At 43.3% G+C, this 72,089-nt stretch overlaps 2 protein-coding genes across 2 annotated transcripts in view; both read left to right on the forward strand.

Moving 5' to 3' along the window:
- Window positions 1-8,035: 8,035 nt before the first annotated feature.
- LOC109406399 (la-related protein 1) lies at window positions 8,036-60,053 on the forward strand. Its single transcript, XM_062847312.1, has 9 exons — window positions 8,036-9,341; window positions 25,261-26,419; window positions 36,826-37,060; window positions 37,129-37,223; window positions 37,293-38,179; window positions 38,286-39,498; window positions 52,756-53,620; window positions 53,689-54,067; window positions 54,137-60,053. Exons 2-9 carry the CDS (start codon window positions 25,610-25,612, stop codon window positions 54,531-54,533), a joined length of 4,881 nt encoding a protein of 1,626 aa, XP_062703296.1. The 5' UTR covers window positions 8,036-9,341; window positions 25,261-25,609; the 3' UTR covers window positions 54,534-60,053.
- A 10,985-nt stretch (window positions 60,054-71,038) lies between these two features.
- Window positions 71,039-72,089, forward strand: part of LOC134292262 (uncharacterized) — a 6,549-nt gene continuing 5,498 nt past the window's right edge. The window contains exon 1 of the mRNA XM_062861301.1: window positions 71,039-71,866. Coding sequence (XP_062717285.1) covers window positions 71,039-71,866 — 828 coding nt within the window. The remainder of the gene's footprint in view (window positions 71,867-72,089) is intronic.

Consider the following 72,089-nt stretch of genomic DNA (forward strand, 5'->3'; position numbering starts at 1 on the left):
GACGGGGGTTCAGACCTTCAGGTATCAGGTATCAGAAGGCCGGCTCCAGAGGCACGTTATCCTCCATTTGGGACATTTGTGCCATCGCCATACATATGAGCCTATTTCATCATTTACCTGAGGGAGAATGGGACAAGGGATGGGAATTGGGAAAGGGAAAGGTGATGAAATAGGAAGGGGTGCCCTAGAAGAGGGAATGAACGCATAAGCGCAACGAGAGCTCATAGCTCATACCACAACGGGGTTAATCAGTGCCCTAAAAAGGACACTGTAAAACGCATAAGCGTAAAAAGAGCCTATAGCTCATTGGAGGTAGCTTGCGACGTCATGCGATTTTCAATATGACATAGAAAGGCACGTCATCAAAAGCATCCTCAATATTCAAGAAATCACCCAAGCAAAAACTACGTTTGAGCGAGTGCTTTCTTGAAAACGTATACAACTTTGTGTAAAAGAGTCACTGTGGACATCCCAAAATTTTTGGGAGACATGTGAGTTCACATGAACAGGCATGTTAGCCAGACGAACATCACAGATGTGATAATCGACAATGCGTTTCCAGCATTTCAGAAAGAACGACGTAACCAGATAAATCTGGAATTTATTCCTTCTTTTTACAACGCACGCACCCTTTCGGGAAAAAACTACAGAGCAATTTCACGCCATGAAAATACCCAATAGAAAACTACAAGAGTTCAAAACATGTTTGAAAAACTCAAATCCCTCTGGAGAAAAATAGGACAGAGCCCCATTTGTTCCAGGAGATTTGAAGTAAGCAGAGCTTTTAAGTGCCCACTAAATCGATTCTATAGCTACAATCCTCGGGGTAGAAACTAAAGATTCGTAGCTATACAAAAGACTGGTTTATCCGAAGATATTTAGAACTTGAACAAGTCCGAGTTCCATTCAGGAGTACCTCTTTCGGTCCGCACAGACCGCAGAGGACAAGCTTCTTTCAAAGCAGTAGCTATGGTATACCACAATGAAGGGCGTTGTAATAACAAAACCATAATGAAACTCTCTTGGAGTAGCAATGGAAGCGAGTTATCCATAAAATGTGTTCGCATCCTATTATTACAGGTTCCCTAGCTTGTTGAGCAGGGACACCTGAATACGCAAAGTTTGCGAAGGAACACTCCAAAGTCCAAAAAGGTCAAATGGAGAGTCCTCATCTGACACATGCCCATCAGTCAACTCATGACAAATTCTGCTCATGCAGATTTGGGTTAGGTGCAATTCTATGTTAAGTTAACCATGAACTGTACTACCTAAGTATTCCATCATAGTGAAGCATCTCAAACCAATGTTTGAGCTACTTCAGATGCCAATATCAGCGAAAAAATGCTGAAAACAAGAGCTTGCTTGAAGGCATCCATAAGGAAAGGTTGAAACATACTGTTAACGTTATTCTAAAATATAGCATGCTCAAGGCACGACAGTTCATCTATAATGAAAAAAGCAAAGCTGGGTTCACAAGGTAACCTATACAGAAGTTACCCTACGAAATTGAACTTTTTGAAGTAGATCCACTTGGGCTACATACGCTTTTTACGCTGAAAATTGATCTGAGGTTGCCTTGTCGTAGCCACTACCCAAACTAGACAGGATTACACTCTTCACAATCACAGCACAAAAAGGAAACATCAACGACGAACCAAATCGGTGTCAATTGAAAAACGCCAATGGCGAAAACGCATTAAGCGAAACCATATAGGCAGTAATGTAAGCTAATTAACAACATTTGAATAACCCCGCCCTTATTTAGCCTCAAATTCGAGACTTAAGAAGGGCAACTGATTATCTCGGAGAAACGCAAGGTCCACTGCACCATTGCTCCGGTTAGCGCAGTAAGGGCGTAATACTGTGGAGGACGCCCTAATTCTCCACAGGCTCCGTTTGTGGTTAGGTTTTTATTGGACCCCCCCGAACCATTCATTCTTTGGCACGGTAAGCATAAAGCCGCATAACACCATGAATTAGGGGTCACCTGTTTAGTGGACTCTTACCACTGGATCAGGCGGTCCGTAGTGTTATTCTTAGCCAATTGAGACAACCGCTACCGACACTACACAGCTATCTAGGCTGATCGGGAAAAGAAGTTAACATTGATGGTCAACTTCCAAACGAACCCGAACAGCCGGAAAATCACTGAATTTCAAGCATGACGGGGGTTCAGACCTTGGTTTAGACCGTTTCGAAGGCATTCCCAAGACATCGAATGTTTTCTAGGATAGATTTGGCCATCGTGCCATCGACTGCAAATTTCTCTGTTCTGCAATGTTTTGCTCAAAATCAACTTCACAGACCGCTGCCGAATCAGCAAATTTTTTGGTTATGATTACGAAGAATCAGGAACACATCAATGAGCCATTTTACGAGACGTTTCGGATCAGCTGATCGCTCATTTCATGAATGAAAATTTGACAGGAGGTTGCGCCCAAGCCCGTGAGTGTTAATATCAATATCAACACTGTTGTCGTTTCGTAAAATAGACTATAAGCAAAACCAAAACAAGAGAAAGGTTGCCAGATACATAAAATGTACTGAATCAACTGACAGCATAACTGCCAGCACGCCGGCACACTTCGGCACATCACCGGCACGTTTGGCACAAAATGAAGTGTGCCGAGTTTCCCACCCCCTGCAGAAGATAAACAAATTTTTTTTTCTTTTTTCTTTGTCTCACTTTTGACAACTTTCGCTCCAGAGACTTGGTACGATATTTTAAAGTTGGCCGTATATCAGCCGAATAATTCGCCAAAAGTGGCTTTTGAGCAGCTCTATAAGAGGATATAGAACCAATTAGCTCTGTTAGCCAGGTTCTACATTCGACTATAGAGCCGACTTAATGCCATTTTTACGGCTTAATGGTTACTTGGGAATCTATAAAGTTTGGCGTTCTAGTCAAGGCTCTAGTGCAGTGAATCAAAATTCAACCATCTCGCAACAATAATGACAATGTCGCGACCTGTATTTGTTGCGACAATCCACCCAATGCGACATAAGTTTGTCCCAGCTTGGAAATAATAGGATAAACATCGCACACCACGAGTTTAGAGATTTTTAAGCCTTGCAAAGCGATTTTCGAACGCCGAACTTCGAGTCGGTAAACACTGCAACTCTGCTGAAGATCTATCATCAAACAGTTTCGACTTTGGGTTAGTAATAATTGATTATTCACAAGTTGAAAAGTACACAACAAATTCAGCTTCCGTTTTGTCTGCAACAAAAATTTTCGAGATCATGTCATTATCTGTTACCAGTGGGGATAAAGAGTAATCGTCGCGCCTTCTTTGTTGCTTGTTTTGTGCCTCTTTTGTCTGACAATTCTCTTCACTGCTCTAGTGCGTTCTAGGATAGATTTGGCCATCGTGCCATCGACTCCTGCATCGACTGCAAATTTCTCTGTTCTGCAATGTTTTGCTCAAAATAAACTTCACAGACCGCTGCCGAATCAGCAAATTTTTTGGTTATGATTACGAAGAATCAGGAACACATCAAAGCAAAATCAAAACAAGAGAAAGGTTGCCAGATACAGGCAGATATTTCTAGACAAACATTTGAAAAGGGCCTATCTGATTTTTGTAAACAAACATGTTTCTGTCTCTGTAGGGCCCATCTGCATCCACCCACGCACATCAACACCCTTAACAGATAGCTTGAAGAACACTCTTTCTGATAAGGGTGTTGATGTGCGTGGGTGGATGCAGATAGGCCCTACAGAGACAAAAACATGTTTGTTTACGCAAAGCAGATAGGCCCTTTTCAAATGTTCGTCTAGATTTAGATAAAATGTACTGAATCAACTGACAGCATAACTGCCAGCACGCCGGCGCACTTCGGCACATCACCGGCACATTTGGCACAAAATCAAGTGTGCCGAGTTTCTCACCCCCTGGCTACCCGAATAAAAAATACAGTAGAAAAACCGAACGTTGTATTGTAACAGTACTATTTAAAACCATATTTTTACAATAGACACCACTGTAAAAATAAAAATACAAAAACAATAAAATGTAATGTAGAACCCAATACAGTATATTGTAAATAAGATTTTTACAATATACTATACGGGTGGTTAGGGAACGTTCAAAAATTACGTCCAACATTTGGGGGAGGGGGGGGGGGTCTAGAAAAGTGTGACAGTACGTGTATTAGGTATAGGAAAATAGCGTGACAGAGGGGGGAGGGGGGGTCTAGAAATCCCAAAAAATGATGGACGTAATTTTTGAATCTTCCCTTAAGTATCGTAACAATATAAAAAAATATTTTTCTCCATATATATTTTTTTGCAAAACCATACATTATATTGTAAATGAATTGTTATAAATACTGATACGTGGGTTTTAATAAACCGTACATTGTATGGTACACATATGGTTTCAAACAATAAAATGTACCGTAAATATATTGTTTTCAATTGTAGTTTCACTACTGGTTATACATTTAATTAAATGGTTTTGGAATGGTTCTCTTTTGTTATGTTGTATTGGTTTACATTACATAATCCATATAATGTTATATTATCTTGTCATTTTCCTCCTGTTAATGGCATCTTAGGCTTCCTAGCATTATGAGAATGCGCTTTGGGAATTCTCCAGAGCGTTTTGGAGAACCCTTCAAATTGGATCGCCCACGTCTAAGTCTGAGTCGAGGTCTGAGTAGTCTCTGATTGCATTAACAGTTGAAGCTTAGGCTCCCATGCCCCACCAGCTAGATAACTGGGTTTCGCAAACTAAGCATTATTTGTGGCAACACTTTGAGCGGCATGATGGAACTATGCCGAGCGCGCTAAGTATTATTAGACCACTAATGTAGTTGCATGAAGTGGGTGACGAGGTACATAAGTATCATTACAGCGTGCTTAACCGTTATTGCAATATTGAGGCTCCAGTTTGACTAAAGTTTGAAATACACGGAAATACATAACAACTCATGAGAAAACTGTCAAGTTCGATTCAAGTATAAGTTAGGTTAAAAAGCGAACCCGCAGACGAACCTATATTAAAAGTCTTTTCAGTGTTCAGTCCAGTATAATGTGTTAAAGATGGCTCTAGGTCAAAGATAAAGTTTGTCAATCGCATTTGATTCGATTGTGGTCGAAGGCAAGTTCACATGAGAGAAGAGGAGAAAATTCCCCTAAATGCAAATACAGAAATAATAGTGTTGAACTCATCCACTGATTTACGGTAATCTGACCTGCATCATTCCGGGTTGGCCTACATTCGTATTTCTCTCATCGCACTCTACACACCTAGCCCGTCATATCTCTTGGACCCCTGCTTGGACCTGCAGTTCTTAGAATAGGACATTTGGTTTACCACTGATTTAAACATGTTATTGATTTTCAATTGATGTTTCAACTTATTCACTTTTTTCTCTTTCCTATGAAAGCTTTCCTTTGCATCAAAAAAGTCACAAACATCAACAAAACAAAGCACGGAAAAAATGTTAAACTAAATAAATCTGGTGTTCGATTTGAATAGGTCGAATCTGCATATGAATCACAGCAAACATACGACCTATTCAAATCGAACACCAGAAATAATTAAAAATTCACGGAAAAATATTATCGTCGCACCACCAAATCGAAGTCGTCGCTAGAAGCACATGCGAAGTTGCAGCTGCGAAGTAAATTTGAATCTATTTTTTCTGTTGCGCATCATTAAGCTAATTAAGAGCAACAATATGCGCTAATCCAAATTGAGTTGCGACATTTCTAAGTAGGTTAAAAATCAATTTTCGCACGTTTGGTCACTTCGTATTTCGACCAAAAGCATAATAATGTTTCGGAAAAGTGAATGGTTCAAACGTAAGAAAAACAGTATAATATATTGTTACATAAAAATCCAATGTAAATGTATAGTATAGCGAACCATTTCATCACAATACACTTTATTGTAGCTGGTACACTGTATGGTGCAGAAATGGTTTTCACCATACACCCTATGGTTAGTTTTTATCCGGGTACACCATTGATTATACGTCGTTTTTAAAATTTGTTACTGAATGCATCTTTCCTCGTAAATCTGGTTCGTGGACCATCCCGAATAAAACGGTATTATACATCAGTTGTACATTGTATGATTTTCCTATCATTCATGTTATCATGAACAGGATTATAAATCGACGATACAACATATCATATTGGTGATAGCAGTTATCATTTTGAGAATTTCAATGATAGACCGAATGGGTTGTTAAGTATCGTTACCATTCAAAAACGCCAAATTTCTCGAACAAAAATTTCACGCTATCGTTCATGTTATAATCACTTTATCATCAACTTTATGATTCGGTGAATAATAAAAACAAAACGGAAATATTTCACCAAATCTGTTTTACCACAGAGAACAGACATCCAAGCTAGAACAAATTTCATTCGGAAAGTTGTGTAAGGATTTGAATCTTTACTTGAGTAAGGTTGCAAACCAATACATGATGACATCACTAATGCCACCAAACACCATATTGCCACAGTCAGTGGTGAATTGAAACATTTCAAGTGGTGAATTAAATTAGTATGGGAAATTAACCGATTGCAGCGCCCCGCTATTGCCACTTGAGTTGCCGATTTCAAATGGCCGTTAAATTCCTTACACAGTTTCGGAACTGGACTTGGATGTCTGTTCTCTGTGGTTTTACCGATAGATAAAAAGCACACCCCTGTGGGCACTTCTCGGACACTATCGAGTATTTCTACGATTATGTGAATCGTTGTTTACATCCCCGGCGTTTTTTATTGTTTTGTCCGGGAATCGAACCGTGTAAGACGACCTTTGCTAACTCTTTGCGCGGTATTTACGCAGTACGCCAAAATGAATCGGTGATCGCGGTAGGTTGAAACTCGGTGATGTTGTGAAAGTGAAATAGCCGAGGAAATAGCAATTAGTGAAAACCATCAGCTTCGGGGGAGCTGTGATACAAGAATTCTGCGTGAAAAGGAACATTTAAAATAATCCACTTCAGCAAGCTATGATCACAGACAAACAGACGTAACACTACGAACATTTTTCGATTCAAATCATAGTCCCGGAAACCTGTTCGCCCAATACTAAAAGGACTGAGTTTGGCCGACCATGAACTAGGTGGCGGTAGTGGGCAAACGTCAAACACGAACAAAAACAATGCGAGCGCCACGGGTGGGCAGTTGGCCAACTATCAAATCTTTAAATATACCGTTAATTCGGTGTACGATGGGAAATGTCAGAGTGTTACGTCTGTTTGTCTGTGCTATGATGCTATTGCAGTCGGTAAAGGTCGAGGTAAAGGTAAGCTATCACCTGCTTTCACAAAACTTTCAAGTGATTGCAAAGCTAGGAAACGGCAGCTGCTGGCATGAAAACAGTTTTTTAGTGTGGCAGATTTTGGTGGCAAAGTGTTCCTCGCATGAACAAAATAGTGCATTCACTGCAGTGTTGTTTTTAATGCTCAGAAGTACTTAAACACGAGCTTATAAGTGTGTGTTTTGATCACTGATGACGAAACAGTAACGCATACTATAGTAATTCTATGCCATTGCATTGCTTTTACTTAAAAAGGTCCACAAAACTCGAAAACTTATCAGAACGATTTTATTAGAAATGATTAATGTATTATTGACTGTATCGTTATCATATGTGTTATGATACCCAAATAATATTGAATAATGTCAATTTTTCAATTCCTATCATCGAATCATAAAACGATTATTAGTTTTGTAGTAATCATTCCACGAATGGACGTCTAATGATAAGAGCGATAGCACGAATAGTCTATTTTACGAAACGACAACAGTGTTGATATTGATATTAACACTCACGGGCTTGGGCGTAACCTCCTGTCAAATTTTCATTCATGAAATGAGCGATCAGCTGATCCGAAACGTCTCGTAAAATGGCTCATTGTAAATTTCTATGCGGGATTGTGGTGCATTGGCATCCCTATCAAAACCTGATCCAGGGCCGCATCAAGATCTCATCAAGCGATCCGCAAAAAAAACAAATGCTGTCAGTTTCGCGCTGTCACGCAATCGCCACTCACTCGGCACCGTGCGCATTTCACTTGTGCTCCACCTTTAACATTTCGGCTCTCGGGCAACAAAACGTGGTTTTGGAACAACAAAATATTTATTTTGCAATATTGGCTAAAATTGGCCACCGTTCGACGGTAAAGTGCAGTTCGCTAGAATCGGCATCGTGTCGGGATTTCCGGTGTGCTAAAGTGCGTCGAAATCGAACCCGTTTGGCTGCGCCAGGATCGATTGAAATATCTGCAGCGCAGCACCTCGTTTTCGAAGTCGAACTCGTTTCGTCTGCAGAAGTGTGCATCGCGAGGAGAGCAGGAGCTCGCGGTCCGATCGGTCAGAGTGAGCAGAAGCAGAAGAGAAGTGTGTGTCTTTTTCTTCTTACCTTCTCGCACTTTTTTCCTCTGGTGGCAGCCGCAGAAAAACAGCACCGCGAAGAAGAACAAAACCAACGGGCAGCAGCCAGCAAGAGTTCCCTTTGGAAGAGCCCATCCATCGTCGCAGGGGGAAGAGAAAATCGAAAGGCTCTTCCTGTTTGGAAAGTGTGGTTCGGTGCTTTTTTGTTTCGATTTGTGGTGATAGTTTTGGGAGTTTGTGGCACGGAATAACCTATCGGAAGACGTGTGGAACGTGCGAAGCAAGATTCTGAAAAGAATCGTTCGCGAGAGTGAGTGCGTTTTAACCAATTTAAGCAAGAATTGCGTGTGGTCAGCTTCGATCCTTACTGCGGTGTGTTTTGCCTGTCGTCCGTGGAAGAAGGAAAATCAGGCAGCTTCTGGCCCACTGAGCAGCCAAAGTTATGTCATCGTGATTCTATTCATAGTGTGGTAGTAAACTATTGTGTGTTGTGCAAACAAGCGAAGAATATTGCGTGGTTATCATCCGGCGTGCCGTGTCCTTCAGACTGTGACAAGACTTCTGTCCCCGTGTAAACAATTACCCCAGGAAAAACCGGCCCCAGTTCCATCACACAAAGAGCAGCAACGCAATGGCCAATTCCGGAACGGCAGCAAGGTGCCTCCTCCTCATCTGAGCTACACGAGGAGTGAGCGAGATAGCGAGCCGAGAAAAGGCCAACATGGAGCGAAAAGATCGATAAAGTAGTCCCGACAACATCAGCGCGAGAGTGAGAGAGCACGTCTGCCTGTATTACCGACCTCCCCGAGACTCGGATCTCTTTTTTCCTCTGCCTGCATCGTCCAACTTTTGACAGTTGCGAAGCTGTCCGGGTGGTGAAAGAGAGAAAGAGCAAGGAACAGCGCATTTCTTTTTCTTTTCGGTTTTGTTTTCATTCCTTCCTTCGAGTCCGTACCCGCAGCAGAAGCTAGCTAGCCAGGTGAGTGTTCCGCAAAATAAACAGTTATAATTTTCGGTGGTCATTGCGTGCGGGAGAGAGCACTACTAGGGCACACATGCGGGAATGAATTTTGGGGGAGTGCAAAGCGTGGTTTTGGTTTCGCTGTCATAAAATTAAAGAGCTACACACTCTGCACAAAGAATCATCCTAGAAATTAATCGGGTAAAATTCAAAAATAACGTATTGAAGAGTAATAATTATTCAATAATTTATGTTTTTCACTAAGCTGTGATTTATGAAGGCTGTGCTGTGCTCTAATATACAAATTCCAGATTCTCATCAAAGATTTGGTTTCACATAACTCACAGATGGCATTTTAACGACGATGGAGTTGAAAAAATGTGTGAATAAAAGACTAGGTTTCTAGAAATGTTGGAATATTCAGTATTTATTCAGTTTAACGTTAGCCTATAGTTATAAACTTTTCATTAGGTCAAGGAAACATACATAAACAAAGTTTCAGAAATTGTTCCAGGATTTTTCTTCAGGAACTCTTTCTGGGATTTATCTAGGAACTCTTTTATGGATTCCTTCAAGCTTCGTTTGGAATACCTGCAGATCCTTCTGGAATTCCTCTGGAAGTTCATTCTACATTCTTTCAGATGTTTCTAAAGGAAATCCTCCAGAAGTTTGTTAAGGAGTACCTATTGTGTGAAATTTTCCTGCCGTTTTTTTCATGAAGTTTCTTGTTCATGTGTTTCCTTATGAAGTTACTACAGGTTTTCCAGGAGGTAATACTCCAGACAAGTTCCTCCTGGATTTCATCAGAAGCTATTAGAAGAAGAAATTTCAGAATAAATCCTGGAAGGGATTCCTGAGGAATCTCAGAAGAAACTCCTGGAAGTTACCTTATTGGTAACTTCACAAGTAATCCCAAAAAGAATCTCAGATATAGCTCCCTGTGAATCACTGAAAAAAGTACTAGAAGTGTACTAGAAAAAAATGTGGAGAAACCACGGAAGGACTGCCTGGAAGAATCTCAGGAGAAAAAAATGCTTGGGTAATCTTGGAAGGAGTAATCCTAGAGCGATCTCGGAATTAATTTCTAGAGAAATTTTGGAAGGAGTTTGTAAAAACAAATCCAGGAACTCCTGAATTACTTTCGTCAAGCAAACCAGAAAAGAATATCTGGAAGAATCCCGAAAGTACCTGAGTTTCTCTCAGGTTTTCTCTTGAAAACTTTTTGCGATTCCTTCCGTTGTTCCTATTGGAATCTCCCCAGGAGATTTTCCCGGGATTTCTCCCAAAGTTTCTACAGCAGTTATTCATGGGATTTGTACTAGAGCTCCTCCAAGAATTTCCTAATGAGTTATTCACCATTTTTCTGCAGGAGTTCCTCCAGGGATTTCTGCTGAAGTTCCCTGTAATTCTTTCTATGAGCTCTCTGATAGAGTTTCTCGGCGGATTGCTTGTTTGTTTATTTTATTAACGACCTTTTCAACTCAAATATATATTTCTCACAGATTTTATTTTGAAGTTTCTCCTAAGATTTCTCTTGGAGTATTTCTCGGTTTTCTCAGAATATTGCTTCCGGTGTTGGTCCTGAGATCTTTCTCAGAGTTTTTCTGGACTTCTCAGATTGTCTCAAGATTTCCCTTCGGGAATTCTGCAGGAGCATCACTGATATTTCTCATGGTGATCTTTCCGTAGTTTCTTTCAGAGCTTTTTCCAAGCTTTTCCTCGTAGATGTTTATAGGATTTCTGGCTGAGATATCTTCCTGAGATTATTTTTCTGCAGTTTTTCTCGGGACTATTCCCGGAACTTTTCCCGGAATCTCCAACGGAAATTGTCCCGAGATTTGGGTGCTCCTTATGGTGCCCCTTCTAGGATTTCTTTAGATTTCTAGGAGTTGCTGCAGGGAGCTCTTGCAGGGATTCTTCAAGAATTTTATTTTCAAGTGTCTTCCTTGAGAAATATCGGAAAGAATCTAGGTGAAATCTTGCGAGGACTGTGTTTTAAGGCCTTTCAAGTCGCCTAAGGGAATTTTGAAGGTTGTTTTAAGGGGTTCAGTGGTTCAGTTTCAAAGGGTTTTCAGAGGGATTTCAAAGCGTGTCAAGAAGTTTCAAAGGGTTTCTAAGAGGTTTTCGTGGATTTCAGGAGATTTTAGGATGCTCTTCAAGGATGCTTTTGGGGCATTTAACCTTCCTAATGCATCACGTTGGGAACAGCTCGCTGACGTAGTGTACGGTTTTGGTCAAGTTTTGCACCAGGAGGGTTAAGTTATAGGGTGGCCACCGAACCGGGAAAAACGGGAAAACCGGGAAAAAGACGGGAATTCGGAACGACCGGGAAAAAAGCGGGAAAAAGCCGGGAATTTGAAATGATAACCGGGAGAATTGTTGTTAAGAGTAACTTGATGTGCATATTTGAATGTTTACACCTCATCGAAAATCTGCAAAATCAAAGCCAAACCAAAATACTCCTGGGATACTTCTACGAAATCCCAAGAAATTCGCCTGTGCAATCACTTGGAATTTCCCTTAAACAGAACTTGGGATTCTTCAAGAAGTTTCTTCTAGAATTCCTCTAGGTTTTTGTACCGCTTGATTATCTCTTGGAATTCGATGAGATTTTTTCGAGGAAAGAGTTTCCTACATCTGAGATTTTTTCAAAAGTTTCTTTTTGGATTAACCCGTGTCCTTTCTCAAATTTATTCTAGTTTTTTTTTTCAGGGACTCTTTCAGAAATTTCATCAGGAATCTTAACAGATAAGAAAATCATAACCACTAAACTGGGTTTTAATCAAGACAACCTATTGCAATTTATTCAAGAGTTCCTTTTAAGATTCATCAAAATTTTCCTTCCGCAATTGTAACAGGAGTTGCTCCAATCTTCAAAATTTCCTACGGGAATTTTTCCCAGATTATTTTTATGAAATCCCTCCAGAAAATTTTTCCTTTTCTTCCTGGAGCTTCCTCTGGGGTTTCCCTAGAATTTTCTTCTGGAATTCCTCCGAAAGCTTTTTTTAGAAATCAATCGGAGTTCTTTCTGGGATTCTTTACAGAGTTTCTTCTGGTGTTTCTCCAGGATATCATTCTGTTACTCATCCATCTCCACGAGTTCTTTGCACGATTTCTGCAGGAGTGCCTTCTGAAACTTTGATTTTGAAAACTTCCAAGAGATTTTGCTGAATTTTATCTTTATTTAATATTTGCTTTTGTAATTTCTCCAGTGTTTTTTTACTGCGTTTCCTTCAAGAGTTCTTCTTGGGCACCCTCCAGGAGTTTGTTCAAAGAAACGTCCAGGAGTTGCTTATGAAAGTTGCTTTTGGAGTTGCTCCAGGAGTTGCTTTTGGGCATCCTTCAGAAGCTCCCTCTGCAAATCACCCAGGAGTTCCTTCTGGATGATGTCCCAAAATTTCTTACAAAAACTTTACGATAGCTATTTCTGGAAATACTCCAGAATCCTGAAAATCAAACTACTGCGGGAGTTTTGTAATCAAGAACTCTTCCAAGAGTTCCTTGGGAAACCTTCTAGACATGTGGGAGATTCTTTTGGGAATCCTTCAGGAGTTCCAGGAGAAATCCCTAGATCGAATTCATGATCCCAGACCAAAAGTTCTATTCCCTAATTGCCAGCAGACTGACTAAAATCCTAAATTCCCTAAAAAAACCTCTTCCAGAATAAATCCATTAACCCTCGAGCGATCGCGCTGTTGTGTTTTGTACAACACGTTGAAAAAATCTCGCTTTTTGTGTTCAGTATTAGCGTGGTGCTGGCGGTGGTGGCCAACCGCGCTAGTTATGGACGATTAAGAAATCTAGAGGAATCCACAAAAGATATACAAGGTGGAATCGCTAACAGAAGTTACTGAAGAAATCCAAGATAGTATTTTTGGAGTAATCGAAAGATGAAATCTCGGACAAAACTTTGTAAGAATCTCCAGATGTAAGTTTTTGGGGGAATACTCAGTTAGACATCCTGGAGGAATCCCCGGAAACAACACCAATGAAGTTGCGTTAGGGCACCTACGCTAATGAATAAAATTAAAAAAAGAATGGTTCGATTTCGATTATCCTCCATGTCCCAGATAATCGAGTGCGACCTTTGCTGATTTTATATGCACATCTTAAATATTATAGATCTGTCATAGTTAGCTACCACTTCTACACTTGTTTTTTTAAGTACAAGAAAATAAGTAAAATAATGAGTGAGGGAAAGCTTGAATTATGCACTATTTGGAGCTGAATGAAAATATGTTGTAAGTAATTGTGTAGCATACGCCTTTTATGTCATCATTGGTAGTTATGTACTTCTATTTTTTCCATATATGCATTACGTCAAGAATAATATTAAACTATCTAGTACATAGTATTCACAGGATTGCAAGTGCATTTTTACATGGTACTTATCATCCATATGATACGAAAATTGGGCGTTACCTACTAAAAAAAATGCATTTTAAAAACCGGGAAAATTTCAGAAATCGTACCGGGAAAACCGGGAAAAAGACGGGAATTTCAAAACTGATATTTAGTGGCCACCCTGGTTAAGGGTGTTTCAGGGAGTTTTAGGAGGTTTTACGATGCTTTCAAGAGAGTTTCAAGTGATTTCTGGAGGAGTTAGAATTGATAATCAAATACATATTAGCATAAGCATTATAGCATTAAGCGAGTCGCACAAATTCGTAGGTGGTACAGTCCTAGACCACTGTTATGAGGGTTGCCTCCTTCCCGTCCGAACCAAAACACAAAGATTTGGGACTAATCTCTGACTCTTAGACAAGACTGACGCAATCCTCCAATGGTCGAGCACTGTCCTGGCCACGTCCTTGCGACTGCTGAGGGATGGGAAAGGATGGTTAGTTTTGGACACCTATAAACAATGTAGACAGCTCTACGATCTCACAGGCCTAGGTGTCACGGGAATTTGGGTGTTGTTAGTGGAAGGGTAGACTCCAAAGGATACGCTTGGTCAACGTTCATGCACACCATTGTTAGACTGCTTCGAATCATTTGTCTGCCCAATCCATCCTGGTTTCCTCGTCGTCTTGATGGCATTTGGTTGAATCACTAGATTCTTCGGTTGTTAATCTGAAATATAAAATTCAGCTTCCGCTCGATAACTGGGCTTTGACGAAAGTTCAGTTAGCGAGCGCCGCTTGATAACTGGACTGAGCTCCCGGAGCCGGAGGCTATTGTTATATTTTGTTTTGTTCACTGATTTGCAAAATGTGAGGTTAAATTTCGTTTATTTTTGACAGACAACTGCTTTTTAACTGGACGTTGGCCTAGTTATCGAGCGCCCAGTTAAAAAGCAGTCCAGTTAAATAGCAGTCAGTTATCGAGCGGATGCTGTAATATTAACATCGTACGTCAAATAAGCTACATTATTAGTGATACGCTCGCCACAGTTACATATTTTTACAATATTATTTATACCGTACAATAAATTTACCTGCATCCTGCCGAAATAAAATGTTAATTATCAGTACATTGAAACAAAAATACTACAAAACACAAAACAATACATCAAACTTTGATCTTGGAATAGGGTAAGTGTGCCCATCGTTGCGGTATTTAGGTAAATTCATTTAAAAAACAATGACCGTACCATCTAATAAAGGGTTGCAAAACGTTAGTTGGTAGTTTTCTATCCAAATTTGCTTGGAAAAATATAAAAACTATCGTTTCTCTCTGTTTTCGATCAGAAATCGCTTACCACAACATTAGGCACACTGTTCCTATTATGGAGGTAAAATTTAATTTTGGTTCCTATTGTTACGGTATCCCATTGAAATCATATGGGATACCGCAACAATAGGAACACAGCAGCAAACATTTTAAGGAAAATATTTTTTTAAATAGGTTTTTGGGCAAATCTTAAGCACACAAATGGTGCAATCTCATAATTTAAGCATAATACATCTATTAAAAATGCCTTTTGGTAACATTTCAGTCGAAAAAGTGCTCAATTGCCCCTACCGCAACATTAGGTACTACCACAACGAAGGGAACAATTACCCTATACGGTACGCTTGCTATTTGGTGAAAACATTCGCGAAATGATGCGATTCGCTTTCATCAACGAATACGTTTTCACCCTACCTCGTTTTATCAAACCAACCTCCCATACGAATAGCACACGAACAGACTCAACGCTGATCATCATTGTTGGCTGCTCGTTTTCGCCGTTGAACTGTTGTGTTCAACCAAGCCTGTCTTTTCATCGCTTTCGATGCTTTTCGATTAGCTTATCGCGAAGTATCGTTGGCTGGAAACTTTATTGGTGTGGTGTCGGTACATGCAAATGTTGCTTCTGTGTGCGTGTCGAGCGTTCGTGCCGTAGTTTCTAAACCCAACCCATTCGGTGTTGTTCGGCTGCTCGGGTGAGCATCTGGCGGCACTGACAGATGTGTGCAAAATCGTTTGTGAGTTACATCATGTTCGTTTTACCACCTCTTTGCCTCTGGTCATCGCTGAGCAGTGTACAGTTCAATCGCAAGCGATAAAGATACAATATTGATAAGTTGATTGAGCATTCGTCCCTGGCCAAGTTCGCAGGGGTTGACGGTATTAAAGTGAAGGAGTTTCATTTTGATTATTGTAATGTAGTGTTCTTTAGTGAAACATATCACCTTTTTAACACTTTAATGCGCCTCCAACGGTTCATCACGAACCGGCTGCTGCAGATGGAGTATGGCTGATCATATGCATCAGACATGCTCGATAAACACGGAGGAACCGCCAGGGCTCAGTAGAGTCTATTCCCAAGCAATAGTTTCAAGTCGGTTGGATTTGAGAAGGTTTTGATGATCGTTACAAATCCTAATAAAAGTATTATAGGATTTGTGACTGGTTTTGGAACCTTTTACAGCCAGCTGACTTCAAAATGTTATTTGGGCTCTATTTCCCACGTTTCTCGGTTGATTTTGATTAGTAATTTATTAATGTCATAGTCGCTTTTTAGAAGTTTTACAATGTTAGGTACTTGGTTATATTTTCTTTAAATAGAGCAATTAAAATCAACCGAAAAATTTAGAGTGGGAAGGAGATTTGCAGCACTTTATTGTGCTGATAGATTCGAAGCTAACGTGCGAACACTTAAACGCATTGCTGACGTCAATGCGTTTGACGTGACATTTTGGACAAAAACTGACTGCTTTTTATTAACTGAACAACGTTACTTGTGTATGACTAGGTTGACATTTCTAGGCTACGCTTGAGAAAATGGCATGGTTTATCTAGGTAGGACCGACAGGACAATTGAACGAATTTGAATATATTTCATAGTATTTGTAGGGGATGAATACATAATAGCTGACAAGCAATTTTTGTTTTATTACAATCAACTGACCAACTTGGCGTATTTTTGTTTATCTCTTAGATGGTGTTATGACAACAACAGAAAAATATCAGAAGTTCAGTTACATGTTTCTGTGGATCTCAGACCGATGACAATTTAAAAACACAAGAGCTGAACACAGAGAAGTAGAAAACGATTAGCGAAATCAAGAAAACAATTTGACACAGAACCGACTATATTTTAACATAGGGGTTCGACTGATTCGATGAATCTATCTAAAAGTATCTAGACGCTAAGATTGAAAAAAAGCTTAAAGTTGGGACTAGACTAAAATAGTGGCCGATAGGAAACAATGCGCTAGACAGCATTATTATTCATTTTTTAATATTCACTCGTAGGCTTTTCGCCAGTTGACAGTATAGTATTTAGCTGTGTACTAAGTTACGGATTAGTTGGTGTATAGATGACAGGGTTCTCACGGGAAGTGCTTCAAGCGAGGCTTACATAACAACTGACAATAAAGGAACCTTTTTTCCTTGACTTTCTACGCAATGAACATCTGACCGAACACACGTGTTTTTGTTAATCTCCTAGGCATTATTAAGACATGACGTATGTGCATGACGGAACAACTAGCAGGACACAGTTCCAAACGTCTCTTTTTAATAACGACATTCAGCATATTTCCAATAAAACTACACTTCAATAAAGCAAAGACTAAAGCTGCTATGATAGAACAGATCAGAATGACTTAATTGACTATTACCTTGGAGATCTACTTCGAATAACTGACAAATTGACAAGAACCTAACTAAATACATGGACCATACTACAAAAAAACCAATTGAAAAAAAGAAAAAAAAGGGGAAACTTTTATTAAAACTATTTTTGTTCAACGCAGGCCAAAACAGTGTCGACTTGGGCCACGATATGCCTACGTACTTCTGTGTGTTGAAACAAAAATAGAGGCTCCTAGAAGCAAATGTAGGGAAAGGGTGCGGTGTAGAACATAAGCACAGTGTTGCTACCGCCGTAATCACTTTGAAAAAAAAAAAAAAAAATAATAATTTTAATTTTAATTTTAATTTTAATTTTAATTTTCCCTGGCCAAGTTCGCAGGGGTTGACGGTATTAAAGTGAAGGAGTTTCATTTTGATTATTGTAATGTAGTGTTCTTTAGTGAAACATATCACCTTTTCAACACTTTAATGCGCCTCCAACGGTTCATCAAGAACCGGCTGCTGCAGATGGAGTATGGCTGATCATATGCATCAGACATGCTCGATAAACATGGAGGATCCGCCAGGGCTCATTAGAGTCTATTTCCAAGCAATAGTTCCAAGTCGGTTGGATTTAAGAAGATTTTGATGATCGTTACAAATCCTAATAAAAGTATTGTAGGATTTGTGACAGGTTTTGGAACCTTTTACAGCCAGCTGACTTCCTAATGTTGTTTGGGCTCTATTTCCCACGTTTCTCGGTTGATTTTGATTAGTAATTCATTAATGTCATAGTCGCTTTTTCGAATTTTTAGAATGTTAGTTGGTCATATTTTCTTTAAATAAAGCAATTAAAATCGACCGAAGAATTAATAGTGGGAAGGAGATTTGCAGCACTTAATTGTGCTGATAGATTCGAAGCTAACGTGCGAACACTTAAACGCATTGTTGACGTCAATGCGTTCGACGTGACATTTTGGACAAAAACTGACTGCTTTTTCTAACTGAACAACGTTACTTGTGTATGACTAGGTTGACATTTCTAGGCTACGCTTGAGAAAATGACATGGTTTATCTAGGTAGGACCGATAGGACAATTGAACGAATTTGAACATTTTTCATAGTATTTGTAGGTGGAACAAATACATAATAGTTGACAAGCAATCTTTATTATTTTAAAATTTTATTGCAATCAACTGCCCTCCCCCTGGATATTCAATCTTGACGCGATGGGAGGGCTTAACCCATTAGCACTTTAGTGCCAGTTTATTCACCACCGCTTGGACTTTGAGCTAGATATATCTGGTTTACGAGTTGAGCGCAAGTGAAGGAATCGGCCGTAAGTGCTAATGGGAACCAAAGGAGTATCCGTTGTGCATTTATCACAAGTTCAAGACAAGTTATAATTCAGCTTGTATAGACCTAATCTTTGTATTCATTGAATTTTCTCCAATTTAACAATAATTGTTAAATTTAACGTAACGCAAGAGTGGGTAGGGGAGGCCTCTGCGTTACACTCATCATTCATTACTTGAAATCGAAAGTACACAGGACGCTAGGATAAGTTGACTTACAGCCTTACAGATTAGATTCATTACAATTAGAAAATTATGGACTGATTAGGGAAAGATAAAACTGTTGATTATAGGAGTTTATATTTGTATTTCTTATTTTTATGGGTTTTGTGAATTTATAAAAGTTAACAAAAATCATTATCATTTTTATTTTTGACAAAAATCAGTTGACTGAACTTTTTTGTTTTTATATCTTAGACGGTATTATTTCACTGATCAAAATAAGCAGGAATTTAGTTAGGACTTAGGACGGTTGACAATGTAAAGGGTTACGCTGGATATAATATTACTTTGGACTGAGATGATCACAGATATGCAGAATACGACTAGCGAAATTAGGAACACAATTTGATACATTATTGACAATATTTTGACAAATAGGGTTTGACAAATTTCTTTACAATATCGAATGGAAGCTCAAAAAGTGTTATCTAACACTAATATGAGAGTTATTTGGAGATGATGCTGGTGCTGTCAATGACTAACATCGGTTATTGACACTATTGGTAATCAGCTTGAAATAATTTTCAGAATGTATTATAAAATAATTGAGGATATCATCTGAATATTGTTTGGGGAAGCTGTCAGAAAAACTAGTTGCCCATATCGGCTAAAAACGCTAGCTCTGGTAACTGTCTTCGAATAATTTTCAGAAATATCAAATGTTTAAAAATTAGCTACGACACATTTTTTTTTCTTTTTGCTCTTTGTATATTTCTTAAGAATAGTACTCTGAAGGCGTTAACATAGCCATAGACACCCTTTTTTATCTCTGAATGTTGTCCAGTGACCTCGGAGATTTTCGATTATTGAAATATTGTTCAATTATCAAATCATCTTTGGAGCTTCCATTCGATCAAAACACTATTGCGATGGGAAAAGACAGTATTTTTAAAAACTACTACGACCCAATGCTAATTACTACACACTTTGCTCAAGTTGACGACATCGTCTAGTCCATCGTGAGTATTGGTCCTAGTAGGGGGAAAGTTGGAAAAGGGTCCAGGCTTTGCTATCAGATGTCCTGCAGCTCCACCTGGTCACCCTTCAAAAAAAAAAAAAAAAAAAAAAAATATTGATAAGTTGATTGAGCATTCGTGAGGTGATATTTTGCATCATTGGTTTGATTTGGTAGATCTTACATCGCAACGCACCATTCTAAGGTTATCTATCCACGTTTTAGAATTGATAATCAAATATAATCGAAAAATAATTGAAACCCCGTTTTCGTCATTCCGTAACTATTTCAATTACAAATTTTGCAATTCGTAAGAACAGGTAATTTTAGGTTAGGGCGCTACATTTATTCTTAGAACACAAGCGATCCGATAAGTGTTTTGCCTGTACTGCGGTTTTTTTATGTTCCAAGTCTTCGAGTAATGTAGAAATTTTGTTTCATTTGTATGTGAGGCTCCCTTCTAATGAAGACAGGGGTCTCGAACCACCAGAAGAATTTTCCACGGTCCAAAAAACCTCCCATCAGACAGACAGAAATTCATTTATATATATATATATATATGCTTACATTTGTGTGTATATTGTACGGTTGCATGGATCGCATCGTCTACCAAAATGAGTCCTTGATCTATGCAACTATCAATCCCTCCCTTCTAACAAAATTCTTTCCCGTGATAACTGTGGAGGGTCCAGTAGTACATACAACCTCTAGTAACAACGGTTGTCGAACTAACATTCTTTCCCTTCCCCGGTTGACCGTAAGGACGTGGCCAGCGCCGTTATTGACCCAATATAATTTGAGATCTCGAAACGTATACATTGAGGATGGTGGCAACTCCCATGCCCCAAGCGTATTGATTCCTTCTGTGCAATTTCGCTAGCTCAAGTCAATCACGGAGTAGCAACTACGAAGTGTACGGTCACCAATGCTCATGCTCATGGTAGGTAATGCTATTTATGGTCTGTTCCAATTGGCGAAATCAAATTAATTTTTACTTAAATTTGACAGTTCGACACCTCAACTTGACACTTCTCCTAAGGAAATAATTATCGAACTGTCAAATTTAATTGAAAATTAATTTCAATTCTCCAATTGTAACAGACCCTTAATATAGAGGTCATCTATTAAGTACGTCACGATCCTAGGGGGAAGGAGGGTTTGTGAAAGTGTGACAAGCAATGTATCAGGTATAGGAAAAACCCGTACGAAGGGGGGGGGGGGGTGGGTCAAAAATTCCCATTTTTTGCGTGACGTACCTAATGGATGCCCCATACCTATAGACAAATATAGGTATGGATGCCCTATACCTCGGGAATGCCAGATGTGAAGCCATGTCTTCAAATTGAAGATATTTAAAGTTCTGTGAAGACATTTATTTTTGTGAAAACATTTCAAATTTTGTGCAGACTTTTGAAGACTTTTGAAAGCTGAAAAATAATATCAATTTTATTTATGTTAACAATTGTTAATCTTAACCAATAATTCAAATCTTGGAACAATTTCAGATGAAATGCGTTTCAATTTTTGTAGATAATATTTTAAACTTTTGAAACCTTAAACTTACAAATTATTCGGTCTTCATATTGGCGGAAATTTTTAAACATTTTTCAGTTAAAATACGAATCAAATTAGATGAACACCATTTTATGGAAATTTCCAGAAAGTATGGTGAACTGTTGGATTATTTTTTATCAGCAATTGTTTGTAGAAAATAATATTTTTATCAAAAAAACTCCTGACAATTCAACTGGGTATTCTCTAAGTTTTCGAAAATCTCCAAAAACAGAGGTTGCAGAAGTTACCAAGTTTTTTTTCGAAAATTTTCCCCAGAACTTCGCAGTTTAGGATTCCTCCAGTAGTCCCTCGAGAATCTCTCTAGAAGTTCCATGGGAATTTCTTCAGGATTTCATCAAGAATTCCTTTAAAAGTTTCTCAGGAATTCTTCCAGGTGTTCCTCGGATATTCCACCTGAAGTATCTCAGGTATTCTTTCAGTTCCTTGGGAATTCCTCCAGAAGTTTGCGATTTTTTTTTTCAGGATAGCCTCGGAAATTCCTACAGGAGTTCCTCGAGAATTCATCCTGGAGTTTTTCGGGAATAAGGTGTTCATCGAGGATTCCTTTAGGAATTCCTCGGGAATTCCTCCTGCAGTTCCTCGGAAATTCGTCCAGGACTTCCTCGTGAATTCATCCTGGAATTCCTAGGGAATTTCTCCGGGAGTTTCTCGGGAATTACTTCAGAAGTTATTTTAGGAGTTCCTCGGTAGTTACTGCAGCAGTTCCTCGGAAATTCTTCCAGGAGTTCCTCGGGAAATCATCAAGAAATCCTAGAGAATACCTTCAAGATTTCCTCGAGAATTTCTCCAAGGAGTTCCTCGGGAATTCCTCTGGAGCTCCTTGGGAATTTCTCTACAAATTCCTCGGGAATTCCTTTAAGGGTTCCTCCAAGAGCTTCTAGGAAATTTTCCTAGAAGTTTCTCAGGAATTTCACCAGGAGTTTCTCGGTAATTCATACAGGAATTACTCAGGAATTCCTCCAGGAGTTCCTCGGGAATTCATTCTGGAGTTCCAAGGGAATTTCTCCGGGAGTTCCTCGGGAATTTCTTCAGAAGTTTCTCTAATTATTTTAGGAGCTCCTCGGGAATTGCTCCGGGAGATCCTGGGTAATTCCTTCAGGAGTTCCTCAAAAATTCTTCCAGGAGTTCATCGAGAAATCCTACATAAATTCCTCAGAAATTCCTCCAGCAGTTCCTCGGGAACCCTTTCAGGAGTTTCCAGAAAATTCCATCATGTATTCTTCGGGAATTTCTTCCTGGAGTTTTTTGAGATTCCTCCAGGAGTTATTCGGGAATTCTTCCAGAGTTCATCGGAAATTTTTCCACGAGTTGCTCGGGAATTCTTTCAAGGAGCGCTTCGGGAATTCACTCGAGCTCCTCATAAACTCTTCTAGAAGTTCCTCGAAAATTCCTTTACTCCAAGAGTTCCTCGGAAATTCTCCCAGCAGTTCCTCAGGAATTCCACTAGAATTGATTGATTGATTGATTTATCTTTATTTGAGAGACTTTCAGCCCTTGGCTGGTTTGTCTCTAATTCCACTAGAAGTTTCTCGGGAATTCATTCTTGAGTTTCGAAGGAATTTGTCCAGGAGTTCCTCGATAATTACTTCAAAAGTTCTTCGAGAATTCCTTTAGGTGTTCCTTGAGATTTTTTTAAAGGTTCGGGAAGTTCTACATGAATTCCTCGGAATTTTCTACAGATGTTCCTCGGATTTTTTTGCAGGAGTTTGCCAACAACGTTTTCAGGAGTTCCTCAGGAATTCCTTAAGAATTCCTCTAAGAGATCCTGTAGAATTCCCATAGGAATTGTTAGGGAATTTCTTGGAAAATAGCTCCATATATTCCTCGGAATTCTTCTAGGAGTTCCTCGGAAATTCCTCCTTGAGATCATCGGATTTTCTCCAGGTGTTTTTTGGGGATTCCTCTAGGAGTTATTCGGAAATTATTCCAGAGTTCCTCGGGATTTTCTCCTCCAGTTCCTCCGAAATTCTTCAAGTGATTCTCGGGTATGCCTCTAGGAGGTTCGGAAATTCCTCCAGGAGTTTCATGATAATTCTCAAAGGATTTTTTTTGGGAATTTCTCTAGGAACTCCTTGGAAATTCCTAAAGAAGCCCATCAAGAATCCCTCTAGAATTTTCTCGGGAATTCTTCCAGAAGATTCTCTGGAAATGTTTCAGGAGTTTATCAGAAATTAATCTGGATATATCTATGAACACCTCCAGGAAATCGTCGAGAATTCCCAGGAAACTCCAGAAGTAGGTTTTCTATGGACCAAGAGGAATTTCCGAGGAACTGCCGGAAAAGATCCTCGAGAAACTATGAAGAAATTCTCGTGGAATTCTCGGAGGGATTCCCGAGAAACATGTAACTCCTCGGAAAATTCCCGAGGAATTCCCAAGGAACTCCTGGAGGTTTTCCCGAGAAACTGCTTAATGAATTCCTGAAGGAATTCTCGATAAACTTCTGGAGGAATTCCCGAGGAACTCCTGCAAGTATTCCCGAAGAACTCCTGGAAGGAATTTACCGAGGATCTCCTGTAGAAATGCCGGAGGATCTGTTGAAGGAATTCCTGAGGATCCTTGAATGAATTCTGAAGAAACTGCTGAAGGAATTGTTGAAGATCTTTTGGAGAAATTCTCGTCGATTTCCTCCATGGATCTCCTGAGGGAATTTTCGAGAAATTCCTGGAGGATTTTTCGATTATCATCTGAAGGAGTTCTCGAGGATCTCCTAGAGGAATTCTTATGGAACTCCTGGAAGAATTACCGAGGAGCTCCGTGAGGAACTTCCAAGGTTCTCCTGCAGGAAATCCCGAGCAACTCCTGGAAAAACTCACGAGAATCTTCTGTAGGAACTCCCGAGGTTCTCCTGCAGGAATTCCCGAGAAACTGCTGTAGGAATTTATGAGGAACATCCTGGGGAAATTTCAAGGGAATTTCTTGAAAAAAATGCAGAGGAGCTCTTGAAAGAATTCTCGAGAAACTTCTGAAGGAATTCTTGCCAAACTTATATAGGAAATCCCGAGGAACTTTTGGAACAATTCCCAAGGATGTTCAGGAGGAATTCTGAAGGGATTCCCGATGAGATTCTGGAGGAATTCCCGATAAACTTCCGGAAAAAATGCCGAGGAACTCCGACAGAAATTCCCAAGGAACTATTGTAAGAATTGCCGAGGGCTTCCTGGAGGATCTCCAAGGATCTCCTTGATGAATTCTCGAGAAACTCCTGAGAGATGTTCTGAAGGAGTTCCCAAGGATCTTCTTGTGGAATTCCTTAAGAGTTCCTAGAGGAATCTCCGATGAACTTCTACAGAAGTTCCCGAAAATCTCGTGGATGAATTTCCTAAGAGCTCCTGGAGGAATTCCCGAGGAAGTCCTCGGGGACTTGTCGAGGAACTTCTGTTGAATTTTTCGAGGAACACCTGGAGGAATTTGTAGAATAATTCCTGTGAGAAAATAAATCTGAGGAACTTACTTAGGAAATTTTGGGAAAACCCCTTAAAATTGTCATGGAAGCTCTGGAGAGAACCGTGCTGGATGACCTCAAGGTATATTCCTTCATATAAAGCTACGTGAGAACATGGCATAAACTTTGACATTAATTTTATACCAAAGCCTTGTGAAGACATTTGAAAATTTCATACCTGCTATACCTATAGACCCAAAATTCAAAAAGAAATCGAGTAGATTAGAGTGTTTGTCTGTATAAGCTCTTTAGTTAAAAATAATAATTAAAAATTGTCTAGACTCTTATTTTATATTTGGATTACCCTCAGTAGGACATAAGTCGACCTTCACTTTATTACACAACGTTTACTGACCTATTTCCTTTTAATCTCTTCCCCAGAGAACCATCTCTGCTGCTACTACTGTTGTTATTGCACCAGTAAAATCCCCCATCGACTACGAGCAGGAACCGAGCATTGCGTGCAAGACACGACAATCCTCCCTCGTTCCGTCACATTATCACCTACCGCACACACCCCTCTTTCTAGATCGTAGACCACGCTGTCTAGCTCTAGGTAAGCGCAGTGCCTGCAGAGTGCGTGGTGTGGTGCATTGAGGAGATCTCGCTCTCGACTCAACGCACATCATCATCATCCATCGTCGGTCGAGAACAGGATAGAAGAAGTAAAGAGCAATAAAACATAAATCCAAAAAAGCAAAAGTAGAAAAACACAACCACCCCAGTAAAAATGGCTTCACACGTTTCGACAGAAACTGGCGCTAGCAATCCCAACAACAATAACAACACCGGTTCAAGTTCATCCTACGCGAATGTGCTGCTGAACATCAAGGATCAAAACCAAAAACAACAACAGAAGCAGCAGAACGAAAACAAGGAGAACATTCGCACCACCACCGAAAAGCCGACCACGTCGGGACAAGCCCCCAGTCCCAGTGCCGCCAAGACACCGGACGCCCCAGCCGGTAAGGATGTCGGCACTGGAGCTACGGCGGGACCCACTGCCGGTAGTGGTGGTGGTGGCGGTGGCGGTGGGGAAGATGCCGAAGACGATGCCAGCTTTGTCCCGGTAGTGTCCCACAGCAAAAGAGACCGACGTTCCAGGCAGAAGGCTGCCGCAGCGGCTGCGGCCAAGAGCGGAGGTGAAGAACAGCAGGCGGGAGGTAAGCCACCTTCCAAATCATCCCGCCGTTCCGGTAGGGGTAGTGGCGGAGGCGGTGGTGGTGCTGGTGCTAATGCAGGAGCAGCTACATCTGGTGGTCCGGCTAAGGAACCGTCCGAGGGTGGTGCCGCCAGTGGTGGTCCTCCAGCGAAAAAGGACGGTAACAAGAAGAAACCAGGCGAGAGGAGACGAGGAGGTGGTCGCGGGTCACGCGGCGGTGTGGAAGCCGAGAAGGAGGACAAAAATCCGGAAAAGGAAGCACTGGCGGCGGGTGAGACGAGTGCGGCATCCAAGCAGGTCAGCAGCGAGGACGGATCCGACAAGGAAGCGCCGAAAAAGTTTGTGGAAGCACCGCTGCCCAAGGTGAATGCGTGGAAGGTAGGTGATCGTTTTTGTTATTATTTTCTTTGGGGAAGGGTACGAAAATCACTTCTTATATGCAGAGAGATGTTTAAAACCACACGAAGAACTTGTTTAAGTTTAAGTATGTCGAAACCTTCTCTCCTCACAGGTTTACTGGTGTAAGAAGGTTTCAGCTCAATCCTAGTTGAATCGATTCCATTTTTTGCTGCTCCGTTTTGATAACACCTTCTCGCGTTCGGTTTAAAGTAGTGTAAACGACACACATCTGGACGTCCGTTGAATCGTTCGCGTGGTGGGCTGCATGTGTGACGCCTGCCGTCCGACAAAAACCTCTTTTTCGTCGACGAGACAATGCTGGTAATATGACGAAGAAGACACAACCGATGATGATATGGAAGCGCCGCCGACGTTGAAAATTTGTCGAAAACCACGTGGTTCCACCAAAAAAAAAATGACGTCTGCCATGTGACGACGACTTTTGCATTTCTCGGCGCCTTGACCATCGCTCAAGGTGATGCAGTTTCCGATCGCGGTTTTGAAATTTGTCGATTTCAGCGCCGATTCCGTGTTCGTCTCGGAAGAGTGTCGGGTTGTATTTTTTGTTCGCACTTTGTTCAGCTGTGCCAACAGTGTCGCGCTGTTGTTTGTTGGAAAGTTTCAATTTCACGGTGCAAATGAGCGTTCTATTGGCAATCGGTATTCCTAAGGAACAGAATATTGTTGTTTTCTCGATGGTAAATAGCGGTGACGTCTTTTCATTGGCTGGTTGCACGATAACGGCTAAATAGTAAGAATAAGTGATAGCAGCGTGGTGTAGCATGGTACTATTCGCCAAATGCAACTTAGGAGATGTCTGGTTTCGATTTGAAGTTCGTGCGATAAGACCGCAATCGCGTGGATGATTTTTGTTACTTTGTGGCTGTTGTTTCTCGATCGAAGGTTCCCATTTCGGAAGATAACGTTTCGTTTTTTTTTCATTCCTTGTTCACGTAATGCCTGGACACTGACAAGCAGATTCAACTTGTGTTTTCCAGTGGAATTACAGGATCTGGAGAGATCCTGAAATTCTCAAGAAATTCGAACTTACAAGCTTATAGAGCTTCTCGAAAACACGTATTTTGATAAACACTAGGATAAGCTACTACTTTTTACTAATTCTCCAGATTCCTAGTAGAAATCTCTCCAGATCCTTGGAAGGAATCTTTCCAAATTTCTGGGAGCAATCCCTCCAGATTCCTCGTAAGAATCTTTCCATATTTCTCGGAGGAATCTCTCCAGGTTCTTCCAAGAAATCTCTTCAGATTCATTGAAAGAATCTCCCAAGATTCATCGGAGGAATCTCCCCAGATTCCTGGGAGGAATCTCTCCAGTTTCCTGGGAGGAATCTCCACAATCCTGGGAAGAAACTCCAAATTTCTGGAAGGGATCTCCCCAAATTCCTCGTAAATCCCTTCGGATTCCTCGGAAGAATCTCTCCGGATTACTGTAAGAAATCTCTTCAGATTCCTGTAATCTCTCCAGATTCCTGGCAGGAATCTCTCCAGATTCCTGGTGGGAATCTCGCCAGATTCCTGGGAGGAATCTCGCCAGATTCCTAGGAGGAATCTCGCCAGATTCTTGGGAGGAATCTTCCCAGATTCCTGGGAGGAATCTCGCCAGATTCCTGGGAAGAATCTCTCCAGATTCCTGGGAAGATTTCCCTGATTGCTTTAAGGAATCTCCAGATTTCTGAGAAGAATCTATCCAGCTTCCTGGGAGGAATTTCATCAGGTTCCTGTGAGAAATTTCCAGATTCCTGGGATGAATCTCTCCAGATTCCTGGAATGAATCGGCTCCAGATTGTTGGGAGGAATCTCTCCAGATTGCTGGGAGGAATCTCTCCAGATTCCTGGGAGGAATTTCGCCAGATTCCTGGGAGGAATCTCGCCAGGTTCCTGGGAGGAATCTCGCCAGATTCCTGGGAAGACTTCCCTGATTGCTGGAAGGAATCTCCAGATTCCTGAGAAGAATCTCTCCCGCTTCCTGGGGTTCGTGGCCGAGCGGTTAGCGACGTCAGTCGTTTAGGTGTCTCGTAAGCCTCGGAGTGTGGGTTCGATTCCCGCTCCAGTCGGGGAAAACTTTTCGTCAAACGGAAAATTCGCCACTGGGCCACTGGGTGTTATATGTGTTGCCCGTTGTCAAATGTTAGTAATGTTGAGATTGAGACTGTAGTGGCCGCAAGGTAGAAAACGGTGTGATTGTCTTTTCTTCCTGGGAGGAATCTCTCCAGATTCCTGGGAGGAATCTCTCCAGATTCCTTGGAGGATTCTCCAAATTCCTGGGAGGGATCTCTCCAAATTCCTCGTAAGGATCTTTCCAGATTCCTGAGGAGAATCTGTTTAGATTCCTGGAAGCAATCTCTTCAGATTCCTGGGAAGACTTTCCTGATTGCTGGAAGGAATCTCCAGATTCCTGAGAAGAATCTCTCCAGTTTCCTAGGAAGAATTTCATCAGGTTCCTGGAAGAAATCTCTTCAGATTCCTTGGAAAAAATCTCTGCAGATTTCTGGGTGGAATCTCTCCAGATTCTTGGAAGGAATCTTTCCAAATTGCTGGGAGGAATCTCTCCAGATTCCTCGTAAGAATCTTTCCAGATTTTTCGGCGGAATCTCTCCAGGTTCCTCGAAGAAATCTCTTCAGATTTATCGGAAGAATCTCCCCAGATTACTCGGAGGAATCTCCCCAGATTCCTGGGAGGAATGTCTCCAGTTTCCTGGGAGAATTCTCCAAATTCCTGGAAGAGATCTCTCCAAATTCCTCGTAAGGATCTTTCCAGATTCCTGAGAAGAATCTTTTTAGATTCTTGGTAAGAATCTCTTCAGATTCCTGGGAGAAATCTCTTCAGATTCCTGGGACAAATCTCTTCAGATTTTTTGGAAGAAATCTCTGCAAATTTCTGGGAGGAAACTCTCCGAATTCCTGCGAGGAATCTCCAGATTCCTCGTAAGAATCTTTCCAGATTTCTCGGAGCAATCTTCCCAGAATCCTCGAAAGAACCTCTTCAGATTCATCTGAAGAATCTCCCCAGATTTCTCGGAAGGATCTTCCCAGATTCCTGTGAGGAATCTCTCCAATTCTTGCAAGGAATCTCCATATGTCTAGGAGAAGTATCTCCAGATTCCTGAGAAGAAGTAAGAACTGCAGCACCTCAAATGATTATCCAGTAGCAACAGCTGCACGTGCCGATTCCGACGTTTAACGTTCAGCCTGGCCCAAATCCAAGGCCATTTCAAGATCTATTGGACAACTCGAGGGATAGCGACATCATAATGCTATATAACCTCGACAAGGCGCTCATCGGTAAGGCAGCTGGTGTGCTGGATATTCAATTCAATTCAATTTATTTATTCGATTTCAACTTAAACAATAGTGTACAATTATACAATTACATTTGCAGAGATTTGGTTCACCTTTCAAGCTGCGAATTATCAGTTCTAATTTAATAGGAATGCAATGTTTGTGAATAGTATTTGGGCAATGTAGGGAAAACTAACTAACAAAAAACCCTAGATCTGAAAGTCTTAATCTAATATCACAGCGGCTGGATATGAAAGGCAGCTGGTGTGCTGGATAAGAAAGACTTTAGCGATGGTGACTACGACTACGCTTGGGACGAGAAGCAGCGTGTCATCGTATAGGCTCACATCCGTGGGTTGTTGTCCCTCACGAAGATGACCTCGGAAACACACAAGGAACTTCGAGCGCTTCTGAACGAAGCCACCCGTCATGATGAAAGTCTTCGTTACCTCGACCAGAAAATGACCGGACTATCGGAGCACATCGTCGTGTATCTGCTCGTCTCCGCGCTGGACAAGTCAACCCAAAAGGGTTGGTTGGGAAGGTGGCTAAAAGAAAGAAGAGCTTTCCAAGTACTCGCAGGCCATCGACTTCCTGAAGTCCAGCTGCCAGATTCTGGAAAACTGCGAGGCAGCCTCCAGTTCGCCTTCGAAGAATCTACCTCATTATCGCAATTCTACGTGATCTGTTGCGGCCCACATCTAAATGTCCAGTGCCCAGCATTGGATATCCTGAACCAGTCCCAGAAACAAGAAAAGATCCAAGCCATAGGAGTATGCTTCAATTAGCTATGTAAAGGGTACCGCTCCCGAAAGTGCATTGCTCTTTTAGTGGCTGTTCGGGTTCGTTTGGAAGTTGACCATCAATGTTAACTTCTTTTCCCGATCAGCCTAGATAGCTGTTTAGTGTCGGTAGCGGTTGTCTCAATTGGCTAAGAATAACACTACGGACCGCCTGATCTAGTGGTAAGAGTCCACTAAACAGGTGACCCCTAATTCATGGTGTTATGCGACTTTATGCTTACCGTGCCAAAGAATGAATGGTTAGGGGGGTCTAATAAAAACCTAACCACAAACGGAGCCTGTGGAGAATTAGGGCGTCCTCCACAGTATTACGCCCTTACTGCGCCAACCGGAGCAATGGTGCAGTGGACCTTGCGTTTCTCCGAGATAATCTGTTGCCCTTCTTAAGTCTCAAATTTGAGGCTAAATAAGGGCGGGGTTATTCAAATGTTGTTAATTAGCTTACATTACTGCCTATATGGGTTTGCTTAATGCGTTTTCGCCATTGGCGTTTTTCAATTGACACCCATTTGGTTCGTCGTTGATGTTTCCTTTTTGTGCTGCGATTATGAAGAGTGTAATCCTGTCTAGTTTTGGTAGTGGCTACAACAAGGAAACCTCAGATCAATTTTCAGCGTAAAAAGCGTATGTAGCCCAAGTGGATCTATTTCAAAAATTTCAATTTCGTAGGGTAACTTCTGTATAGGTTACCTTGTGAACCCAGCTTTGCTTTTTTCATTATAGATGAACTGTCGTGCCTCGAGCATGCTATATTTTAGAATAACGTTAACAGTATGTTTCAACCTTTCCTTATGGATGCCTTTAAGCAAGCTCTTGTTTTCAGCATCTTTTCGCTGATATTTGGCATCAGAAGTAGCTCAAATATTGATTTGAGATGCTTCCCTTTGATGGAATACTTGGGTAGTACAGTTCATGGTTAACTTAACATAGAATTGCACCTAACCCAACTCTGCATGAGCAGAATTTGTCGTGAGTTGACTGATTGGCATGTGTCAGATGAGGACTTTCCATTTGACCTTTTTGCACTTTGGAGTGTGCCTTCGCAAACTTTGCGTATTCAGGCGTTCCTGCTCAACAAGCTAGGGAACCTGTAATAATTGGTTGCGATCACATTTTATGGATAACTCGCTTCCATTGCTACTCCAAGAGAGTTTCATTATGGTTTTGTTATTACAACGCCCTACATTGTGGTGTACCCTAGCTACTGCATTGAAAGAAGCTTGTCCTCTGCGGTCTGTGCGGACCGAAAGAGGTATTCCTGAATGGAACTCGGACCTGTTCAAGTTCTAAATATCTTCGGATAAACCAGTCTTTTGTATAGCTACGAATCTTTAGCTTCTACCCCGAGGATTGTAGCTATAGAATCGATCTAGTGGGCACTAAAAAGCTCTGCTTACTTCAAATCTCCTGGAGCAAATGGGGCTTTGTCCTATTTTTCTCCAGAAAGATTTGAGTTTTTCAAACATGTTTTGAACTCTTGTAGTTTTCTATTGGGTATTTTCATGGCGTGAAATTACTCTGTAGTTTTATCCCGAAAGGGTGCGTGCGTTGTAAAAAGAAGGAATAAGTTCCAGATTTATCTGGTTACGTCGTTCTTTCTGAAATGCTCGAAACGCATTGTCGATTATCACATCTGTGATGTTCGTCTGGCTAACATGCCTGTTCATGTGAACTCACATGTCTCCTAATTTGGGATGTCCACAGTGACTCTTTTACACAAAGTTGTATACGTTTTCAAGAAAGCACTCGCTCAAACGTAGGTTTTGCTTGGGTGATTTCTTGAATATTGAGGATGCTTTTGATGATGTGCCTTTCTATGTCATATTGAAAGTCGCATGACGTCGCAAGCTACCTCCAATGAGCTATAGGCTCTTTTTACGCTTATGCGTTTTACAGTGTCCTTTTCAGGGCACGGATTAACCCCGTTGTGGTATGAGCTATGAGCTCTCGTTGCGCTTATGCGTTCATTCCCTCTTCTAGGGCACCCCTTCCTATTTCATCGCCTTTCCCTTTCCCAATTCCCATCCCTTGTCCCATTCTCCCTCAGGTAAATGATGAAATAGGCTCATATGTATGGCGATGGCACAAATGTCCCAAATGGAGGATAACGTGCCTCTGGAGCCGGCCTTCTGATGCTTCAATTAGCTATGTAAAGGGTACCGCTCCCGAAAGTGTCTTTCCAATAAGACGTGCCGTAAGTGTCAACGCCGGCACCACACGCTGCTCCACGTCAATGGAACATCCAGCTCAGATTCGAAACCAAACGTTTCTCTTCCTGCGGAGCCAGTGGTAAGCTTGCCACCGGCTCTGTCTGTTCCGGCCCAACCACCATCGATGCAGAAGAATGCTCTCGTGAATCCGCCCGCATTCACCACCTTCTCGTCGAATTTCACTCACTTGTTCAAGACGGTGCTGCTGCTTACAGTAGGGATGTTGTTGGCAGCAACTGCTGAAGAGCGCTGATGCAATAAACGTGCCAAGAGAAAAGTTTCTATTACCTTGCTTATTAACTACTTTGTTTCTTCTTTCAATGAAATAGATTCACGTGTCGAGTAAAGTTGAACTACGTTTGCGATCGTTTATTATCGATTCGTAACACGCGGAAATGCCTCTGTTGATGGGTTACCCGACGAAACATGTCCAACAGGTTGCGGGCCCAGCTGAGGATCGACGAATTAAAGCGTATTTGGGGCGGAAATCGCGGAATCGAACGGTGATTGTTTCGGCACGTGGGACGGAAGTTCGAGATGGAGATGTTTCTCGAAAGAGAGGATCTCTGGCACGTCATAGATGATCCGAAGCCAGAACCAGAGACAGCATGAAATCATAAAGCCTCGTGGAAAAAAAGGCTCGTGCAACAATCGCCTTGTGTATCGATCGAAGTCAGTATACCTTGATCAATGATTACGATAGTGCAAGCGAAGTGTGGGATGCATTCAAACACTACCACGAAAAGGCAACTGCAAGTTCTCAGTTAGTTCTTGTGAGTCGGCTTTACGATGCCAAGCTAGAAGAAAGTGGCGATGTTGAGAAACATTTGCTGCGTTGTTTGGACGCGTTGTTTGGACGAGTGGAGGTCGCTGAATTGGATATGGCAGAGGAATTGAGAGTGGCGATGATTCTACGGAGTATGTCCGACTCGTACCACTTCCTGGTGTCGGCACTGTAGGCTCAGAAGCACGACGCAATGACGATGGAATTAGTCCGGTTCAAACTGATAGACGAATATCAGAAGAAGCGGATGTCTCGCAACGGTGGAGCTTGCGACGATGAGCAAGGCCTCAAGGTGCAGAAAATAAACAAGCAAAAGGTTTGCTTTTACTGCAAGAAGCCAGAACATTTCAAGGTGGACTGTCGAAAGTTGCAGGCGCAGAAACAAGCGCACCAAGATGGAGGTGAGACATCGAGGGGTAAGCCGCTACAATACAAACTGCAAAACAGTGAAACATGGTAGCGGACAGTAGTGATCAGTTCCACAGTTTGGTTGGCGTGCTTCTGTACGTAGCGCTGAATTCCAGGCCAGATATCGCAGCTGCAGTATCGATTCTAAGCAGGAAGAGCAATTGTCCTCGAGAGTGCGACTGGTTGGAACTTAAACGAGTTGTTAGATATCTACTGGCAACAGTAAGCTACGAGCAGTGATGGAAAACAGTGAGGAATGCAGCTGAGTAGACACAAACGCAAAGCTATCCTACTCGTGAACAACAGAAGCCAGAATATATTCTCACTTCTTTCACTCGCGAGCTAACGAAGCTGGTCGCACTCGTGATTGATTCGCGAAGCAGCTCTGAACATTTTTCAATTTTGTGAAAAACGAATTTACACGGCCGACAGATTAACTTTTCAGGAACAATAAAGCACAAAACACTACTATCTGATGGATAATTACTTGTTTTGCTATTAAAATCGCACTAAAATGCAATTCCCGCATCTCCGCTTGTTCTTCGCGAATAAAAATTCATGAGTGTTTTTGTTTTTATTTTGCTTCATACTCGTGAAGCAAGCGGGTGCGAATAAACTCACACACGGCTTACTCTCGGCACCGTGAGTAAACCGTTTGTTGCTTTTACACTCGCGAGTTGATTCACGATGAGAGTGTTTCCATCTCTGGCTACAAGTTAAAGTTAGGTCAGCAGAATCGAGATCTAACCCTTGTTGGTTTCAGTAATGCGGTCTGGTCAGGCGGCAGAAAGTCAACGAGTGGATTTGCATATCAACTGGGTGGCGCAACAATAAGTATGGTAGCCGGAAGCAGTGCTGTATGTCTACTTCAACAATGAAAGCCGAGTACATTGCACTGTCAAAAGCTGGACAGGAATCAAACAATCGGAACATCCGCTTCCAGGTGGCTCACACCATCATCGATAATCGGCTAGTATACGGGCTCGAAATTACCAGCATTGCCATCGACAGGTTGATTCAAGTCCACAGCCCCGTCTACAGTTCATATGTTCGACTAATCTCCGTGCTGTTATTGTGGACTTAGCACCAAATTGGTGTCGGAAGTAACTTCATTGACTTCCGTTGCCTTTCCTATGCGTTAAACATAACTTCGGAAGTAGTGCGCTGTATAGTAAATCTGATGCTTTATACAGCGCACTACTTCCGGCGTTATGTTTAACGCTTAGGAAAGGCAGCGGAAGTCAATGAAGTTACTTCCGACACCAATTTAGTGCTAAATCCACAATACCTTCAACTTCCTGCGTAGAGGCTAGGCTGGTCTGCTACTGTTCCAGATATTAATCCTCGCAGCTTTTTGTATCAAGAAGAGTGAGACCTTCTTCAGCAAGAACACAAGCGAAGATTGGGTCTTTCTTCTCGTTGAGGGGAACAGAGCTCTAAACACAGTAGGCAACATGGATCTCCCTTCAGTTGCAAAGCTCCGCTGGCTTGGAGACAGGAGTTGGCATTCCGTACCGACGAAAATTGACAATCGGATAAAAAGCAGCTTCTCCGCCGGCTGTAACTCTGTTTCTCTACGAAGGTCGGTCGCTGAACTTTTGCGTGTCTCGTATCCAAACTTTGCTCACCGGTTCTCCGAAGGATCGCTTTTCCATCTTGAAGTCGGGCTAGGTTTATCAGGCGACATCCCGCCGGTCAGCATGAGTCTTCCCCCACAGTGCTCAGTTTTCTCTGCCGAAGCAGCAGCAGTCTTCATCGCCGCTACCACGCCATCTGCGCGCCCGATACTGGTTCCGACCGATTCTGCGAGCGTCATATCGGCGCTCCAATCTGATACACCGACACACCCCTGGATTCAGGGTATACTTATAAACGCTGCAGCTGATACGTGGATCCCCGGACACTGTGGTGTTCCCGGAAATGAAAACACCAGATGATCGGTGGCTCCGGTCACGCCTGTGAAGGATACTGTACTGGGGTAACCTATGGAGCCAATCAAGAAGAGCTTTCCTGCGGAAAATAAAAAAAAACATGGTTGAACCATGGACTGATTTGCCAGTTATCAAAGACCAGAGAGTAATCTCCCGATTGCGAAGGGCACACACTTCTATCACACAACATGGAAGGTGGACCGTTCCGCAAGGAGTGTGCCACATCCCAGCCACAGTAGATCATGTTCTTTGCGTGTGTCCCATCTACGAAGGCCAACGTCAACTCCACGACATCGCTGATAATATTGGAGAAGTCCTCCTGGCGGATACCATCTAAACACTAATCAAGTTTCTCCATGATTGTAACCTGTACGAATTATTGTTAATTAATTTAGTGTGTTGAAATAACGTTAAAAGTTGAAACACAGGGTTCGAACAGGCACGTTATCCTACATGTAGGATATTCATAAGAAATCAGAGATGGGAATAGAGATAGGGACAGGTAGGGAAATAGGAAAAGTTATTCTTGAAAGGAGCACGAACGCCTAATCGTACATACCAAAATGGGTTATCCGAAAGGGCCCATAAGCCATTGGTCGATCAACAGTTGCGTAAATCCATTTGATATGCTAGAGCTTTCTCGGTTTCAGCTTTTCGGGAGAAAATTTGCGTAGAAGTCACAGTGGACTTCCCAGATGGATAAGCAAGCTTGTTAGTTTACATGAAGAGGCATGTTAGCCAGATGAACATCACTAATGTGATCCACAATATCCACACAGACGGGGCATAAGCATAAGCATTCTAGAACTTCCTCGTAAAGTCGCCATCTGTCAAACGAAAATCGCAACTCTGGAACTCTTTCAAACTAGCTTCCATTCTCCATTCATCCTGGATGTTATATATTGAATTGTATGACTAACCCAAGACTTGTTTCATCATCCTCATTCTAGGTAACACCCACGGTCGAACCAGCTCCCATCCCATCCGGTGACACCAAGGCTGCGAAATCCTCCGAATCGAGCTCGACAGCGGGAGCAGCGGCTTCGTCTTCTGCTCCTGCTGCTGCTACTACTACGACAACAACGACTTCTACCGCAACACAAACATCCCGCAAGGCACCTCAACCCCAGTCCCAGGAGAAACGAGTTCTTCAGCCTAAACAACAGTCAAAGGCCCCTCCACAACGTAAGTTACCGTTGATTGTCATTCGCTACATACAGCGCTGCAATTTAACTTTATCCTTTATTCATCAGCCAAAGCGAGTGTTCAGCCGAAAGCAGCCCCAGAACAACCGAAACCTGCCCCAGCACCAGCCCCAGCAAAGGAAAAGAAGCGACCTAGTCAAAAGGTACTTTTTGTTTTAGACCCAACATGATTTCCTTCTCTAATACATCAAATCTACCAACTTCTCTTTCAGTCAAGTGACCTGTCCAGCAACTCCGATTGGCCAACGCTAGATTCCAAATCCGGTGAAACAACGAAAAAGCCGGGAGCTGCGCAAGGGGCTGCTGAGCCAGCACCAGCCGCAGCGCCCGCCGCGGAACCAGCAAAGCCCACAACCACCAGTGAACAACCCGCAGCCGCCACTCCAGCAGTCACCAAACCAGCACCAGTCAGCACAGCTTCCGCGGCGCCGAAATCTCACCCTCCGGCAGCAACGGCATGGCATACGGCATCGCACGTAGAACCATCCGCCGCATCGCATACTCAGCAACAAGTTCCTGCCAAACAGCTCTCCGCCGAAGAAGACCACAGTCGACCAAAGAGTGCGGACTCGGGCGATCAGCTCAACGGTGCCAACAGCCGCAAGGGACCTCGTCCCAAGTGGGTTCCCCTGCCGATCGATCTGCCGAAGCAGAGAGGCCGTCGGGAACGAACTCCTCGCCGACGTCGGTACGATGAATACGAGGAGAGCAGTTGGCACCAGGAACGACCGCCGCCACCACGGACCAGCCGAATCCGAACCAGCCGAGGAGGTGGTCCTCCTCCTCCTTCGTACCGAGGTGGACGAGGTGGTCGCATCTCCCGCGGAGGACCAATTCGAAGAGGACCACCTTCAACGCGAGGGGGTCACATTCCCGGTGGTCCTCGGCATGTTGGCGATCGGGGAGCACCTCCACATCTAGGCGGAGCTCCGCTCACCAACGGCGGAGACTTTGCGCAGGAGTTCAGCGGCGTTGGGCAAGCGATCGGAAAGGAACAGACTGCGTTCATGATGCCTTACCTCAGTACGTTCTACTACAATGGGGCCCCACTCATCGGAATGGACCAGCTGAGCATCAAGGAGTGTATCAAAAAGCAAATGTAAGTTGACGAATTCTACTACAGTTGTCAAAATAAAACAGCTTCCAGGAGTTTCTGTGAAAGGATCAGTCATAATTGAGCCATATTTTCTTTTCTTCATTTATAGTGAGTACTACTTCAGCGAGGACAATTTGAAGCGTGACTTTTACCTCCGACGCAAGATGGATCCGGAAGGTTTCCTCCCTGTAACCCTCATCGCCTCCTTCCATCGGGTACAAGCTTTAACCGCTGATCTGAACATTATCATCACCGCAATCCAAGAGTCCGACAAGTTGGACCTGGTTGAAGACTACAAAGTGCGCACGAAGGTCGACCCCACCAAGTGGCCGATTGATCCAGCGGACACCGGTACCCATCCAGCCCCTCAATCCCACGCACCATCCGCCACAACTGCTGCTACTACTGCTTCTGTAGAACATCCAACTGAAGCAAAACCCGCGGTCCCCGTAGCTTCCAAGATCCTGTCGAGTATTCCACCCCCGCCAAAGCCCCGGAATTTTCGTACTCCAAATGCACAACCGCAATCACTGCATCAACCCGCCATCATTAAAGTTCCTTCGATAGTCCCGGCCGTACCCGTGGTACCTCCGGTGACCAAAACTCCGACGACATCCGAGTCGGAAAACCTTAACCCGAACGTGCCAGAATTCATCCCGTCGGTGGCCCTTCGGAAGCAATCCTCCGGAAGTATCGGAACGCAACCAACCCCCACACCCGCCCCTACCACAACAACACCTGCAGTACCGACGCCTGCACCACAACCAACGCCGACCACCGCTCAAAGCACCAAGGACGAAAAACAAACCATTGCTCAGGACGGACAGGCTTCAAAAAACGCCGACCGGAAATCTAACTCTAATGAAGCAGCTGCCGGAGACGGATCCACCGCCACCGCCGCCGCCGCCGCCGTCACCGAAGAAGCCGAACTGTGGAAAGAAGTGAAACGACGCTCGCGCTCTGCCCAGCCTCATCCCAAACTGCCGGAGGGACAATCGCCCGGCCAAGGCGGGGCAGCGGACCGATCCCAGCGGGACTCCCGGAGCAAGAGCAAGGACCAAACCGAGACGGTTCCACAGCAGCTTTCTTCGGCCACGAAGGCCGCGCCCGGCTCCGCCGAAAAGGCCACAGCTGCCGCCACACGGCCATCCAACAAACAGAACGAAGAACGGGAGGAGTTAGATTTCCAATTTGACGAAGAACTTGACATCCCGCGAGGGGGTGGCCGTGTAAACCATTTCACCGACAACTGGTCCGACGACGAGGACAGCGACTACGAGCTGTCCGATCACGAAATCAACAAGCTTCTCATTGTGACTCAGGTAAGGCTACTACTGAATAGCATTGTACGCTTGATACTCTTGTTAAAATTTGAACTAGGTACTTCACTAATGCTTCATTGCAAAAGAAAAATTAAAAATGAATAAAATGGAGAAGCTTCAAACTTCCCAGGGGAAACGTTCCGATTTTTCGAAGAAGTGTTCCAATTATTGAAGGCGAAGCTTCTCAAATTGTCGATGTAAAGCATAACTTTTCTTCTGCGGATTCAGCCAGTAATTTCATCTGTGGATTACTTCAGGAATATCTGCTGGCAATATCTCAGGGAATTCCTTCTGGGAATTCCTCCAGAAACTCCTAATGGTGATTCCTTCAGAAATTTTATCTATTGTTCATTCTAAAAGTCTTTTTGAGGATCCCTTCAGGAATTCTTCTAGGGATTTTTCCAGAAATTCCATCTGTCTATCATTCCATGAATTTTATTTGGAGATCCCTTCAGAAATTCTCCTGGGTACTAATCACTTCTGGGGATTCCTCCAGGAATTCCATCTAGAAATTGCTTTAGGATTACCATCTACTGTTACTCCATCTGTTGATTATTCCAGGAATACTATTTGGGGGACGGATTACTTTCGGAATTCTTCTGGAGATTCCTTTTTTCCAAGAAACACGTTTCAATTTTTTGAAAAGTTTTTCAACTTTTGGAGGAGAAGCTTCTTGTTGTGGGAGGGAAACTTTTCTGGCGGTGAAATTCAATTTAACTGACTACTGACTACCGACAATTCCTTTCAAAAATTTTATCTAATGATCCTCAAAGAACATTTTCTGAAGGTATCCCTTCAGAAATTCTTGTGGGGATTCCTTCAGAAATTCAACCTGTGTAGCAACAAGTACTTCTGGGGATTCCTTCTGGGGATTCCTTCTGGGGATTATTTCGGGAATTCCGAAGATTCCTCCAGAAACTCTTTGTGGAGTTCCTCCTGAAAATCCTGGGTACAAAAAGAAAAAAAAAACTTGTGGGGAGCTCTTTATTTTTCCTCTTTATTATTCCAAACAATTCATGTAGGGATTCTTCCAGAATTTTTCCAGTAAGTCCATCTGTGGATTCCTCCAGCAACTTCATCTGTCGAGTATTTTAAGAATGTTATCTAGAAATTCTATCAGAAATTACTGCTGGGGTCTGGAGAGATCCAGAAATTCTTTCTAGGGATTCCTTCAGAAATTGCTACTTGGTATTCTTTTAGAAATTTCTCCAGTTATATCTTTAAAACATGGAAAGACACAAAACGTCGAATGCCCGACGTTTTTGTCCCCAAACTATCTTCAGGCAACTTCTGAAGCTCCTGAAGGATTCTTGGAGGACATTCCAGAGGGTTCTTGTAAAAAAAAATCCGGGAGATTCCTTTAAAGTATTACTACGCAGTAATTCTATGAAGTGACGTAAGCGCCACTACAATTTCGATCGTTTCAGCTAACTGCAGAATTACGGCAGTCCAGAAATACTCCTAGAGAGAGGTATCTCAAAAAGAACTCCAGGAGGGTTCCACAAGAAACTGTTCCAGGATTTCTAGAAAAAAAATCCTAAGAATTCCAAATATGAACTTTTGAAGACTGCCAAGTAGGAACTCCTGCAGGATTTTTCGAAGAAGTTTCTGGAGAATTTCCCAACAACCCAAACTAAAAGATTTTCAGAATGAATTTCAGGAAGGTTCCCAGAAAGAACTTTTGAAAAATTTGAGATCGAACTGCAGGAGGATTTCCAGACGGAACTTTTGGAGGATCCCTGTAGGAAAGTTCCGGAGGATTCCCATAGAGGGCCTTTAGAAGATACCCTGCCGAAATTCCTGTTTGATGTCTAAAGACAATTCTGGAAGAAATCCACCAATAGCACTGGGAGGGATCCAATTCATGCATGAATACCGAAAGGCACTCCTGCAGGAATATTCAAAAGAACTCGTGCTGAAAGAGGAAACTCCTGGACGAGCTCCGGATGGAATCTCATAATAACTTTTTCCCAACAATAGAACTTCTTCAAGGTGAACCCCAGAAGGAACTCCTGAAGAAATCTCAGAATGAACTTCTTGAGGAATTCCAGTAAAAATGTTGGAGGAATACCCATAGAAACTTCTGGAGATACTCCCGGGGGATCCTTTGGACGACTTTCAAAACATCTGTATGAATCCTAAAACGGGATTCCTGGGAGGCATTCAAAAGGATCTCTGCCGTTTGCAGCATAGTTGTCTGATGTTGTTTAATGTTCCAAACTAGGAATAATAATCATAAACATTCATTCACTTCTCGGAAAATGTTTGGACTCCATGAAGTATAGTTAGGATATTTTGGGCATAATAGAAGGCGGGGTGAAACGTGTCGTTTCACCAAATTGCTTAAATGGTTGAAAGTGGTTATTTTAGGGGACTACTACGAAAGGCCGAGGACCTCTACAAGTAGGTGTCGAACACGATGTCCAACGTCATTTTGAAGTCCAAAATGGTGGCTTCCGGTTTTTAAAATTAGTGATTGCTCACTTCTAACTTTTCACTCCACAATGTTTCAAACTTCTCGCTCTTGATTTTTCATTTCTCTTTCCTCACCACTTACTACTCATTTTTGATTGTTCACTGCCCACTTCTCACACATTGATTTACACTTTTCGCTCCAGACTGATTCTCTTATATGCATTCTTTTTTCAATGCTCATGTATGCTTACTTATCACTCACTCCTCTTCCTTCACTTTTCACTGCTCATTCTTCCTTCCTCATTTCATCACATTTACACTTATCTTTTCGGTTTCTCACTTCTCACTAATCACTCCTTACTACTCACTTCTCACTGCTTTAAACTATTCAATGCTAAGCCCTCACTTCTCAATTATCGATCTTCACTGCTCACTCCTCACTTCACACAACGTACTTCTCACTCTTATCTTCTCATTCTTCACTTTCACTTATTCGTCCCTCATTTTTTACTGTCCGTTCATCATTAGTCACTCGTCGTTCCTTTTTTCTCATTTCTCACTCCTTCACTGCATATTCCTTACTGTTCGGCCCGAAATAGATGGAGAGGAGAACCACTGATTATGATCTCATAAGATCTCTTCAAATTACTTTCCTCCGGATTTGAAACTAATGAAAAGAGCAATAATAATCTCGCTTCTAGAGAACTAGAGAAACTAATCAGTTAGCTCCTGTACGTTGCCCACATCACTTGTGTTTCGGTCCGGTCGTAAAGTAAACTATAGTGCACAGATCGTGTAGTGTTCTTACTAATTACGAGAAGGTCAGTGGTCGAAGGCCGTTGGTCAACGACCTCAGAAGAACCCGGTCTGACCGGACATTCGCTGCAGTTCACTCAGTTAAGTTCGTGCCAGGATACTTACAGTACATTTCTCACTCTTTACTGCTACTGCATTTTTCACTTCTCACTATTCACTGCTCATTCCTTATTCTTTATTAATCACCTCTCATGGCTTCAAGCTCATTACTGTTTATTTTTCCCAGCGTACTGCTCATTCCTCACTTTACATTGCCTACTTTTCACTACTCATTTCTCTCTACTCACTTCTCAATCCACGCTAGGGTGGGGCTTATTTTGCAAAATTTATCGGGGGTATAATTTCGCAAGTAGGAAGTGATCTCAAAACAAGTGAGCTGTACAAGCCTTGATTTTCTAGATTAAATCAGTGATTCCAGAATACTAAAGGGCCAAATTTTACCTCGAAATTGCGATATCTTTACTAGTTTTTGAGATATTTGAAAAGCAAGTCCTGTTTTAGTATCGAACTCTTAACAATACTAAAATAAGAGTTAGCCCTTCAAAGCTCTAGAATCGCAGATGCAGTCTAGAAAAGTAATGTTTGAAGATTAATTCCAATTAATTTTAATTTGGGTCTTGCACAAATTCCACTTAAATCCTTTGCGGAACTCCTAAATATTCATCGAAATTACTCATTTTTGCACAGGTTACTAATTTTGATTAGATCACTTTCCACTTTGGAAATCGTATCACGGAGAGATTCCGTGGCCCATCCTACTCCACACTCTTTCACTGCATATTCCTTCTTACTTTACTTCATTATTCACTCCTTACTTTACTTCACTGTTCACTCTTTACTCTTCGCTTTTCACTTCTCACTGCCTCACACTTCTTGCTGTCTATTTCTCACTGCTTACTTCTTACTTCTCATTTTACGCTGCCTTTTTTCACTCCTCTCTTTCACTGCTCATTCCTCACTACTCACCACTACATTCCACTACTACACACTCTTCATTGCTCACTCTGGATTGCTCACATCTCACTGCTCACTCTTCGATTCTCTCTGCCTGACACTTCTCACTGCTTCATAATTCACTGCTCATCCCTCAATAATCACAGCTCACTCTCCACTTATCACGCCAGAGTTTTCGAACAAAACGTCAAAACGTCAAACGTCAAAAAGTAACGTTGGACCAAGCCTGGGACAACTATGCAGCACACGGCATGTCTCTTGATGGACAAAATCCATAGGGTAGGACGGGGCAAGATGGCCACCCGGGGCAAGATGAGCACCCCTCCGTTTTACTACTTTTATGATGAATTTTGCCCAAACAACTTCATAATCCGTTAGAATAATGTTCATCCTGTTTGTAAACCTGATAAAATGTGCTTCATAATGAACGAATTAAAAAATATCGTCAAATTAGCCAATAGCATGGATTTTTAGCATTTTCTTATAAGAAATCATCAGAATAAAATAAGGTTTTTATGTCAGAATCAAATTTTTACCATAATTCTGGTTATCAGCCACCATTACAAGTTTACTGCAAAGCATTTTAATTTACATTAGAAAATATTTTCTGAAAACAAACATTGAAATTTATGCAATTTTAGTTATTTACCTATAGTGGGGCAAGATGAGCACCCATTATTCCCCATCAGGGGAATATAGAAAATATTTTGAAATTATTGTAATCCACTCAATAGTGGCGGACATAGGTTTCCGTAACCTCTACAACTATTTGATTGCGTAAATTCCTAAAAATAAGCAACTTAATAATCGTTTATTGTTTTTCGGGTCATTTTGTAAAAAGTATTATAAAAACCGCATTTTTTTTTTCAATAATCGAAAAAATGATAATTTTAGAACGTGATACCATAGCTATAAACTAGGTTCACTATATCAATCACTGTATGGCCAATTTATTGTTAAAATATTGTGATTTTAATAAAATTCTCTTCTTGCCCCGTAGGGGTGCTCGTCTTGCCCCGTAGCATGTTCGAACTGATCATAAAACATCTTTTTTGTTTAGTCAAATAAATCATACTTATTGTGAATTTTGAACCCTCCCATGTTTATGGGTGATAGAAAACAAGATATAGAAAAGAACTACTTTGAAAAATTGTGTTAACTTTCAATAAACTCAACGTGATCCTTAGGGTGCTCATCTTGCCCCGCCCTACCCTAATGAGTTCTTTAAGGAATTCAAATTCCTGGTGGAACTTCTGAAGGATAACCAATAGATACAATAGATTGTAGAATGAACTTCTGAACTCCTGAGAAATCCTGAAGCTGTTTCATCAGGTATCTAAGCAAAAACTTGTCATGAAATATCAAAATATAATCAAGCGGAACCGTACACGATTATCTCTGGAGGAATCCCAGAAATGTTCTTGGGGAAATCTTCTAGGAGACATATAAAAGTATTTTCTAAAGGTACCCCTAAAACTCCCTAAAGGAAATCCTGAGGGAATCTCAAATTTGGGGTTAACGATGTTTTAGGCCGTCTCAGGGAATTTCAAGAGGTTTTTGGGGTTGTTTTGGAATATTTTGGAGAAGTGTTATGTAGAAGGTTTCAGAGATGTTTGAAAGCGTTGCAGGGGGTCTCAAGAGATTTTTATGGACGCATCAGGAGGTTTCAGGAGATATTTGTGAACGTCCCAGGGGCATTCAGGAAGTTTTAGAAACGTTTCGGGGAGTCTTAGGAACCGTTCCTGGACAATTTTATTGGAGTTGCAGTGTGTTTAAATGTTCTGCAGGGCCACGGAGCACCACAACTGCCTTAAAACTTTAATAAATCAATTGACTGAAAGTAATTTGAACGCCAATTCATGAAGCAAGTGCCCTAAAACCACTTAAAACGCTCTGAAATCTCAATAATCTCGCAAAATGCTTCTGGACCCCACTGAAAACCCCTGAAGCGCTCCCAATGCTCCTTAGAACATCCCGCCGACACGAATGCACCCTTCAGGTGTAAAGTGTCGTAAATACATTAACAAACAAACAACAACTTAGAACATCCCGAAACGCTCTGAGTCCCAAAAAAAGACACCTGAAATTCCTCAAAACATTTAAAATCTCCGTGGAACTGCCCAGAATGCTCTTGAAACCCCTCTGGAATCCTCCTGAAAACTCTTTAAAAGCTGTAAGGGTGTTAGGAGTTTTTAGCAAGATTTCAGAAGGGTTTTAAGAGCGTTTTATACGGTTCCACGAGGTTTTTAAGGCATTTTAAGTTCAAACGTCCCAAAACTCGCACAAAATATCAGATACATTACTAAACCTTCACTGAAATCCTCTAGTATTGCCCGAAAACCCTTGAAACGCTCCCGAAGCCTCTTAACTCTTTGGAGACGGAATTTTCACCTTTCTGGATGCAACCTTGCTGGTCTAGAACACGTTTGTGATGGTCGATTTGCTCGGCTGGGCACATATGACCCATCCGTCCCCAAAGGGTTAAACCACATGAAACGCTTCTGCCACCCCTTAAAACGCTTAGAGGACCCGCTGAGTTCCGTTGGAACCCCTAAAACGCTCCTGAACCCTCGCGTGGGTTGGAACCCCTAAAACGCTCTGAAGCGCTCGCGAAATTCCCGGAATGCTATGAGGCCCCTTAAAAACACCTGAAACCCCTCAAAACGCCTTTAAAACCTCCGAGGAACCGTCTGAAACGCTCTTGAAACCCCTCTGAAATCCTCCTGAAAACTCCTTTAAAGCTTCAAGGGTTTTAGGGGGTTTCAGGAGGATTTCACAAGGGTTTCAAGCGCGTTTTAAGCGGTTTCACGGTTTCTTAAGGCTTTTAGAGTTTGAACGTCCCGAAGCCCCCACAAATTCCTTGAAACATTACCAAAACCCCCATAAAACTCCCTAAACGCTCGTAATACCCCAAGGTACTCTTCGAAAAAACCCTTGAAACGCTCCCAAAGCCCCTTAAACCCCCTGGAAATCTCTAAAACGCTTCTGACACTCCTTAGAACGCTGCTGAATCTCCCCTGAGACCCTCTGAGCTTCCGTTGAAACCCCCAAAATGCGCTTGAAAACTCCTGAACACTCCTAATATCTATAAAACTCCTCTGGAACGTCACTAGGACCCCTTTTTTTCCTTCTAAACCATAGGGGGATAATCTGCTCAACAGACACCCTAACAGAAGGTTAGGGTAGTGTAGGTCTGACAGGCCGTCTTCTACAACAAAAGTAAAATCCAGGACTACTCTCTCCTCGTACCCACTAAACCATTCCTATGGTCGCCAAACCCTACGTCTCTCCGGAACCACCAAGAAGGTATTGCTTCAGAGAGGGGCTAGTGCACATCGCACCCACAAGGTTAGCTGCGTAGCCTGCAGCAACGAACATCGATGACTCGCTTTGGAGAGTCCATCACGATAGCATGCTGGCGCTTAGCCAGTTTCCTGAGTGGTCCTCGCCACTCCCTTTGTCCTCGGAAGGCGGGCAGAGTCAACCCCGCCCGCGTCCTACTGCTGAGCGGACATCAAGAACTGATGCCCACATGCAACCCGATCTGACCTGCCCGCAAAGGAAGGGTATCACTACCCTTCAGGCCCTATCAGATGCATCCGTAGGTTGCTGACGGCAGGGTCTCCACCTGCCCCGACCCATGCCGGGGACCCCTTTCCAACCGCGGGCTTGGATCCAACCCAGTAGACCGACGCCACGACAGCACCGCTACCGGGACTTCCTCTCCGCGGCCACTTAATCGCTGTAAGGGTCGATCTCGACCGCAGGGCACCGGTATGACCTACGAAGCCGACTCCGAACCCCTGGACCACCTCTTGTACTGCATCTGGACTAGCCATTCTCCGAGTCCACGCGCCACCTCCTCTGTAGCTCCCAGACGATGTGGGTAATAGCCGTTGAAACGGCGTTCCAGCCAAACTCATCCCTACACATCCTCTGGACCAAATTGTCCGGAGTTGTGTCCTCCCCGCATGTGGCAAGCATGCGGTCACGAATTGTGCGAAAACGCGGGCACACGAACAAAACGTGTTCCACCGTTTCCTCTAAACCATTGCACACTGGGCATTCGGGAGAATCCGCATGCCCGAAACGGTGTAGATACTGTCGGAAGCAACCATGACCTGTAAGGACCTGTGTCAGGTGGAATGTAACTTCCCCATGGCGCCTATTAATCCAACTATCTACCCTCGGTATCAACCTATGGATCCACCTTCCTTTGGTGGAACTGTCCCACGCGCGCTGCCATTTGACCATAGAGGCCATCCTGGCAGTCCTGCGTATGCCTCTTGTGCCGCGCATTTCGAAGCACTCCATGTCCTCACTGATTAGAATGCTGATAGGCACCATACCAGTAATGACGCAGAGAGCGTCGTGTTACACGCTACGGTACGCGCTCGCAATTCTCAGGCACATAAGCCTGTAAGTACTTTCCAGCTTCCGTCGGTAGCATTTAGTACTTAGCGCAGTGCCCCACGCCGGGCCGCCATACCTAAGTATGGACGTAGCAACACTAGCCAGAAGCTTGCGCTTACTGGCGTACACCGCAGAGCTATTGGACATCATCCGGGACAGTGCCGCAATAGCTGTGGAGGCTCTTTTACAGGCATAATCGACGTGGCTACCGAAGGTAAGCTTATCGACGATCATCACGCCCAAGTGTTTGACGGAGCGCTTTGACAGGATAGTACACTCTCCTACACTGATCTCCGTCTGCTGCTCCGAATTCAGGTTGTTAACAACCGTCTCCTCTGTCTTGTGGTGAGCCAGCTCCAGTTTCCTGGACCGCATCCACGCCTCCACAACCTTGATCGAGTGGTTGGTAGTCAACTTTACCTCCTCGATCGTTTCACCGTAGACTTCGAGCGTAATGTCGTCGGCAAACCCGACAATCACCACTCCCACTGGATACTCTAACCTCAACACCTCGTCGTACATGACATTCCATAACACCGGACCCAGGATGGAACCTTGCGGGACTCCTGAGGTTATGTGAAAGCACTTCCGACCCACCTCCGTGTCGTAGACTAGTACACGATTCTGAAAGTAACTTCCGAGAATCTTGTACAGGTACTCCGGTATCCCCAGACGCAAGAGCGCATCGGCAATAGCAGACCAGCTGGCGCTATTAAACGCATTCCTTACATCCAGAGTCACTACCGCGCAAAAGCGAATTCCCCTCCTCTTAGGCTCGAGTGTTTTCTCGGCGGTTTTTGTAACCGACAAGATAGCGTCTACGGTGGACCTCCCCTTCCGGAAGCCGTACTGGTTACTCGAAAGACCATTTTCGCCCTCGGTGAACCGCAACATTCTATTGAGGATGATCTTTTCGAGCACCTTCCCCGCCGTGTCAATCAAGCATATTGGTCTATATGCCGACGGGTCTCCGGGTGGTTTCCCCGCCTTTGGTAATAGTACCAGGCTCTACCTCTTCCAAGCTTCTGGGAAAACTCCCTCGTCCAGGCATTTCTGCATAGCAGACCTGAACATCTCGGGAGCCTCTGCAATAGCTACTTTTAAGGCCAGGTTCGGAACTCCGTCCGGACCTGGGGCCTTACCTACGCTAAGGGACTTAGCTATCCCCGCAAGTTCCACATCGGCGACCCTCTCCTCATCGCCAGCCCCAGTCCCCGGCTGTCCTACGAAAGGAGGCCAAGGACTAGGATCATGACGCGGAAAAAGTCCTCCAATGATCCCCTCCAACATCTCTGGAGATTGCTCTGTAGGAGCCATCACACCTCTCGTCTTGGCCATAACGATCCTGTAGGCGTCACCCCACGGGTTCGTATTGGCACTCTGACAGAGACCCTCAAAGCAGGCCTTTTTGCTTGCTCTTATCTCGGTCTTGAGCGCGGCTTTTGCAGCGGCGAACACCACCCGCCGTTCGTTTCGCTCTTCCTCTGATCGTGCTCGCTGCATCCGCCGCCTAGCCCGTAGGCAGGCGCGGCGCAGGTCCGCAATCGCGTCGGTCCACCAGTAAGCCGGTGGCCTCCCATTTCTAGGGTGGACTCGTCTAGGCATGGTCGCATCACACGCACGTGAGAGCACCGCTACCAGCTCATCGCCGTCTAAACCGATTAAGCTTCGCTCACGGCGGAGCGCTTCCCTAAATACCTCTTCGTCGAAGTATGATGTCTTCCACCTACGAGGGCTTGGCCTTGGCCTAGCCGCCTCTTCTTCTATCCGCTGTCTGCTGTTGTTGTAGTCGATACTGTAGCGAACCGCCAGGTGGTCGCTGTGAGTGTAGCCATCATCTACTCTCCAGTTCGAACTACTTGTTAGGCCAGGACTACAAAAGGTCACGTCAATAATTGACTCCGCTCCGTTTCGACTAAAGGTACTCTTGGTACCGACATTAGCCAAGTCGACATCTAAGATGGCCAGTGTTTCTAGCAGGATCTGACCCCGCTGGTTCGTGAAACGGCTTCCCCATTCCACAGCCCAGGCATTAAAGTCACCCGCTATTACCACCGGCCTTCGCCCTGTTAGCACGGTCGTTAATCGGTCCAGCATTTGCGTGAACTGCTCGATCGGCCACCGCGGAGGCGCATAACAGCTGCAGAAGAAGACCCCGTTTACTTTGGCGACCACGAAGCCCTCATAGGTAGTAGACACCAACTCCTGAACGGGGTATTTACCCGTCGTCCATATCGCCGCCATTTTTCTGGTCCCATCCGCGACCCAGTTGCCGTTGCCGGCGGGTACTCGGTATGGGTCCGATATGATGGCGATATCCGTCTCCCACTCAGAAACTGCCTGACAAAGCAGTTGCTGAGCCGCATCACAGTGGTTCAGGTTCAGCTGCGTTACCTGCACTGTGATTTGTTGTTCACTGCGGCTTTCTTGAAGGCCGGGCACCTTGGACTACCCATCGGATGTCTGTTGTTCGAGGATTTCCCGGTACAGATCATGCAGATGGGCGGACTCGTGCAGCTTTGGGCCTTATGACCTTCAGCGCCGCATCGCCTGCACAGTTTGCGCCTGTCGGGGCCTTTGCAGTCCCACGACTTGTGTCCTGGTTCCAGACACCTAAAGCAAACCTCTGGTGGCTCGTGGAATGTCAGAGGACATACGCACCAGCCCACCTTTATCCGTCCTACTTTAACGGACTTTTTAACGTCCGCCACAGGTAGCTGAACCAGAGCTATCTCATCTGTGTCCCTGCTGGCCCCTTCCGCAGCCTGACGGCTGTGGCGGCCACCTGAACATCGCACTGTTGCCGCAGTGCCGTGACGAGCTCTCCCGCTTCGGTGATCTCGTCTAGGTCTTTGACCTTCAGAGTCGCCTCATGCGTAAGAGCCCTCACCTCCACTCCATCACCAAGGACCTCTTCTGCCAGCCTCTTGTAGGCGGCGCCCTTGTGATCCTTCTCGCGCTTAAGCTCCAAGATCATTTCGCCCGTACAAGTACGTCTGATACTGCGTACGTCAGCTCCAAGACCCTCAAGCTTGGCGTCGCACCTCATCGCCTTCAAGACGTCCGAGTATTTCGACTGTTCAGTCTTGATGACGAGCGCGTCACCTTTCTCGCGCTTGGCACGTACCCTCCTGCGCCTTGGCTTGGCGTCCTGTTCTTCTACCGGCGGATTCTTCCTCTTCTTCTTCTTCCGCTCTACCTTTGTCCAAGGAGGGTCCTCTCCTTGGATCGCCCTGCTCTGTGGCTGCTGAGGGCCCACCAATGGTCGCAACCCCTTGTTCCCATCGTTCCGGGACGGGCCAGCCTTTTCAGGCCCACCCTTCCCAGCTTTCCGGGAACCCTGGCTGGGATCCGACTTTCCGGCATTATTACCGACTTTCGGGGTTATTATACGCCTGGCCTTGCAGGCGCCGCCAGACAGCTCCTCACCTGACGGCTGCCTCGCCCGCTTCTGCGAATGCTTGTCACGTTTGTCACGAGCATTCGCTTCCACTCTCTTCGGACTATCTGCGAAGGAGAAGGCCTCCGTTTGGGTGAACTTTGGCACTTTCTCATTTGCAGGCTCCGCTGCTGCAACAGTCAGCAACGCGAGTGCCGCGTGCTCCTGCTTGGCATCGTCGATCGACGCCCTAAGTCGAAGCAAGGCCGTTTTCAGGTCCTTGCTTATGTTCGACTTAGTGGACGCAAAGTCGATGATTTTGCCAAGCTGCTGCTCAGCCACCTCTATTGCGGACCGTCCTTTGGATTCTCGGTTGACGGCCCTCAACAACCACGCTCCGTCCATAACCTCCACCGGCTGGCTTGCCGGGAAGTGGACTGGAGCACCCACGCTTGAGCTGCGTACGCAACTCCCAGCGCCTATCTCCTCACTTCTCCTTGTCGGAGATCTCATCAACCCGCTTCTTGCGAAGGGGTTGATCCCACCACTACTTCCACCTAGATATTGATTTTGTTTATTTGACTTCATGATTAAATCCCACGAGTAGCACGGGAAAGAATGTCCACCACGCCAGAGCCCTGCATTTACGCGGTAAGGGACAGCTTACTGTGGGGGGTGCCCAGGTACCCCACAGGCTCCGTTAAAGATCGAGCATCTTTTTCGCCCCCTCGATCACTCATTCCTCAGCACGGGTCGCTTGACACCTTGAATTGGGGTTAGTAGTCCTATTCTTAGCCGGGGACTACGCGGGTGACTCGCAAGCGGGGGGGGGGGGGGTGCGTCAGGCCCCAGGACTTTCGTCCCTGCTGCCCAACACTAGGACCCCTTGAAATCCAGAAACCTTCTAAACGCTCCCGAAATACATTAAAATCCTCTGAAACCTTACAAAAATCCCTTGAAACGACCTCAAACCCTGTAAAGCTTTCCTGCAGCGCTCACCAAGCCCCTTTGAATACATTGAAAAGAGCTCTCAAACGAACACTGAAACACCTTTCAATGACTTGATAAGGGCCGTCAAACGACACCTTTGAAACGCGCCGAAATCTACCCAGAGTTCTACACCTTAAATCCCTCTGAATCCCTCTGAAAACCTCCGGACATCCAGGGGGTATCCTCTGAAACGCCCCTGAACAATATTGCGAGGAAATTTATTTGTTCTACAGGTCGTTAGGTTTTCAATCATATAGAAACTTTCACGCTCACAATGGTCTCCCACACAGGTACGCAACAAAGCACCAAAGCATGACGGGTACGATCGGACCGGTGACTTCACATCGCGTGCCAAGATTACCCAGGACCTGGAACAGATCATCAACGACGGGCTGTACAACTACGAGGAAGATCTGCTGATGCCCCACGGTGGAAACTACCGAGCCGTGAACCTAATCTCCCAGGAAGAGTTCGACAAGATCGTTCCGAAGCCGGCCAAAGTGGTCCAGGAGGCACCTCCTCCGCCACCTCCGTCGACCTTCGTGGAACCTTCGGAACTGCTGAACGAAAGCACACTGAGTGCAGCCCATCGGCACAAGGCGCGCTTCTTCGCCGTCAACAAGGATGAGTTCGTCGATCCGATCACACCCCGGAAGCGCAAAACGAGGCATTTGAACAACCCCCCGGTGGAAAGTCACGTCGGTTGGGTGATGGACTCCGTCGAGCATCGGCCACGCACCACCAGTATGGGCAGCTCGGCCGGAACATCGCCCACGGCTTCCAGCTACGGATCACTGCCGCAGAGCTTGCCAACGTTCCAGCACCCGTCGCATTCGCTGCTGAAGGAGAACGGATTCACCCAGCAGGTCTACCACAAGTATCACAGCCGCTGCCTGAAGGAACGGAAACGCATGGGACCGGGCCAGTCGCAGGAGATGAACACCCTGTTCCGGTTTTGGTCATTCTTCCTGCGCGAGAACTTCAACAAAACCATGTACAGCGAGTTCCGCCAGATCGCCAACGAGGACGCCGCCGAAGGGTTCCGCTACGGGTTGGAGTGTCTGTTCCGGTTCTACTCGTACGGTCTGGAGAAGAAGTTCCGCCCGCAGCTGTACGAGGACTTCCAGCAGGAAACGGTTAAGGATTATGAGAATGGTAAGGGGTTTGGAGATTTGTTTCGAATATCAGTGAAATTAGAGCGAACTTTCTTTTGGAATTCGCAGGTCAACTCTACGGCTTGGAGAAATTCTGGGCCTTCCTCAAGTACTACAAGAACGCCACCAAATTGTCAGTGGACCCGAAGCTGAAGGAATATCTGGACAAGTTCAAGTCGATCGAAGACTTCCGCGTGCTGGAACCGCAAATTAACGAGATGCTGGAGGGTGTCGGCAAGCTGAAGTCATCGCCCTCGAAGCGACGGCCCCGCAGTGTGTCGGAAAGCGAAGGTTTTACGGTGGTGGCCGGTCCGAGCCATGCCAAGCGTGCTGCCCATCATGGCGGTGGGGGAGCAAGTAGCAGTGGAGCCGGTTCATCCGGAGGATATTCCTCCGGAGGGGGCAGCGCCAGTAGCAGTTACCAGCACTACTACTACAGTCGCAAAAGGTGGGGGTTCTGGGGTCTGACCGAATTTCAGTGTTGCCATATTATTAACGGTTTGTTTTTGCTCTACAGATGTGATTCAGCTGGTAACAGGTTTGTGGATGTGACCAACCGACCGGGACCATCTCGCGTTCGAACGGGATCTTTCGGTGATGGTGCCGCCAAGGTGGTTGGAAGCCGCCCCCGAAGCGGTTCGACTGGCAACAAGGTGGTGCGAATGGCACCGAACGAGAGGTTCTCACTTAATCGACCATCCGGATCCGGTGGTAAGCATCATCCTCACCATCAGCAGCAACAGCAAAAGCCTCAAAGCAGTACGAAACCTACGACCGAAAATGCTCCAGCTGCTTCGGCGTCTACTTCCGGTAACAGTGCTGCCGCTGCGCCGTCATCGACGGCAGCGGCGTCTGCATCATCCTCAGCGGCTGCGGCAAAGACTTCATCATCTGCGAGCGAGAAGGCTTCGTAAGGCAAGCAATATGGCGGGGTGGGTGCTCTTTCGAAGCGAGGGAGGGAACAGAGCGGGGTGCCTCGCAAAACTTCCGTTCAAAGGAAGCACGGAGGCACACTGCGCGAACCGCAGCAGGTCATGGTTCAAGCAAGCCAGAAGTACACGGTCACACACATTTACACACATACACGCTGAGGAACTGTGTGAAGAAATGGTTTGTGTTGCTTAGTTTACACCGCCTACTATGAAATCGTTGTCATATCGCGTATATGTTTGCTCTTCTTATATATTTTACATGATGGAGAATTGATCGCTACGTAGACATTTTTGATATCTTTCTTTTTTTCTTTCTTTTCGTTTTCCACTTTTTTCGACTTGAAAAACGAATCTGAATCATGGGTACGTCGAAACTTTTGGAACCGGTAACTCAATTGGGGTCGTCGAAAAATCAAAAAAAATCAAATCAAGCACTACATTAATCTTAGGAGAGAGAGAGAGAGAAGGGACCGCTGCAGAGTGTACATAAAGATGATAGTTTTCTATTTTGATTTGGCAGACTAGAGTATTTTGCTTTTATGGGTCAGGCGTCATCATTCAACAATCTCGATACCTGATGTTAGGCGTGCCCTGGAAACGAAACAGAAAATAAAAATCCAAGAGTATATTTACTGCCAACCTATTGCGTCTCTTATTAGGGTTTAGCTGAAAATCGAACGAGTCATGGCTGTTTTAGCTGTCGCATCATTTTATGGAGTTTTATTTACGGTTAACGTGTAGAGGAATAAGTGTAGAGTGAATTCAAATTCTTGAACGCCAGTTGGCAGATTTTTCCAAATACGGCCTTTGCAGAACAAACAATCGGTTCGCACCAGTGTTCGCAATTATATTTTATAACAGATGGTTGATCCATGTTTTAAGAACTTGCATACTTTTTGTTTCACTCACTGACGCATGAACTGCCCGCACTTTCCAGGAAAACAAGTTGCAGGGACTCCAATTGTATAGGGAACTCCTCATCTACCGAATTTTCTCAGGGAATTGCTCCCAAAAATCTTACAGTAGATTGCTCTCGAAATCGTCCAGGAGATTCCTCCTGAAGATTTCATTATGTGTTTCTCTAGAAACTGCGTTCCTGTCGGGACAGTTAATTTGAGGAATTAGTTCAAAACCTCATTGTAACATTCCTTAAGAGATATTTTCCGAAGATTACTCCAGATATTCCTCCTAAAGTTTTCTTCGGAATCTTCTTCCAATAATTCATACCGGGGTTTCTTCCAGAAATTTAATCTCCAGGATTCCTAGGTTTATCTTTCCAAGATTCTTACATGAATTCCACCTGGGATTCCTGCAGGAACTTCTTCCGGATTTCGTCAAGGAATTCTTCCAACATTCCGCTAAGAGGTCCTTCAGGGATTCCTCCATAAATGCCTTCAGACATTTCTCTACAAGATCCTTCAAGGATTCCTCCAGGTTTCTCTAACCACTGTTTCCGAGGATGCCGCCAGCAATTCCTGCAAGAGATTCTGCAAGCAATCCCTTGCCCAGATTCCGTCAGTAATGTTTTCCGGAGACCTTCAGAAATTCCCCAAAGGGAGACCTTCCAGAAAATCCTTTCGGAAATTACTGTAGGAGTTCATTGAAGAGGTTTCCCTAAAATTTTCCGGTAATATCCTCCAATGATGGCTCCAAGAATTTTCAGTAATTTCTTCCGGGGATTCATCCAGTAATTCTTGTGTTCATTCTACGAATGGAGTAACGTAACGCAGCTCGACTCGGATATCAAGGCGAGAAGTCTCGACTCGAATGAGGTGACTCGTCGTGTAAATCAAATGAAGAGTCACCTCATGCGAGACGAGAATTCTCCCCTCGAGATAGGAGTCGAGCTGCGTCACATCACTCCATTCGTAGAATGAGCATATCTTTCTGAGGAATGTTTTTGGAATTCCTTCCGGAGATCCCTCCAAGCAATGCTGCTCATTCTGCGAACGGAGTGACGTGACGCAGCTCGACTCGAATTCCGAGGTGAGAAACCTCGACTCGAATGAGGGGATTTGCCGTGCAAATCAAATGGAGAGTCACCTCATTCGTGTCGTGATTTTTTTGCTTGGTATGCAAGTCAAGCTGCGTCACGTCACTTCATTCGTAGAATAAGCACATTTTTCTGAGGAATATTTTAGGAATTTCTTCCGGAGATTCCTTTAGACATTTTGTTCGAAGATTTTAATAGGAATTCTTTCTGGGATTTCGGAAATTTTATCGGAGGATGATACGAGGAATTTCTGCTTTCGATTTCTAGAGGAATTTCGTCATGGGGAACGCTCCCCGAAACCAATTTCTGAAGAAGTTCCTAGAAAAATCAGCAGAAGAAATTCCTGGAGGCAACCAAAGCATTGCAAGAGCTTCTGCCGGTGTCCGCTTGAACTCCAGTAATAAGAACATCATGTTTCTGATTGCAAATATTGGTAGCGAACTGCAAGATTCCAATTAGAATAATCCGGATTCTAGTGGTGATTCGGGCAATAACAGCCTGGAGCTATTGGCTCCATAACACCAATGGTGGTGTTTCTAAAACCAAAACAAGTTGAATTTTGTTATTCTTTAAATTTGGAGTAGGAGAACCGATGCGTACGCCCAGGAGTTTGAGAGATTTACAGAAGGAATTCCTGCAGGAATCCCAGATCCCAGAGATGAAGGAATCTAGGAAAGAATTCCTTTTGGAAAAATCGCAGATGGAACTCCTGGATAAATCCCTGAAACTCCTGTTGGAATAATCCCAAAGAAATTCATCGGTACGAATTCGATAAGGAATTCCTGCTTGATCTGTTCCAGAGTAAACTGCTGAAGAAGTTCCAAAACGAATTCCTTCTGGGGGAATACCAAAAGTAATATATACTGGAGGAAATACAAACAGGTATTAGTGACGGAGGTAGCTACTGCAAGATATCCCAGAATAAACTTTTGCTGAAGAAATCTCAAAAGCAATTTCTGCTGGAGCAATCCCTAAATAAACTCCAGGAATATCAAAAGAAATTTCTATCGAAGGAATCTTCAAGCCTGTGCGATTACTCCGGCAGGCACTTCAGGACTCTCCAGGTTTTCTTCAGGAATTCCTTCTACAATATTTCTCTAAGCATTGCTTCCGAGGATGCCGCCAGGAATGCCTTCAAGAGGTTCCTGTGCCCATTCTACGAATGGAGCGACGTGACGCAGCTCGAATCGTACATTCGAATGAGGTGACTCTCCATTTTATTTACACGGTGAGTCACTTCGTTCGAGTCGAAATTTCTCACCTCGATATGCAAACTAAGCTGGGTCACGTCACTCCACTCGTAGGGTAGGCACATCTGTCAGGAGACACCGGAGATTTCGTCAGGAATGCTCCACGGAGACCTTAAGGAATTCCTTCCGGGGATTACTCCAGGAATTTATTCTAGAGGATCTCCCACTATTTTCCGGAATTTTTCTTCGAAGATTTTTTCATAAATTGCGGAGATTTCTCCATTAATTCCTTCTAGGGATGCATCCAAAGACTTCTTCCGGCGATTCCTTCCGGAGCATCTAGTGTAGATTTCTTTGTTCAGGGGACTCATCCAGATATTCTTTCAGCGGACTATTTTGGGAACTCATGCAGAAGATTCCTCCAGTTATTTTATCCGGAGATTGCTTTGGAACTTCCTTCTGGGATTACTTCAAAAGTTGTGTCGAAAGATCAACTAGGAATTCCTTCAGGTAATTCCCAGAAGAATTACTTCGGAAAGAATTAATCTCCGGACGGTATTCTGAATGAATCCTAAAAAGCAGTTCTTAGAGTATATTCCAGAAGAAATTCATGGAAAGAATTCTTCCAGCAATTTCCTTCGAGGATCCCTCCAGGAATACCGCGATCTCTGAAGATGCCATAGAAGAATTTCGTTTCTGGAGATGGAAAGCATGGGGAAATCTCTGAAACAATCCTATCCTGTTGGGAGAATCGCAGATGAAACTTCTCGAGATATTCCAAAAGGCATTTCTGCAGGCGGAATTCCTGAATGAATTGTTCTTATCTTGTTCCAAATCGACACAGAAATGAAACAACAAGCGAGCTCTAAAAAATGAATCAGCCATTACAGAGCTTAGATCGGGTCTGTCATTTGGCATAAAGGACAAAAGGCATAATAATCGGTGGCATAATGGCCGTTTGGCATAAAAAAAACTTCGTATTTTGGTTATACCAAAATGACCTTATGTCAAATGTACCGCTCTCGTTTAGAACACTGCACTGGTGTGAGCCGATTTTTTTTTGCGCTGATCCAAAATTTAATTCAAAAATATTTTTCAGGAGCCGGACATTTGTCATAACGTTATTTGGCATAAGGTCACTTGGCATAAAAGTATTTGACAAAAGTCATTTCGCATAACGAACATTTGGTATAATCGAAGTGCTTTTCATGTTTTGGACCACTCTATTGAACAGTTGTGATGATAAATTCTTCTCGGCATTAACCGTAATTGGAACTCCGTATTCCGTGGTCTGTGTTTGAATTTATATATGCGTTTGTCCCGTTTTTATTCGAATTCTTTCACACACATATTATCGGTGATTGAAACAAACATGTTACAAACAAAACAAAAAACTAGTAATCGCAGAAATAAAGTTCTTATACAAAACACTCACAAAACCATATACAAACAACACAAGTACACACACACACACTATTACCCAACCAACCATATTAAACTGTAGATGCGACGATGCGTGGCCGCATTTCAAGGTTTTCGATCGGAGACGCACTTTTGTTTTCGAAAACGTTGATGCCTCCCAGTCAGTAAGTGATACCTCTATCCAAACGAAAGCAAACCAGTGAACACAAAACTTTCCTTTTTGTGCTGAAACACTATAATTGAATACTTTCCTCTTTCCGAACGGATAATTGCCTTAAGTTTCAAAGAGAGTTGCTTGTTACATAGAACTATTGGGGTAGCCATCCCCCACCGCTTAAGGGTCCTCCCACAAGTTGGTAAACCCTAAAGCAAAAAAAAATACCTTTTAGAGATGAAGATGGAAATAAGTATGCGTGTAAGCCTTACCGTCTTTTCTTTTCTAAATAAACGTGTAGTTTGAAGATATTTAGGCGTGATGGGAAGGAAGATTTTTTACGTCTTTCTTCCACCTTTTTTTTTTCTTTAGTAAGTTAACTAATTTTAAATGCAATTGTTTTCTTCTTTTTTGGGACTATATAGCAGTTATGAATGCAAAACAAGGAAAAAAAAACCTACAAACAAATACAAAAAAAGAATAACGCTACTGAGTATCACAGTACTATTTGCAAAGCGCTAGGGACAGATTGCGAACAAGAAGATCGTATAATATTGAAACGGAAAGCCGACAAAAAAAAATAAAAAAAATCATTCAGATAAAAAAGGTACATAAAAATTATAGTCATATACTGTAATTAATTGTGAATTCAAGAAAAAAATATAACTTGTAAATAATAAACTACTTATATATTCGGTAAAAATTAAAAATAATTTAATAAATTAAGGACACACAAAATTGTGCGTTTTTCCTGGGTGTTTTTGTCTGTATGCCGAATAAAACTTTCCTTGCCAGATGATCAACATAAAGGACTGCTAGGAGACTTCATGCAGCTACCCGAATTCATTACCAGAGATATCATTTATCTTTTGCTAAATTACCAAGCCACAGCTGATCCAGTAAAGTACAGACCAATGCCGTGCCTCTCGAGACTGTGAAAAGCGTCGGTAATAGCGACAAAGGTAGGTACAAGATGGGTGCAACAAGCTGCCCAACTACGCCATGATCCGACTGGACCGCTAGCACTCCAGTGGTGGCGGTGTTGAAATCCTCATCAGAAAGGGCATCCGGTACAATGTTCTTCCGCATCCACATACGAGAGTCAACGAAGCCATCGGTGCCCAAATCAGCACCCTTCGCGGGAGCATCACAATTTTCGCCATTGACGCACCCCGGAAATACATGGATAGCAAAGGGGCATAATATCTGTTCACGGAAGAACTGCAGAGGTAGACAAACCACCAGAAGAACTTCGTGGTGGCCGGCAATCTAAACGCTCACCACTCCCTGTGCCGAAACTACGTAAGTAACAAGAACGGTGGACCCCTGGACACAGGCTCCGACGATCCCACGTTTATCTCCCTTGCGGCAATAGCTTCGCTACTGGACGTGTTTCTATCCGATCTGGCCCTTTCGAAACCGATTCCTATCAGGATTCAAGCTCGGAATACCTCCCGGTGACATGTGAGCTTTGAGGCAACCCAACATCAATCCCACCGGCAATGAGACGGTAGCGAAACTACCAACCGGTGAGGCTATCGAACGCAATCTGCACGTGTTCGAACAAGCCATACGTACAGCTGAGAACACCTACATCCGCTGGGTACCAGTGATACGTCAATTAGCCACCAATTAGATGACCATTGTAGGCCCTTCTGTAAGGTGGCCAAAGAAACGGCTACAAACAATTCCCCCTCTGAAGGACGACGTCGGTAGCATCTTGGTTTCTCCGTCGGAGAAAGCCAACGCCATCGCCACCAAGCTGGTCGAGGCCCTCAACCTCGGAGCTGGCATGCAGAGCCCCCATGAAGAAGCGGTCCGGCGAACCATCAACCAATTCGACGACGACAGGTTTCGAAGACGAGGTCAGGTCTGCGATCAAGCAAACAAAAACCATGACGGTCCCCGGACGACGGAATATTCAACCTAGTCTCAGTCCTTTCAGACAAGTCCTAGTCGCGTCCTAGTGGCGATCTTCACCCGGTGCTACCAGCTAAATAACTTCCCTACCAGGTTGAAGATGGGGAAGGTTATCCCCATTCTGAAAGACTCATCATTTTGCTATCGGCAGTTAGTAAAGTGTTTGAGCGCCTGATTCTCCAACGCCTAATGGAGCACATCGACGGGGGTACTCCATCGTCCACCAGATTGCGCGTGTGGAGAACATAATCCACCGGAACACGGCCGTATCGAAGAACACGGCTATGGTAGTGCTAGACGTCGAACAGGCCATCGGCAACGTCTGGCACGACACGACCTAATTTTGGTCATTTCAGACCCCCCTCCCCCCTCGTAGACTTTTGCCCATACAAAAATTTTAAAATTTGTATGGAGCGTAGACTTTGGCCAGACCCCTCCCCCCTCCCCCCATAGAGGTCTACGTGGTTTATAAATGGCCCCTAAGTGGAAGATGAATCCCGAGTTAGATTTGCGGTCTCGATGGTCTTTGGCCCAGTCTGCATCAACGTGTGCTTCCAGTTGTCCAGGACCCCCAAGCTCCAGCTTCAAATCTGCGGTCCACTTCAAGTACCGTAGCGTTCGTTTGGCCTCCGTCCAATCAGCCTGGGTTAAATTACTCACCTTTCGACCCAGAAAAGACGCGCTGATTTCTATATCGGGCCTGTTGTTCACCGCAACATACAGCAAAGCACCGACTAGGCTTTGAAAATCGTCCTTCCGTGGCATAGGTTCCTCCTCCTTTTGCTGTAGTTTCGGATAACCGGGGTCCATTAGGATGTGAGATGTTCTTGCGTCCGCTTGCCCAAATTTTGCAGCTATCTTGCGTATGTATGCACTTTGATTCAACAGAAAATGTCCATCCTGTCCTAGTTAGATCCGGATACCAAAAAACGGCAGTCTCTACTCGTGGCCAGCTTGTGCGTCTCAGGGTCGATGAAACGGTAGGCCTTATGTTGGAGAGAGTAGCCCACGAACATCATCTTCTTGGATTTCGCTTGAAACTTTGAAAGTTTCTCCGATGGAATCCATCGGGAATGGTCATCGAAGTAACGACAACCCCCTGATTTCGGCGCCTGCATCGGTCCGCAAACATCCGTGTGGATAATGTCCAGAGGCAGCTTGGAAAACGGTAGACGCGCCATCTTACTCTCCAGGCAGCATTCGAACGTTACTGCTGAACCACCCGGTTCGAGTGGCAACATTTTAACAAAAGTCCATCAGGCAACACTGCAATTAAGTTCATCCTATGTAACTTAGAGTAAATACATTCATTCTTGTCTAAAGCGTACTGGCGTCCACGCGTGTTTTTATCTTGCTCGACTGAGCCCCCGTTTCCCTCGTATTTCCGTAGCCTCAACAGTTACGTAGTGCACACAGTCTTCGATTTGGATTCCAGTAGCTAGCCCTTTCCTCTCAGAGCCTGAATCGCATCCGGCTCGCGATGTCCAAGGATACGATGTCAAGTATGCAAGCAATCGGGGTTGTGGTTTGTCTCACTCACCTGCGAAGCTGCTTGAGCTGTCCGCAATTTGTACAGCCCTGCCGACATGGTCGTACTAGCTTTCGTGCCGGCTATTACATTGTTGTCCTTGAGAATGGAGCACCCATCCGCTTCAAACGCGATCTTGGCACCCTTGGTGGTGAGTCTTTTCACTGAAATAAGGTTGGACTCAAGCGGCGGAACGCACATCATATCTGAAAGGAGAACATTACTGCGTTCTCCCTCCAGAGATATCCAGACCATCCTGCAGGAACCTACTCCTTCTGTGGTGATCTTCTTGCCATCCGCAAGGAACACGCTCTGCTTCACGCTTCTGTCCAACGTCACGAAGTAGTCCAGATTGACACACATGTGGGACGTCGCGCCGGAGTCGATAATCCACGCATCCCGCTCACAAACCTTCGGCAACGTCAAGAGCGAAACTTCTTGCTTTCCATGTCTGCTTGGCCGTTCTCGAGTTCTTGATCAGGTTCAGTTGGTCGTCTTCCAAGAGCAGCCCGATAGTGGCACGGGCCTTCCGGTCACCGTTGTCCCAAGCTTGATCCGCATACAGCGGCACTTAGCGCCGGTCTTATTCCGATCACGAACCGCCACAAGTCGTCTCGAACCAGCAGAAATTTGACCTCCGTCTTCCACGTCCCGTAGTTGCTTCCGTTTAGCTTCGACATTTCCAATCGTTCCATCAATTCTTGAAGATTTTTCGAAACTTTCTTCGGGCTTGAAAACATTTTCTTCATTCAATTTTGATGATCGGTTGCTAGGGCAACTCGCGCAGGCCCATGACGTATTAGCGGGCGGTAAAACAACCGATCTCTCCAAGAGTCAAACGATACTTCTAACATTTATTGCTTATTTATACTACAGGGTTGTTGTGATTAATTTGGGCTTCAATCTTGATGTAGCTTGTACACCTTCACAACAAACTGGTAGTTTTGAAGGTAATTATTACTTCGGTGATCAATTACGACATGCCGGTGTGGTGTACTAATCTGACGAGGGAACTTAAAAATATGTGTTCTGAATTTGAAAAGGTCAGTGCCCTAATTATTGATATGGCGAGTCACTGCTCCGACCATAATGCTAGTCACCCGAATTTAGCTTCAACGGTAGATATCGTTGATGAGCTAAAAGCACTTAGCAGTGCAGTCAATTCATGCGAAATTAAGTCTTCGGCTGCCGTTGTGAATTCACTAGAAACCTATACCGTCGTTAAACCATCTGCACCAATAAATGAATCACACCCCAGTTTGGAATCTGAGCTGAACAACGAAACTGAACCTGATGATTCGGGCTGGCGAAATCTTGGAGGGAAACAAGTGTGGAAGGCAAGTTGGGCGGAATATGATGCACGCAAGCGCCGGCGCTTAGATCAGCAAAAGCAAGCTGAAAAAGCCAGAAAACGGCACAAGCGGAATGCAGCACAAAATTCTGCTACGAAGAGACCCCACCGTTCGAGCAATCATGTAAATAAATGCTACAACGGTTCTGCTAGGGACCCATCGCGCACGGTCTTCAGTAGTCAACAATTCTGTAACCGCACTTTAAACCGCCAGAATGGAAACCACTGCTGTGAACAATACATTAACAACAATAATAATGAAAGAAACGTTTTCAACAATCACAACAGGGGTAATGCACTTAACCGCAACACGCCTCTATTTCCACTGGATAGCGAGCTGTTGGCCGCAGCGAAGGATCAATTTTCGAGACCACCACCCACATCATACAGGCCAACTATTAGATTCCAGAGAGGGGAAGTTCTCAACCCCTATCCTACCGAGGATCGACCGAATACTTCGAATAGTATGAATAACCCTTATCTTCAAGCCGTCTCTTCAAATGCTCATCACCTGACACAAGGACACACACCTTTATCTTGCGAGGCATGCACGTGTAGAAACGCGTGTTTTCGTCGGAATTGACGCTCTCTTCGGAGGAAGTTGAAGACAACATTTCGGTGACTACCGATGGTCACCTGGACTTGACGATTTCCCAACAACAGGAAGTAGCGGATACCTCTGCGAAAATGGATACAGAAGGGCAATGTGTTCTTAGTAAAGAATTAATTATCTACTGTCAGAATTTCAATAGGATGAAGAGTTCTTACAAAATAAGTGAAATTTATAAACAAGTGTCGTCTTGTAATTATCAAGTAATTTTGGGGACCGAAACGAGTTGGGACTCTAGTGTAAATAGTGAAGAAGTATTTGACATTCGCTTTAATGTGTATAGAGATGACCGTGACAAGTTGCTATCCAACAAAAAAAGTGGTGGAGGTGTTTTGATTGCAGTAAGTAGTAAATATGAATCTGAACAAATCTCGACTGTAAAGTGCAAAGAATTTGATCACGTTTGGGTAAAACTACTCATTAATGATCAAATTCATATTTTGTCAGCAGTGTACTTCCCTCCGGAATATGCAAACAAAGAATCATATGAGACGTTTTTCAATCTTGCAGCTAGCATTATTTCTCAGTTTACGTCAGAGTCAAATGTTCACATATATGGTGATTTTAACCAAAAAGAAGCTAAATTCATTATTGATGACGAAAATGAGTCTATTTTGATACCTGTTGTAGGAGATAATGAAACACTCCATTCTCTATTTGACAGAAGCGCTGAAAACGGACTCAACCAAGTAAATAATGTAAAAAATCAAAACAATTGCTATTTGGATTTACTATTTACTAATATGTCAGAAGATTTCTGCGTATCTGAATCACATGCTCCTTTGTGGAAAAATGAAGTCTTCCATACTGCAATTGAATACTCCATATTCATTCATGAAAAAGTTACACCATTGGATAACAATTTGTCCGAACCATACTTTGACTTTAGGAATGCGAACTACGTTCTTCTAAAAAATGAATTAAAGGGTATTAACTGGCAAGATTTATTACGTAATACTAAAATTGACCGAGCCGTGGATATTTTCTTTCGAAACATATATGATATTCTGGAAAAAACAGTCCCAATTAAATACAAGAAAAAATCAAATACTAAATTCCCTGTGTACAATAGGCAGATTATTAATTTAAGAAACAGAAAACAAAAAGCTCACAAAACATACAAAAGAAACAATACTTGTGAAAACCTTTCGCTCTATCTTGGTATATGTGATCAACTTAATCTGGAAATGAGAAACGCACATGAAGAATATAATGCGTCAATAGAAAGTAACATTAAGTCAGATCCAAAGCGCTTCTATAATTATGTTAAACAAAAACAAAAATCAAACTTTTTTCCGTCAAAAATGATGTTAGATAATGTAACCGGCAACACATCAACCGAGATTAGTAACTTATTTGCTGATTTCTTTCAAAATAACTATACATCTCATAACGATTCTGAGCGGGATTTCCAGTATTTTTCATATTTACCGCAACATGACGGTGACATCACTGTTTCTAGTTTACCTTTAAATCGAATTTTGAATGCGCTTGAATCCTTAGACTCATCGAAAGGTGCTGGACCAGATGGCTTACCACCAGTGTTCCTAAAAAATCTAGCAAAAGAAATAGTGAAGCCATTATTTTGGCTGTTCAATTCATCTTTAGAAACAGGTATTCTTCCACCGGTATGGAAAGAATCCTTTCTAACCCCGATTTTCAAAAGTGGTAAAAAATCTGATATAAGCAACTATCGAGGGATTGCTATAATATCCTGTATCCCAAAACTGTTTGAGTCCATAATCAACGACAATCTATTCTCACAACTAATGCCATTAATAACTAATCAACAACACGGTTTTGTTAGAGGGCGATCAACGGCAACTAATTTAGTAAATTTTGTAACATTCGCGCTAGATGTAATGGATAGAGAAAATTATGTTGAAGCTTTGTATACTGATTTTAGTAAAGCATTTGATAGAGTGGATATAAGTTTGTTACTTTTCAAGTTGTCTAAATTAGGATTCAACCCTAGGTTACTTAAATGGATCGAGTCTTACTTAACTGATAGAACTCAAAGAGTAAGATTTAAAGGAAACTTGTCTAAAATTGTAAACGTAACATCTGGTGTTCCACAAGGCTCACATCTTGGTCCATTGTTGTTTATTTTGTTTGTGAATGATGTTGAATACGTTGTCAAGTATCTTCAAGTTTCTATATACGCAGACGATATGAAACTTTTCATGGAGATACGTAAAGCATCTGATCTCGAAATATTTCAAAATGAAATTGATATTTTCTTCAGCTGGTGTAGCAAAAATCTGTTGGAACTTAACGTTAAAAAATGCAATTCAATTACATTCCCGAGAAAATTAAACATAACCCCCCCCCGCGTGGTCATTTGTCCATACAAAAAAATTTATTCGTCCATACAAAATGCTCATTGGCCGAACCCCCCCCCCCCCCTCATGACCACGTGGTCTATGGACAGCCCCTAACTCTAGGTGAGAAAATTGTTGAAAGGCGTAATCTGGTAAGAGATTTAGGCGTTATTCTGGACTCGAAACTAACTTTTGTTGATCATTATAAGGCCGATGCAAATATTTAATTTGTTTTATGTCAAAATATTGAAGGGGCAAAAAAAAACATGGCGTCTCATGACTCCATTTTCAATAGACAATTTTTTTTACAAGCAACTATTTTTCAATAGTTGAAAAATATTTTTTCAATAGTTGGTAAAAATTCCAATTTTTCAATAGTTTTTTTTCGTTTGTTCCTTATTTATTTTTGCCCCCCCCCCTCGTACCTGATGAGAGGTCTCGGACATAAAAGAAAAATAATATTTGCATCGGCCTAACAATATTACATATAAAGCAAGTAACATGCTCGGGTTCATCAAACGATTTAGTTTTAATTTTAATGATCCTTATACAATTAAAACACTATATGTGACATACGTAAGACCTCTTCTAGAATATTGTAGTGTTGTTTGGGCTCCATATCAGGTTGCACACTGTTGCCGATTTGAGAGCCACTGTTGAATGCCCCTCGTCTGAGTTACCACGATCGTCTATCTAACGATGATCGCTACCGCGTCGACGAGGAAGAATGGGCAAGGTTTGGATAGATATTTGCTATTGTTTTTGATTGGAACATTCTACTTTGTATCGTGATAGTACGGACAAGATTTATTAGCTAAAATTGTCATAAAACCTACAAACTACGTTGAATTAAAACTTGAACTTGAATAAATACCATGCAAATTGAACTAGTAAGTATAGCTTAAAGTAATGACTAGGATTAATATTAATTAAAATGCTCTAAAGGTTGTAGGACGTGATTACATTCCGTAAACTATCTTTGTTGGGAGGACTCGTAGAGTGAGGTTAGACTCGATGTGAGTATTATATTGATCCTAAATGAATCGTTTGTTTGAGAAACCGCATAAGTGACATTTTTATCAAAAATGACTTTTTGACGGTTTTCATATCTTTGAGGGTAAATACACTTTCCCTGAAAATTTCAGAAAAAGTTAGTTCCACAAACCCTTTCAAATTAAGGTTCAAAATATTCGTTTGTTTGAGAAACCACCTAAGTGCATGTTTCCGATTATCACCACGCGCGGCGCTTCAATAGCTTTGAATTTTTCATTGCTTGTTTACATTCGGTGGCAGCGCGCGTGTTGCGATTCAAATTCGATTCGACCAGAAGGTTCACTTCAAGGTGTCGCAGTTCAACCATTTTTCTCACTCGGAAGAAAATAAGGACCTAGTGGTGGCGAAAGACTACATTCGTGGTGCTAAAAATAACACTTTCCGGCTGTTGTCCAAGCCAGGACAACTAAAACTCCCAACAAATCCAGCATATCCAGCAGGAAAAGTACCGATACTAGTACCGATAAATATAAAGAAAATTGATGACATCAAGAAGCTCAAATCGTACATTCCGGTTGATGATGATATTACTGAGTTTTATGACGAAATTTTGACGAATTGGCCTACATGCGAAACTGACGCTCAAGAAGAAAGTGGCCAGTGATGTACCCAAGCGGAGAAATCCAAGTTTTGTATTGTTCAATGAAATAAAGATGAAATGAACCAAAATTGAAACATTACTCATTATTCACTCAAAATTGTTGAAAATACATCAATTTTAGGGGAGAGGGGAGGGGGGGGGGGGTTTGGCCAAAGTCTCCGCTACATACAAATTTCGAAATTTTCATATGGGTGTAAGTCAACGAGAGGGGATTATGGTGGGATGGGGGGTCTGAGATTCCTAAACTTTGGTATTCGTGGTTTATGGACAACCCCTTATATAACCATATGCAACGAGTCAATCATTGATACATTTCACTAATCAAATAACGCTAGGCGAGACGGTGTGACAAAAATCACCAACCCGATTTTACTATTCCAACGCTTTCGTAATTCAAACATACTCCCCTAAGTTTTTGTTAATTTCGTAATATAATGAAGGGGGGGGGGGAGCTAAAGGGAGGAGGGGGCGAGCGCTAGGGATGCGATAGGTTCAATTTTGAAAAACGAGTTTTTTTAGTTCATTACATATTACAAAAGTTAATCTTTAATCCCCCATTTCCTCTTTTCCAACTTTGTTCATCAGCTCTTTAAAACCATAGGGGCTATCCATAAACCACGTACACCAAATTTTAGGAATCTCAGACCTCACCCTCCTCTCCCCGTAAACTTTCGCCTATATACAATTTTGAACATTTCTGTAGAGCAACTTGAACCAGACCCCCTTTAAGTCTACGTGGTTTATGGACAGCCACATAGTAAGGAAAGGTTCAATATAGAGTAAAGTGGGGCAAAAGTTCGAGTGGGGCAAGAGTTTCTTTTGAAGTTTTTGAGCTCAATTTAAATTATTTCTCTCGGGTGTCAAGGTTGTTCGAAGCCTTTTTGAAAAAGAGTCTTTCACTCCAAAAATTATGAAAATTGATCAATATTTCGAAAAGTTATGATAAAATGTTGGTTTTTGATCAAAAAATTTTAATATGCGATGGTCCTTCCAACGCATGGCATGGAATTGTAATGAAATCGAATTCGATATTTTATTTTGAAGCGTAACTAGGTATATTTTGAAGATGCTTTAGCATGTATAACTTTTTGAAAAAAGGATTTGAAAATCATGTTTTGCACATAGTGGGGCAAAAGTTCGAATTGTGGGGCAAGAGTTCGAGTCATGTGGCAACTTTAGGTAAAAAACTCAAATTCTGCAAAATGTCTATATTATCTCTAAAAATGATGGAATTAGTGAAAAAATTCGATCAGAGTTGAAAAAAAAAGTTGTTTTATCTTAATTTAGCGGAAAACTACTAATTTTTGGTGTAGTAAATTTAACCCTGATTTGGGTAAAATCCAAATCGTACTTTAAAGTGTATTCCAGTTCCAACATCGAAAATTATTTGGCTTTAGGTATTCCTATTATCAAAGTATCAAAATAGTGTGCTACGGTTAGCGAAATTCCACAAACACTAGATTCGAACTTTTGCCCCAGTGGTGGGGCAAGAGTTCGAATAAGAGACACACATACAAAAAGTATTGTAACTTAAAATTGAAAAGACATTTGGCGTAACTTTGTTCAGCAAAGTTTTAGCTCATGGATGGTAGAATCACCAAACGGTATTCATTTATTTATGTCTGCTTTGGTTTTTTGAAAAATATTGAATTTTCAACTAGGGTCGAACTTTTGCCCCACCTTACTCTAGAGATGTTCTTTACGATCCCTAATTACATATCGCGTCTAGTACTTTATAGAGCGCTAATATTTCAATTTTATAACTTGAGTAATAAAATTTTTCTAAACTCAAGCATGACCACGTGGTATTTGGACGACCCCAAAAAGCAAATCTGCTTCATTACGATGTCTATTTATGTGTTTATGCGTATTTTGAAATAATGGGCACATGCATTTAATAAAATAAGATGATAAAGTGTCCAAAACGCATAATTATCGTAATTGATTTTTCGTTTGTTTGAGAAACAACCTAAGTGCATGATTTTCAAAGTACTGTAGTTATTGTTTAAAGCATTATTATGATCGAATGATGGACTCAGATACCTTGTTTTGTGCATTTCTAAAGATCCTCATACTAAAATCGCAATGCTCCAGGTCAAAATTTCGAGGAAATCAGTTTTTTGTTGTTTTCCAACAATTGTGTCGAATGCACTTATGCGGTTTCTCAAACAAACGATTCAAATGTTTATAATGCAGAAAACTAATAAGAAATTACAGCTTTTAGCAACTTCCGTTACACACAAACAACGAGTTCGCTTAAAAGTAGTCCGAACCATCCGAACACTCCGTCCCCGTTCCCAACAATCTAAAAGATCGAGTCGAATCGATCAATTTCGACCACGAAATGGACACGTGTCAGGCATGCGGTATTCAGACGGACGATTCCTTGGTCCAGTGTGACCGATGCGATTCTTGGTGGCACTTCGGGTGCGTGGGAGTGAGTGATAGCATCAGTGAGAAGAGCTTCATCTGCACAAAATGCTTCAGCGCTACTCCCCCACCACCGCCGCCGCATCATAATGAGGTTTTGCGACTACCACCCACCGATACTATGTCCGTGTCGTCCAGAAGGTCGTCGATTTCTAATGCGAGTGCTCGAGCTCGACTAAATCTAGAGAGGCTCGAAGTTAAGAAAGTTCTCGCCGAGAAAATGCTGGACCTGGAGCTACGGGAACAAGAAAGGAAGATCGAACTCGCCCGCATGCAAAAAGAGGGAGAATTGGAACGCAGGAAGCTGGAGCTACAACGGGATTACGAGGAAGAGAAGCTACGTCTGATGGAGGAAGAGCTGCTTGATGCTGCTGATAGGAGTCTACGTTCCCAGCAGAGCAGTAATAGTAAGGTACGACAGTGGAGAAGTCAAATGCAACTCGGCGGAGCCTGTTCGACGATGCAATCCCCTGCAGCGAACGAGGTTCTGGGCGATCGTGAAGCACCGACTGCCACGACGACGACTACTACGACATCTGTGGAACGCATTACTACGGTAAGCGGCACCGGGGGTGAAACCAGCGGTAGGCAACCAGCCGGCGACTCTGGCATTGAAACAGCGACGCACTCAGTAGCGAGGATGGCAACGGGTACTGGAATCGGAACGGTTCGCAAGCAGCCATCGAACAGCGCACACAAAGGAGAAACGGTAAACTCTTTCCCACCCCCTCCGGCGGCTCCGGTAAGTGCAAAGCAAATGAACCCCTCTGGAGTGGTAAACCCGCATACTACAATAGCTGTATCAGCCCACGATAGCTTCAGTGTAGGGACTAGCAGGCCAGGTCACAATAGCTTTGTAACCACCAGATCAGAGTCAGGTTTAGGCGTTCCTCAGAGCAAATTCCCTCCTCTCTCTTCAAACACGGTTAGACAAACCCAATCATTGCATACACGCCCCTTGGAAA

This window comes from Aedes albopictus, chromosome 1, assembly GCF_035046485.1.
Source record: "Aedes albopictus strain Foshan chromosome 1, AalbF5, whole genome shotgun sequence".
Taxonomy (NCBI): Eukaryota; Metazoa; Arthropoda; class Insecta; order Diptera; family Culicidae; genus Aedes; species Aedes albopictus.

What these genes read in the sequence shown, in the direction of transcription:
- LOC109406399 (XM_062847312.1), top strand. Translation starts at nt 25,610, where the DNA reads ATGGCTTCACACGTTTCGACAGAAACTGGCGCTAGCAATCCCAACAAC. An exon ending in GAGTGTATCAAAAAGCAAAT is followed by an intron (nt 38,180 to 38,285) that starts GTAAGTTGACGA and finishes CTTCATTTATAG; the next exon opens with TGAGTACTACTTCAGCGAGG. An exon ending in TACTACTACAGTCGCAAAAG is followed by an intron (nt 54,068 to 54,136) that starts GTGGGGGTTCTG and finishes TTTGCTCTACAG; the next exon opens with ATGTGATTCAGCTGGTAACA.